At 40.4% G+C, this 72,089-nt stretch overlaps 1 protein-coding gene across 1 annotated transcript; it reads right to left on the minus strand.

Moving 5' to 3' along the window:
• Positions 1 to 6,493: 6,493 nt before the first annotated feature.
• On the minus strand, positions 6,494 to 32,163 carry WRNIP1 (WRN helicase interacting protein 1; the record flags this gene model as incomplete). Its single annotated transcript, XM_080339390.1, has 7 exons — positions 6,494 to 6,769; positions 7,688 to 7,767; positions 8,573 to 8,728; positions 13,898 to 14,127; positions 20,697 to 20,941; positions 21,930 to 22,121; positions 31,630 to 32,163. The coding sequence occupies 7 exons, from the start codon at positions 32,161 to 32,163 to the stop codon at positions 6,494 to 6,496; spliced, it is 1,713 nt and encodes a 570-aa protein (XP_080195516.1).
• Positions 32,164 to 72,089: the final 39,926 nt, after the last annotated feature.

The following is a 72,089-nucleotide window of genomic DNA, read 5'->3' on the forward strand; positions in this document are numbered from 1 at the left end:
CTGCAAAGTGCAGCCTGTCTGGAAAGACACTGAACATGCGCAGTGGCTGCTGGCAATTCAGATAATGAATTCATCGTGTCAGCCAGAAAATGTTGTATCTTCAGGTTAAATAGAACTTCAAGCAACCAGCTTGTATAATCACTTTTATTTTTAATTCATACCACGCAAAATGATAGCCATTTTGGCCAAGAACTTTTTTCTCAATATGAGAAAAAACAGAAAAGCGAAAAAAAGTGCAGCCCAGAGGTTAACTGAGGATTTAAACTTCTTGTGCACTGAAAACAGTACAAGAAAACTAAAATAGAAGTAATGATTTCATATAAATATTTAATATAAAAGCCTGGACAACTCCTTTCCAACTATATTATCTATTTTCTTATCTGCAAGAGTCAAACTAGCTAAATAATGGAAACAATATTCATTAGATAATTTTCTAAAAAAACTGCAATGGAATTCATTATGGGCATTATTTAATTGATGTTTCTGGTCTTGCCATCCCTATCTTTGACACTGGTATGTTACTATTGGGAGAAAAAACTTGTATATACAACTTGTACTGACAAGTTATTTCTCATGTGTATTGATTTCCCCAGTGCGGGCTATGGCGTGGCCCTTCTCATGGTCTCCACTACTTCTTAGTGGAACAACTTATATTAGGGAAAAAAGACATTGTGGTATGGCAGATTTTGATGGTGCTCCTTACAGAGGAAACAACTGTCACCTCATGGGATCCAAATCTTATGTCCAGTTTTTTGGTATTTCCTTACAGCTCTACACTCTGACGATAAGTAAATACACCAGTGTATCAGGACACAATTCTTTTGAAGGGACCATTCTTGCCTTTAAGTGAGCTTTGAAAGGTAAGCCCCAGGGACTCAAAAGCCAGAAAATCAAGAAATATACTTCACTGGTTTTTAATTTCTTTCATCTAGTGCTTTTTGAGTAATCTCACTGGGAGATTTGGCTGCTGTTTGTTGAAAGCAGCATTGCCAATCCTACCTGGAGACTTTACACTTCATCCTGACAGCATTTTTGCCTTGGTTTTGTTTCAGAGGGCATCTCCACATGCCTTTCAGAGGACTAACAAAATAAAAGACTAATCTAATTAATTGTTGCATTAAGTCAAGCAACAAGAAAGTTCCAACCAAACAACAAAACCAAGTGAATTATGGGTTAAAAAGAAAACCATGCAAATTTACATAAATGAATCTTGTTGGAAGACTTGCTCGTCTTTAAAAAGACACTTTCCTTACAACTTTCAAAAACTATCAGTATTATCAGCTTCTGGGCCTGATCAGATGCCATGGAAAAATACCAAGCCTACTGCTGGTTTTCTAACCCACTGTTTAGACAAGACAGGGCAGCTGTTGACCAAAACCTTTGGCAATGAGTGTCCAACCCCAGAAGAGAATAGTTGTTACATATTTTACAGCTGATTTATCTTGGCAGTTTCAATTTCTTGCAATATATAAAAGCTGACATTACCCAGAATAAGAGTCTGAAATGTCTCACTAGTAATTCTAAACCTGTCTTCACACTTTGCTGGTGTTCATCACTAAATCCCCTGCCTAGCATACTCCACAAGCACGCACCAGGAAAGTTCTCTAATATCTGACCCAAATAGCAACACTTCATGTCCTCCAAATCCTAGCCCAGCAAAGCAAAACAAACCCATGTTTTTGTTCATCTCTTCAGTGTTTGTTAGTAAGTAAATATTGAGTTAAACTGGTCCTGAAAAATTAGTTATAGCCCACTAATGGGTTATAACTAAGCAATATATCCTCTGTTCTAGGCAATAACTTCTCATATGCATACCATGGAATGTAAATTGTTGCATCTAAGCCCTCACAGACATGGAAGGCCTTACTTCTTGCATTAGTACACATATGACCCTGGTCAGTCACTTAATCTCAGAGCTCCAAGAGTAATCATCTTCTGGCTGTTGTACACTGTACCATGAAAGCTTCTGGAAAAGTTTTACAAAGTGTGAGAAATTCTTCCCTTTCAAGTACAATTTTTGGTGTCATATATTTTATGATTCTGGTGCTACCATGAAGGTCCTTATCTGCTTTTTTTCAAGTCAGTTAAGCTTTATTAATAGTAATTTCCTAATTACTAATTAGGAAAAAAAAAATCATATTATGATTTCACTCATCTCAGTTATTTTTTACCAGATAAAACAATGCCCCTGCTAGACAGCTGAGAGACTTAACAGTTTGTGGTTTACTGTTACAGTATTTTCTCTGTAACATGAGAAATAAGGAATGATCCTTTGTGGGTACTTTATATAACAATGTTCTGCAACTTCTACTGTTGCATAACTTGTTTGTAAAATTAGAGGGAAGACAATGACTGTATCTCCATCCCCACATACCCATTTAGGTCATACCTTATCTATTAGTACAGAATACTTTATTTGTGATACATCTGACAGAAACATTTTTTTTCCTGCAGTTTTTAGAGAATTTCCAGTTTGGTCCATGAACAGGCATAGCCTCATCATCAGTAGGGGACTGTGGAGAACAGAACTTTTAACCTTTTTCCCTAATGATACAAAACATTATAAAATAATATTTATGTCATGTATTGTAGATGGAGGCGTGAGTTGGTAGATGAGGAAAAATCCCAGGCTCTGCATGGGGATATGAGTCTTTGAACCAGTCCAAATAAGAGAAGAAGGACTGCCAAGTCAGAGAAAACTTGCAGTATGGCACTGTATGGATAATGCATGAGTGCTTAGAGGCCAATGGTTGGAGAAGGGAGCACAGACAAAGTATTTATGAAGGGAGAACCCACAGTCTGTTCAGACCAGGGCAGAAAAATCTGTCTTTGCTTGAACGAAAACTCATGTTGATTACAGAGAAGGCATAAATATCACCCCTAGACCATTCTCCACTGGAAACCCAAGATATTTGTTGCAGACTATACCACATTGCTGCAGTTTCCTGTCACCTCCTGCTTCTATTGATGCAGAAATGTTTAGGCCACATTTAAGGAGACAAACAACTACAGTCAACAACTGCTTTTCAATTACTCTGCCTTACCTGCACGTTTTCTTATTGCCTCATTTCCGCTCTCTCCATGCAGCAGCGTATGTTCTTTTCCCTCATTGCAGCCACAAATTCATCAATGCCAATTTTCTTCCTGTGCACTTTGCCTGCAGAACAGAGGTAGGACTGTCACAGGAGCACTAAGATCATAGGAGGGACTCTCTGTTTGCCATTTTCCTGCAGCCTGCAAGCAACTCAGAGGAGACAGTGCAAAGAAAATATTAATCTCTGCACAGCTGGACCGGCTGTAGCCTCTACAGCCACAGACTTCTTTGGCTGATAGAGATTCCATCAGCTAAACTCAACCACCGCAGAGGATTTTCATCAGGTCCACCTTGAGCACACCAAGCTGCTCCAGAACAGCGAGCACTAGAAAGGCATATGGGGCAAAACACATGATTATCATTCTGCAAAACTTCTGTGCAGCTTTTGCTGTAACATCTGGGACAAAATTTACTGTAACAGGGGAAGTTTGATCGGGTCTTAAATAACTAAAAGAGGAGCTGTAAATAAAAGTTCAGGCTTTGAGTAAGGATTTCTGCCATCTGGAGGCAAGAACCTACAGTCTGGCATTTCCCTTGGGTAAAACTTCATAGCAAATTAGATTTGAGCATTAGTGGGTACTAGCAAAATTAAGAAAATCTGGTGAGGTTATCCTCTTCTTTTTGCTAATAGAAAAAAAAGAGAATAGAAAAATACCTCAGACTGCATTAGCCTAACACTTCTAAGTGCCAGTTGCATCAAAGGGAAGCACAACAACCTCTCCTACACCTGTAAGAAAAAAAATAATAATATTTACCAATCCATTGTTTAATTTGTTTTGCAAACTGGGGTCAGCTTACAAATCACAGGCCATTTAAAGAAATGTTTATATTAACTGTCTGTATCTTAAGAATTAAAATGAACATTGGTTAATAGCACAAGTAGTTTTGCCAAGAGTATTCTGGATTAATATAATCTATGTTTTCACCTCTGTCCCCATCTTTCTACATGTCTTGAAATGGCAGACACAAACTCAGAACAGTAGCTCCCACCCTGCTAGACCATTCTCCTGTGAAGAATACAGATACTTATTTGAGGAACCATAACACGTAGAAACATGAAAGAATCAGACTCAAACCCTCTAACAGTATGCAGTCATGCAATCAGTTTAATTTCTGAAACATTTCAGTTAGACCACAATCCTCAGCTTAAGTCCTAAGTTTTTGTCATGCAGAAGAAATTAATATGAAGACTACCAAGCTGGGAGCCTCACAACAAAATTAATCTCCACTAGAACTACCATTTGGTCAAGAGAAGACAGTAATTAAAAAATTTTTGCAGGTTGTATATTGAAAACCTTTGATCAAGGCCAAGGTCCAGCAATCTATCTGGGAATGTAAAGAGTAACGAGCTGAATTTCCTGATGCAGGAAAGTCAAAGTTGTCTTCCTGACTTGGAACTGCATCCTTAGACCACAGACATCCTGGTCTGCAAAAGTTACTCTGAATGAACTTCAGATGTGTGGTTGTGGCATCCCCTCTGATCTAAGCTCTGCACAGCACCAAATACTTCTGCTGTGAGAAGTACCCACCTCAATTAGAATCCTATGATAGAATCATAGAATGGCTGGGGTTGGAAGTGACTTTTAAAAACCATCTAGTCCAACCCCCTGCCATGGGGGTCAGTGTGTACCAGGCAGCTGACCAAGAAGGTCAGGGTTGTACCACACCTACAGCTCGAGAGAGGTGTAAAGAGCTTCACATGACTCCAGTGCAAACCAGCTTTCTTCTTTTGCCAAAAAATGAATCACTTATTTACAAAATGAACCTGGTAGAAAATTGTCATATGCAATACTGTAAATGTGAAGCGAAGGACCAGCCAAGTTCAGCCAACCCATCAGAAAACCCCCAAATGATTCAATATTATACTTATGGCACACAGTCCTTTTGAAGGAGAGTTAGTAACCTGCTGACACCTCTCATGGAAGTCACCAGAGCCACCTCCTTTTAGCAGGGATGTGGCATCCTCAGTTGAACAGCAAAAGATCAGAAGCTATACATAAAGCACTGTAAGGTTTAATCTGATCACATTTCATAAACTAAGCAGGATCAGGACAGGAATCCTCGAAGTCCACCAGGTAACCAGTATAAACCCAGTAACAAGGGTACATGGGGCACGTAGCAAGCAAAACCTGAGTAGTTACCAATGAAATCCAGCTGTACCTGCTCTGAGCCACTGTGCAGGTGGTAACTTGCAGCCAAGACATGTATCACTGGTGGCCCGTTTGCTCCACAGCACTTTGGCAAGTGTGGACAGTTTCCCAGTAGCTCCTCAGCACTTCAGTAATGAAAATCTTCGCTAATTATCTGCTGCAATTCTAGCCAAACACAGTTGTCTTCTCCTATGCAACTGCTACTTACCATAGTCATACACCATTTTAGCAGTCACTGGCTTTTCAGCACCCCTGGCCACTGCACACTTAAGGATTGAAGAGAAGGAAAATAATCAGCATTTAAATGAAGGAACATTGTCAACATCAAGGACACTGCCATGACCATACGTTCCACTTACTGAAATCTCCAGTCAACAGTAATCTTGGATGGGGATGTGTTTTTAGTAGGAAATGGAAGAGAAACCCTCTATTGTAACAGCAGAAAGCCAATTTGTGTGTCTCTGCTTCCAGTTCAAAGTTAGTGGAATCCCTGATGCACAAATGGAAATATATGAGCGTCTTTCACTACCAGGAATCTCCTTTCCAAAAGCACTTCCCAAAACGTCATCACACAATAACAATTCTAAGTGATACAACTTCAAAAACTAACATAATTCAGCTATTTTCATGAATATTCTACTTCAAAAATGATTTAAACTTGCTCTGGAAAGTAAGGATGGCAAAGTTAAAAGAACCTCAAGCTTTCAAAACCACACTGTTGTCATTAAGAATATTAAACAAATGCATAGATGCTATTTTTTAAGAAATTTATTGGCTTAATAAATGTTGTACAAAATAAGTCTATGAAACACCATAAGAGCAAGAATTAAACTCTAATTATATTTTGTTTACTGTATTTTAGTGGGGGGAATACAATTTTGGTTTTTTTTGAAAATAAACATTCTCAAAATCTGAAATAGACATTGATTTTAAAAAGTAGCACAATAATTTGTCTCACAGTAAGAGCCAGAAATGCAGGTGTCTCATTTTCTTCTCCAATTTGAATCAGAGGGTGACAGCACTACACTGATAAAGCTTACTTCTGCATTTCTAGACCGCTCAACAGAAATTCTTTACAAAACACCCTCAGAATAACAGTAGTAAAATCAGAAGGTTAAGAAAGTATCTGAAAGGCTCAGTGGTTTAATACTTTCCGACATAGTAACAGATGGCTGAAACTGTAAGGGGAACTTCCATCCCAATACAAATGTACACGTCATAAAATAAAAATCCATTCCAAGCAAGGCAGTCATGTTTTCTGTTCCTTGAAGAAGTCTGTTCCTTTCAACTCTTGTGGTAGATAGTCCTGTTCTACAGGCTCCTTGTACATGGGGTTATATTTATAGCCTTTACCGTAGCCCAAGTTCTTCATAAGCCTTGTTGGGGCATTTCTCAGGTGCAGTGGAACAGGTGGCAGAGGTCCCGTGTGCATCCTCAGACATTCTTTGACATTGTTATAGGCCCTGTAGACCTCTATAGACTTCGGTGCTCTGGCGAAGTACACTACGCATTGTGCTAGAATGACCTGGAAAGAAGAAAAGGGAAAGTGTTAAATGACTGCTTTTAAGTTCTGTGGGAAAAGGTCTGTTATTCAGGTTGTTCATGTAGCATGACAGGGGTTATGTTTTTAATTGACCTCTGCCTGCTACTATAGTATGAACATTAGTACTTAACAACAATGCAGCTCTTCATGATTCTCACTACTAGAAAAAAATAGCTACTTGAGAATATCAGAGTGTGTAATTTTATATAAGAGGGTCCAGAAAAGGCCACAAAGATGATCAAAGGAAAGGCTGAGAAAAGGGGGTTTGTTCAGGCTTGGGGGAAACCTTATCACCATGCTCCAGTATTTAAAAGGTGGCTGCAAAGAAGATGGAGACTTCCTTTTTACAAGGAGTCACAGGGAAAAGACGAGGGTTAATGGGTACAAGTTACTCCTGGGGCGATTTCGATTAGACACAAGAGTGAATTTTTTCACAATGAGAACAATCAGCCATTGGAATAATCTCCCCAGGGAAGTGGTGGATTCCCCAACATTGGACACCTTTAAGATTCAGCTGCACAGGGTGCTGGGCCATTTTGTCTAGATCGTGCTTTTGCCAAGAAAGTTTAGACCAGATGATCCTTAAGGTCCCTTCCAACCTGGTGTTCTATGATTCTGTGATGATTCTATGATTTACAACAGAGGAAAAGAAATGGAGAGAGCAAAATTATGTTAATTCGCATACCACATTTTAACTATAAATACAGAATGAATTTTATTTCAAAGTACAACATCTATTTTAAGATCTACGATGTTCTCTTACTTGTCAAAGAAGGGGCATGCTGAATGAACAAGTCACTAAGTTTGCCTTGTCCTTGCAATCTGTGTTTATTTTTATCATTACAACTAGGTTTTACAGCCTGCAGTACTTTCAGATCAGTAAATTGATGAAACCTTTACCTCACATTCCGGCATTCCAATGAAGTGACAACCTTGATAAGCAGCAACTGCTTGTGTTAAAGCCAGAGGATCTGCCAGTCCTACAAAAAGGGATCAGAGAAGGTTCAGATCAGGTTATCCAAGCACATTTCAAAATTGCTTTCTCAGATGTTGTAACTTCTAGGATAATGTTTTGCATCCAGAAGATGTACTCCCTCCATCCACCTTCTTTCTTCTTCTGTTCCCCCCAAAAAAGAAAAGTCTAAATCATGGCTATGATTTAACCGACTGAATCTGTTGCCACACGGTGGCAGCCTGAGCAGTAGCTGCCCGTGTATGGTTCACTTATGTTTTGGAAGTGAGAAAGAAATGGGGAAATACTACTACACAGACACAGCTTCCCCAGATCTCCTAACTCTTCACCCACCACATAGGTGCTAAAATTTTGCTGCATCTGTTACTTTCAAGAAGTCAATCAAGAGACCTTATAACTAGGGAACCAGCTACCAAATCTGAGGTTTGCAAGTCAGGGTAGACATTAACCTTCCGCAATCATTAAAAAAATACAGACACCCCTAAAATATGCATTTGCTGTGACACAAGTTTACTGTTGACCTACAATCACCATTGTTTAAAGAATCCATATTAATACACTGCCAAAACTTGGACTCAAAAATCTTTGTTTCTCCTGCAACAGGTAAACATCACAATGATATCACATGTAGGTCCCTGTCTGCAAATACAAAGGTTTTTTTGATTGTGGAGCATTTCACTATTTTGTACCCATTTTGCATACAGCAGTTTTGGGGTTGTTTTTTTTTTCACAAACGCCAGTCTTTGGAAACCAGAAGCCTGCAGATCTTCATTCAACATAATATTCCAACACGAAATACCACAAATACTTACCTATATCTTCACTTGCAAACCTCACCAGCCTCCTTGCCACGTAGAGCGGATCCTCACCACCTTCAAGCATTCGAGCAAGCCAGTAAAGGGAAGCGTTTTCATCTGAGCCTCTCATAGACTTATGCAGGGCAGAGATGCAGTTGTAATGTTCTTCTCCTATTTAGAATGGGGGAGAAGAGATACACAAAGCTGTTAGGAAGAAATTAAGTTAAACACATTTAAGGGAGCAGAATATATTTTACTACATCACAGTAGGTAAACATAACCTGCTTCTTTCAGTTCTTTGTATTTATATGTGTTTATTGTGTTCATTGATGGTTTCAGCACATTCCTGCTTTGCCACGTGGATTGTTACACTAACTACATAAGTATAACAGAGCAACAGCAGATGAAAAGGAGGTTGTTTTTTTATACATTACAAGGCAAACAATTTGATTTTGGTAACCTAATGATCTTTCCTTCAAAAGAAAAAAAAAACAACCAAACCTCACATCTGATATTTTAAGCATTTAGGAAGAAAACTCTATGTGAATATCTCATAGTTGACAAAGAGCACATATAAACCACTCACTGTTGCTTTTGGACATGCACACAGCTCTGAGAAGGCAACAGAAGAATGACAGAAATCCAGTTCCATACAATAATTATATTTTTGAAAAAACAAATTTCACATCCATGAAAACTTGAAAATAAAGCATGCAGTAAATCAGATGTGCTTGCTGTATTATATGGGGGAAAAAAGGAAACACTACTGTGGATACACAATGATGGCACATAACACAATCTGGAGGAAACAGGATCACAGCACACAACTCTGGCAAACCCCTATGGAATGTTGGGTTCAGTTGTAGACACCTGCACTACTGGAGGGTTCCTGAAAACTAAGCAGCTCAAACAAAAAAAAACATGAACAAAATGAAACAAAAAAGTCAACTACCTGAAATGCCAGACAGCTAAGTAAGGGGTGGGAAGACTGAATTATTTACACAGATTTTTTAACACTAAATATAAGATTAGATACGGACTCCAAGGAGAAACAAAGCATTTCACAACTCTTGTAGGGCTACAGTTAAAAATAGAGGGTCAGCACTACAAACAACAAATGAGACCATTCCTGCTTGCAAGTTTTCTCCATGCAGCTTGTTTTGATTCTTATGCATTACTTTTAATCAAACTTCTAAGAGTATTTTGCTGTGGTATTGTTGTTAAACTCTCCACATAATCTGTCTTCTTATGTTTTAAAGTGTCTGGCATTCTTTGGCTCACAGCTAACTGTGTATTATAAAGGCAACTGGCTGCATTCACAGCCATCTGTTAATATTTCTCTTCTTCCTACTCCTAAAAGGATTTACAGCCCCAGGGCCATATCAGAACACATCACCCTTGCTTGTAGACACCGCAAAATAAAAGGCCGCATGCAAAGCCCCTAAGCCACTGCAATTGCCCTTTCCAAAGCCAGAAGACCCCCACCTCCCAGCTGAGAACCTAGGTCCATCTTCCTGCGTGGCTGCTCATGCCGCAGCGTGGTTCTGTGGGGAATGCAAGGCGTGCGCTGCCAGCGTGCACAGGCCGGCAGCTATTTTTGATAGGACTCCACACCGCTAGCCCTGTGGCACGCAGTCATCCCTCGTGCCAACACAAACAGCGTGTCTGTGCTCCGTCATAACACTTGAGTTAGCAGCAATAAACCCAAGCAGCTGAACTCGCATCATCCTCCTGGCAGAGGCGTCTCTTGGTCTCTTAAAAGCAAGGAAGAAACCCTGAAAATATCCCCAGATGTTGCATTTGCCCAGATTTTTTTTGCTAGAGTGCTTTTATACGCTGTTCGGGCTACTGTGAAGTGTCATACTTGGGGGTACCAGATAGAGAGGCAGAAGGAAAACAGCGCATAGGCTGTGGGGTATTTTCAGAATATGTCACTGAGAAAGGGGACAGTTTTTTCCCTTTATCTCCTTCCTCACAAAGTTAATGTCAGTGACTGAGCCATCAACACAATGACAATACTTATAAATGAGACTTGGACTTCTTCAGAAATATTGTGCAGTTTCAATTAAAGACAAAATACAATTACATGCGTTGGACAATTAGGGTTTATGTTTCTCGTTTAAAGATACAGTTTACATGTTTTCTATGTAAGATACCAGAAGCAGTTTTTAAAAAAATAGACAGAACTTTATCTAGACCTTTATTTGTTTGCTCTGTCTCTCAGGTTGGTTAGCCAATACATAGATTTTGGACTTTTAAATTCAGCTGAGAGATAGACACACGCAAACTTATCTATTGCCGCTGCTCTGCATCCTGGATGCCTCTGGAAATCAACATTCCATAAAGAGTTTTTGGAATTAAAATACATTTGCTCTATGCAGCTTCCACAAAGGCCTTCCACCTTTCCTAAGAGAAAAAGGATACTGCAGAGGAGGCTTTGTGGATGACAGGATTTTCTAGAGTGTCTAATCTATAGAGATGCATAAATCTTCTTGATTCCCAGTTTTGTGCCCCTAAATTGGTTTATGTGCTCATGAAGAGTTTTCTAGTTAGTTTATTTAAGATGTTAATTTATCTAAAGTCTTATTGGTAGAAGACATTGACAAGGCCTCATTCGCTGACCATAACTAATTTCTAGACTTCTTCAGCGATCCCTATTTGTAAAGGCAGAAGGCAAAAGTAAAATAACAGTCCCCATCTCACATTCCTGTCAGTCTTAGCCAGAGGTAAACATCAACTGCTCACCAATAAAAGAGAGAAGAAAGCCTTAGATGAAAGACTAGAAGACAGCATGGGTGAAAAGACTTCTCATTCTGGCCCAGAAGAAAACAGTTAAGCTGGCAAAAAACATTATGGCACGAGACACCTTCTCCACAGAAAAGGAAGGAACAACCCTGCTACAGATTACAGAATAAATTATCTCCATCTTAATGCATTCCCAGTCTTTACCATGAGTGAAGCTACGTTACCACAAAGATAATGAGTTAAAATCCTGCAATTATTCTGATCTACATCTTTGGTATTTGCCAGTAAATCAGTGTCAGCAGTGAGACACAATACATAAGAGGAAGAAGAGACAATACAACTCTATCTTAAATATCTAGTCTTTGTCCATTTGCAGTTAATTTTAATTAATTTGGTTGCTGCATCACTTTCTCAAAAAATCAAAAATTTAAAAAATGCAACTGAAAGCTAAAATCTGACTAAATAGTTTGTTTCCGCTCGCACTGCAAGGGCAGCTGCTGGCTGCGAAACTTGACTAGAGCTGTTTCTTTGTCCTTCCAGCTAAAATGCACAGACTATCTGCCCAAAGATCTTGCCTTTACATGCCTGCACACAGATCAGAAAAACAGCCTAATGACTCGATTAAGAATAATTTCCTTCCTAGACTACTTGGTGAAAGTACAAAAAAGAATGCCCAACTACATATATTTGCCAAATTTTGCTGAAGGTGAGCAAAAATAATTATGTAAAATCAAGATTACATATTTACATAACTCTGAGCACTACTCAATCATAGCTGGCTGCTGTCATGATTAGACAGCACCATGTATGCCCCCTCATTTTACAAGGCTGAAGCACTTTATTAGAAGATTGCAGATTCCACTCAAGAAATGGGATTCAAAAAGTTTTTACTAAAACATGCTACAAAAGTGTCTCTATTTATACAGCAGCCTCTATCCAGAAGCCCTTTGTACATAAAAAGACAACTAGGTATTCTCTACTACAGATAAAAATGATCAACCAAGACGCAGACTACTCTGCAGAAGAGAGAAATTTTGTAAAGGCACATACTCAGGTAACCTGCTATTGTGACAATATCTGTGGCAGGTTCTTTGGCATTGATACAGTCAAGAAAAACAGCATTTTCCCCTCTGAAAATCTCTTAACTAAAAAACCCAAACCTCTACACAGAGCTCAAAGGATTTCTGCCACGGAGAAGGGGCTGACGTGTGCTATTCGGCAAGCCTCAGAAAGAGGCACTGCAGCCACCTCCAAGGGAGCACACATGCGTAGGAGGGCCCAGAGCAATGACCACGGCAAGCGTTCTGCATGGCAGCACCCACAGGGCAACAGCAAATGCACAAGGGAATCACACAATGCGAGAGACTCCCACCGGTAAACTGGTCAGGTTTTCTGCTCTCTCCTAATCATGACTTCTTCCTGCCACTGACCCCATAAAATTTTTCTTCTCCCCGCACCTACCCTCCACTGTTCAGCTGCCACCATATCAATATCTGCCCAGCTGACTTTTTCCTGACAATGAGCCATCATTTCCTCTTTGCAGCAAGAATGCTGCAAGCAGGCATGTACGTTACAAACTACCTCGAGAAACCTCTCATCACAAGTTTTGAGTAGTGACAGTTAATTGAGTATACCGGATACAGTGACAAAACAAAAATCAATCAGTTCTCCAAATACTGCTTGGCATAATCACTTGATACTAAACTGCATGGGCTGTCAGGCACTGGAACAGGCTGCCCAGGGAAGTGGTGGAGTCATCATCCCTGGAGATGTTTAAAAGACGTTTAGACGAGTTTCTTAGGGACATGGTTTAGTGCTAGAGTTGGGTTATGGTTGGAATAGATGATCTTGAGGGTCTCTTCCAACTGAAATGATTCTGTGATTCTATGATGGAAGTATTGCTGAAGAACAACTGTACACATTCAAGGGGATTCACCCCACCTTTAATACTCACTATTTGATTTTTAACCCTCTCACATAAAATGGTATAGTGGTCAATATTGTGATGCCTAACATTGCTAAGTCACAGATTTAGCAAGAGCGTTTATCACATTAGAAAGCCTTAAATGTAATTAGATTTATGGGACCTGCCCTAGGTAAGCTATAAAATTCACTACCTCAAAGAGCAACTCTAAAACCAAAGTAAATTGCTTAGGTTTTCACATAACACATTGTTGTGAATGTGAGCACTTCCAAGTCTTTCAAAGGAGTAGAAGTGCAATGGGAGCTTTAAAGCCCTTCAAGAACAAACCTCCTCATTAAATTACTTCTCCCTCTTTCCATTGCAACCCTCTTAAAAGACAATATTCTAATAACCTTAAAGAACAAATAATTTCAGCATAGAACTGTTTGAAAGGCAGCAAATATGTCTTTCAGCTAACCTACACTTCCTAAGTGGCAAGAGGAACGCCTGTTTAGGAGGAATTTCTAGGTGAGCCTGCAATACTGTAAAGGAAAAGTAGTTTTGAGGCCAAATTTCAGCACAAACACTGTTTTACTGGAGCAGCTGGTACAAAAGGGGGAGAAGAAACAGAACTTATAAAGGCTATCAGCTCTTGAGAATGCTGCATGTCAGAAACTGTCTCAGGTACTCACCTGCTCGGTCGTACAAGATGTGTGATCGCTGTAGCCCTTCCTTTATATGCTCTTCTGTTATCAGAATGCCATCTGCAGAACCACCTGTGGTCCCATGCAAAGGAGTGGTTTTCCCCACTGCTAGTCTGGCCTGAACTGCTAACTGGAGTCCATTCAGTCCAGTCCTTGCATCACCATCACAGAGGTAGGCCAGGGCGTTGAGAGCTTTCTCCTCTATGTACACTGGGAATCTGCAACAGAACAACCACACGCTGTCAGCCCCCATCACGCTCCTCTCCTTGCACATTGTGCTGGAGGTGGCACTTCTTCACAAGGTTTGTTGAGAGGCAGCTGCGTTTAAGTTTTGTTCTTAACCCCTTCTGTCACGATTAAGCATTGCAGAGCCTGGGAGAATGCCGTGGGAGCCGACCCCTCTTCCTTCTGTCCGTATGCATGTTAAATACAATTGCACATCAAAAAGGTATGGCAGGAGTTCTCCTCTATTTAACGTCCCTATTTTTACTCATTTCATTAAACGGAAACCAGGGTTATGATTTTGCCAGAGTACAATTCTGGCACAGTCAGTTGAACTTCACAAAGTTTACTCCATCAGCATTTCATAGCTAGCACTTCAAATTCCTTGCTGGAGGGACAATTAAAAGGTAGGAAGCTATTCAAACGCACATGAGGGAATACAGTGAGATATAAAGTAATTTGCATAACGTCTTGAACCAACTACCAACAGCAAGAGCTGCTATCATATGGTTCTTTAAAAAGCAAGAGTTGGAAGGATTGTTTACATTGTCACTGTTCTTGCCATCTACTACTCAAAGCGTGCCAGGACTATACAAACACATGAAAAAGGCCAAACTCCACTGAACATTCCATTTAATTGAAAAAGACAGAAAGAGCTGAGAAATGCAGCAACAGGTAAAGATTCTCCTGAGATCTCACAGTGGATCTATGAAAAATCTGGGAAAACAACAAAGTTCCCAAGCTCTTTCTCCAGGTTTTCACCTGCCGGGGTGCAGTCGCCACTGTTGGGGCACATGGAAACCAGCTCTCTTCTCTACATGGGAAATGCATACTGCTGAGCATTTGGCCCTCAAACTTTAGTGACGTAGACAAGGTAATGGCCAAGGTTTTCACCAGGCAGAGGGTACCACTGATTTAATTTGGGAACAGCAGCTACTGGAGTTAAAGCACGGCACTGGGTAATGGCCCTAACTTAGCTGTTTCTAGTAGCTGCACTGAAAATTAAGAGAGACACGTATCAGCGGCAATTAACGCACAGAGCTTGGTGTGAGAGGCAATTCTTATGAAGCTCTTGTCTGCCAAATAATTAAGGATTCACAACAGCCCTGCACTTTATTCTCCGGAAAGATTTATTACTGTTATTACCAGTGGTGTACAAAAAGGCAACGCCAGAGCTCCTGGACATATGTATCCACTAATCTTCATTAATTGCCTCCTCTTCCTCCTTGCAAGCCCATGTTATTCTTTTCTGTGACAAGCACAAGATGGTAGGTGCTGGAAAAACTTCAACAGTGAGTGTTTGAGCCCTCTCATGCCCACATGTGAGAGGGAAAAGCTCATTGAGCTTCAATCTTAATCCACGTCACTGTAAGTGAAGGCCGACAAATATCTTCTAGGGCCATAATTCAACACTACAGAGAGTAGGCAGCAGGAATCACATCCCGTGGGAAAAATAAATCTATCTATATACACATATGCATGTTGTCATATTTTATTTCTGTCTCTTTATTTTTCACGTATTTGATAAAGCTGGAAAAAAATGTTACATGCATACACAGTGGCACTCCAAAATAACTGCACTATCTCAAAGGTGCTTCAAACACTTTCGTGTTTGAACAGGGAAGCAGAAGAATATAACAGTGCAGCGACTGGTCAAGTATCTCATGTATCAAATTCCTTGAAAATCACGGAGCAAAATTGACCCCTCAGCAATACAGATGGTCACTAGATTTTTCTATGTGCCACGAAAGAAACCAGAAAAGAAAGCAAACCCAATTTTTAAAAACCCAGCAAGCACTACAAACAGACAGCCTGCTTCTAATACCTCCACCTACAGGCAACAAAACCAAATCTGCTGCACGCTGAGCGAACACTTCACATGCACCAGCAGGGCAGACTGAAGAGAAGGTTTCATCTGCAAGGAGTAAGCTTTTTGCCTTCTGTTTGCAGAGAAGAACACCGTGTGCTTGAGGCCTCCTCATACCGATATCCACAACTGCACTCAGCGACTGCAAGTGGAAGAGGAGTGCTGAGAGCACTGAAAGGCAGGTATTACGCTTGCAAGAAGCTACAAACAGTCTGTCCCAAACAAAGCTGAGGCCTCAGAGCACTTTTGCCATTTATTTGCTAATTGGAAGCTGGGCAAAAAAGTAAAGTTGTATTTCCACCTCTCCAGTTTCTCTACAGGACTCTACGTGGCCTGTTGACTCAATACAAGCAATTAGTATTGCAGGAATTGAAACAAATATGCACGAGAAGTATGGAAAACATTGTTATAAGGAAAGGCCTTGTTCACTTTCATGGTGAAATCCAAGTTACAACATACTGATAGCAGAAATTCCGCTCCTAATTATGTCTTATGTATTAGGCTGATCCAGTCCATGTCTACAATAATAGCACTACATACAGGACATGATAAAGAATGAGAATAAATTGAGAAAATTTCCACAGACGAGCTATTTGCACAGCATATTGATGAAATTCACTGATTGAAAATAACATAATGCTTCCCTGTTCCATAATCTCAGTTCCATTCACACTCAGTATTTCAAAATAAAACATTTTATAATCAGAATTGCTGAACTGAGTTCTTTTTCCTGAGGAATTAAAATATTAAATTCAATTTTTTTGATGATTTAACTTCACTAGACAGGAGCTCAATTTCGAAATCAGGATGACAATTATTTCAATACCTTGGTTTCCAAAAGACATACTGTATTTTACATTTTTAAGCCCATTCTTTCTTCAGAAGCTTAAGCGCCCTACGCTCTCCCACTTTACCTGACTTCTGGCACATCCTACAACTGCAAGGCAGAATAACTCCCATGCCTTCTGGCCTCTTCCAAAGCTCCCGATCCCTTTGCAGATGGGCAATCTCGTATTTTTTTTCACTCTCCAAAATTAACACTGAGCACCCACTGGATGCCAGTGCTCAATGTTGGTACCTTGTAACTGATGATACTTGGAGACAAAAACATAAACAAGAAGGGACACCCTAGGATCCATTACTCACTGAGCATAAGCTGATATACTAGCTTAAGGAATGGAAAACTACCACTACAGGATAATAAATCCTTCTTCCAATTCCTTCTTATCTCCATACCCTCAAGACAGTTTGTGCCAAGAACCAACATGAAACCTATGATGAACTACCCAAAAAACCTGTACAACACCGCAGCCGTTTGATCCAATGACAAGAGGGTGTAAGCAATATCAGAGAGTAAATATAAGGAAGACCAAGCAATGAGAACCTTTGTGATGAAAGATTTTTAAATATCTGAGCAGAACGCGATTTGAAGAACCCATTGCTTCTTTCACATATAAATTAGTATTTTCTTAACTTTCTCAGTGTCAGTTATTCTCACTACATCCACTCCTTGACAGATTGCAACACTTTTTCAGGAAAACACAATTCTTCATCTGAAATACTGCACTATGACATGCATTGCTTACTGCTTTACAGCATTGTCTTTGAATGTTGCCTCTCATCCCCGCAACTCTCTTTCCTGCAAAGAAATTGGATGGATGTTCCAAAAGGGAATAATTTTCAAAAAGGTATCAAACACAACACCCAAAAGAAGCCCATCTTCAACACTGTAATTTACAAACCAGTAAACTGGAAACCTGTCAGGACTTATAATACAGCCACTAACAAACTGAACTGCCTGAGGTCTGGGCTTGCCAACAGGAAGCTGGGGATCCTTTCATTTCCCTCAGCTGTGAGCCTCTTGTGCTGTCTAACTTCAAACACATTAATCCACCATTCAGTTTACTGTCCAACTTCAATTAAAGATACCACTCTGAGGGCAGAACTTGAATGATAAAAATAAAAAGCCAAGAAATGAAGAATTTTATTTCCTCCATCACTGACATAGTGCAAGTGTAGTATATCAGTGTACACCTGGAATAGTTTGTGCTATTACTGAGACACTGTGAATTGCAGAAAGCACAAGCAAATTTTCAGCAATATAAAGTGTCTTTAACACTGACATCTCCTTATTTTTCTTCTTCACAAGTATTTTTCTTCCTCTCATATTCCTCCATCTTTCAGCTTAATCTACTGCAGGCTTTAAGAGGCACAATTTGATGGCAGGAAAGTTGATGGAAATATAACACAAAGCACATCTTATCTTAAATAAATCCAGTAACTAATACGAAAACTGTCAAAGACGCTTTATGAGCATGATGACATAACAAAGAAAGATACTAAAGTACGTAACACCTCCTGCTAGTTCAATTTCAGCTTTACAGCAAGAAAAGGCCACAGTGGGATGAAAGGGAAGCCAGATGACCTAACCTCATCAGAAACATGCAGAAATGGTGGAAGCAAGATAAGAAAAGCCACCAAGAAAATTAAAGGAAATAGATTTGAGTAGATCACACTTTCCTTTTGATAACTGCTGCATATGCACAGAGTGTAGAGACAACGAAACCAATTGAATCACTCAGTGATGGCTACATTCTCATTGGGCACAAAAGATGCCTGTAGAGACTGAGGAAGATTTACCCTCACCGTATTCCTCAAGGTAATAGGAGAGACCACAAAGAATCATCCTCTTCTTCAAAATCTCATTTAGGTCAGCCACGGTGTCAGACAAGTGATGTGATACCAAGACAATCTGATAAACTGAGGGCAAATTGCACATGCAGGACTTCACACTACACTTCCATGTTTGGGAAGGGAGGCTCATGTGGGGAATGAAATCCAACATTTGACGTACGTATCTCTAGATCTCTGCAGCATTTGCAAAGTGGGCATGCCCCACATTTGGTGACATGGTGCCTTACAGCTCCTTTTCCAACTCTGGAACAAAGATAAGCACAGTGAATGACCTATTAAACTGTAATTGGTGACTTTGATTTATTCCTCAGGACAACATGAACGCTGTTATCTGCCTGCATCTAACGACAGCCCTGCTTCATAGAGGCAGGGAGGTGAAGAGGTAAAAGATGAACTACAGCTGTTCCTGCAGGGTGGTAGGTAGAGAGAAAATGAACAAGCAGAAATGGTATGGACAGAGAAGGAAGAAGAAGGAATTAACAAGGAGACCAAAACCAGAACCACAGTAAAGGACAGGATGGCTTATAAATAGACAAGCGCATCAGCAACAGTATGTATCATCTACAGACCAGAACCAGATAGTGGCAGAAAAGACAAGAAAGACTTAACACACAACTGCAAACAATGCTTCTAAATTCTGAACTGCATTTTTATGTTTAACTTCTTGGTTCTCATGTTAGCCATTGGAGTGGGGTCCTCTCTCTCCATGGACAGATTTCTGAAACTGTGCTTATCTGACAGTCTGCCTGCCAGACTTCCTTCAGTTTGATGAAGCACCACACCGGGCTGTTTAAATCATCCACAGCTAACGGAAGGTTACAGATATGGAGAGTCTCGTGAAACCCAAACCCAAACAACTGCAGCTGAAACTATGCCTTGTACTTTAATCCTGCACAGAAATGAAAGTCTCTGAACCCCAGTCAGGGTGTAGCCACAACCACAGCTGTGCCATTACATTAAGGCTGACATGCAGTACTGCCCGCTCTTCTAAAATTCACATTACTACAAATTCACATTACTACAAATGAGTAAAGCATGAGGCACAGTACCCTAAAAATAAAAAGGGAATAGCTTTCCTCCCCTGCCCTGACCTTAGTGTTCAGGTTAGCAACTCCTAGTGCTTACATTCTGTGATAAAGCTGAAGGACAAAGAGGATTCCCTCTCATGTATTTTATATGGAGTACCTGCCCAATTACCGCTATGTCAATACACTGTAGATTACTAGAAGTGTAGACAAGCATCAACAGGAAGGAAGTATAATAACTTGCGTGAAAGTAGCACAGTACCAAGCCTTATATGCCAGCTAGCCATTTCAGAAGGCAAATAACATCCCTTATGGACAAATCTGGAGTTTTTCCAAAACTCTCCCAAATGTTTCACATGACTTTATCTGGCTTGGACAACAAGGAACAGAGCAAAAGAAAGACTCTTAAAACAATCTATTAACACCTCATGGCAACAGATCCCTCTCCCCACAGCATATGATAAAATATACCGTAGCATTTATCCTGCAACTAAAGATCCTCCCTGATCTTATTAAAAAAAAACCAAACAACAAACTTCAGTCAGGCACTTCCAAATTAATTTAAGAGGGGATGCCCCATACACCACTTAACAGTAATGTGATGCTTTTACAACCAGTAGCAAGAAGTAACACACATTAGGACATGACAGAGCCCCAGTTGAAGGCTTCCACAGCAAATCCTCAGCAGCAGGATGGATTTAAATATCCTGGGAGGGTGAGTCAGGAGCTACAGATCCAAGTATAAAACTCTTTCCTAATCCAGACAGCGAGATTATGTTTTGGATGGAGAGAGCCAGTGCTTTGAATTCTTTCTCTCTTGTCACCCCCTGCCCCTGCCATATGCTGCCACTTCTTTTCTTTACTATCAGAAGTGGCTAGGGTTTCTCTTCCCACCCCCAACTGCTTCATTCTCTCCCTGGCAGGCAGTCAATTCCTCAGGCTGTGTGCGTTAACACCCTGCAGCCCATAAAGTACTCACTCTGAGCTCCCGCTGCTGCTGCCAGTCGCAGAGCTGCTGTGCTGGTCACCCTGGCCCAAAACCTGGACCCCTAGGGACCTGACGGCCCGCATCAGAATCGCCTCCATCGCTTCAACCGAGAGCTTCTCCAAGACGATCACCCGGCACCGGCTCAGAAGAGCAGCGTTGACTTGGAAGGAAGGGTTTTCTGTGGTCGCTCCTATCAGAGTCACCGTCCCGCACTCGACGTGAGGAAGGAAAGTGTCCTGAGGATGGGAGGGAAGCAGAAAAAGCTGATCTCGATTAATGACAGCCTGAAACATTCCATGTGAGTAGGCTACATTTTTCATGTCTTGTGAGTCTTTGGGTTCCCTGTTGATATGACAAATAACCTCACTGACAGGGCAGCTCATCTGCTTAACTATCTAAATGATTTAATTGCACACACACAGCACGTTATGGGCTGTTCACCTTAATAACTTACGTTTGCAATGAGAATGGCCCTACCAGTTCACGAGAAACAGTGTCAAAAGTCTGCATATTTTTATTTTATTTATGTGACTTTGGTTCATTGCTTGGCGAACATAGGATATAATGAAATTCCCTTGTGAAACATAACAAATAGTGAGGCTACTCCTAAAATCTCTTTGAACCAGTCTTTAGGGCTACAGTTCTCTACACAGTTCTCTGGGATGGCTCAGAAATCTATAGAAAGATTGGAGTATGGTCTTATATAGGAAGTGCAATCTGTAGTACAGAATTCAGGCTTTCCATGGTATGACTATGGTCTGGTTTGCTTTTTTTTTTTAGTGGTACTATGGTCTCTTTTCTTGCAGAGAAGAGGGGAAAACATGAAACCAAAGAAACACTCTAGGAACATACACAAATCACACCTTTTTAAAGGTAATGCAGAATGCTACCCCTGTGGAGGGGGTGGAAATGAAGATCTGTACGGCAAACATTACTAATGTGACTTTGCAGAAATTAAATTTCAGAAAAATGTCATATGAAGGCCAGCACATAAGTTAACTACAAGTATAGCACAGTTTTTATTTGTAACTGTGAATCACAATAATTAAACATTGATTAGAAGTTAGTTAAGGAATTTAATTTTTACGTTTTTCCCATTTAATCTACTAAAAGCATTAACATTAAAATCAAAAGCCCAAAGTAAGCTATCCTTTTAAGGCAAAGCAGGAAATTTGACAAAAGTGATGACAAAGGCTTTTTCCAAAACGTGGTGTAGTGTAATACCTGCTGAGATTTATTGAAACGATGGATCTCGTCAATAAAGAGGATGGTTTTTCTCTTGAAGAGTCTTTTTTCATTCTGGGCTTGGCTGATGACATCTCGAACATCATTTGTCTTGGCACTTGTGGCTGACAGTGTCACAAACCTCGTGCCATTCTTTTTGCTGCTGTTGGCTATGATATGTGCCAGTGTAGTCTGAAACAGCAATAGGAAAAAATTTGTAAAAATTGTTTTGGACACAGAATATACTTATTAAAAGGAAATATGCAAAGAACAATGCTATATGTTCTGGACATAGGGACAGTGTTGACAGTTTATAGAGCAAGGTATTTTAGTTCATGCTATTCTAGCACACAGAAGACTTGAAAACTTCCTGCTAGAGGTAGCTGTCAATTCCACCACTGCATTTCGAATGCCTGCACTTTCACGAACCAAACCTCTTCAGTCGCAATACTGAAAAGGCAGCAATGACAGCTGTATCCTCTACCACAGAAGAAAAACTCTTCACCAAATATATTTGTGTCACAGAAGACGTGCTGGCTGCAATTCGCTGTGCAGTTATTTTGGAGCACGTGTTAATGGATAAAGAGCTAGACTACCCTGAGACACCTGCAACCACATTTAAGAAATAAAAACCTACAATGTTGTTAATTAAAGCCTTTGCTATTTCCACTGCACATAAAAATGAAACTGATCAGAAAGTAGTTCTCTACAAAAGCAAGAGAATGTTAGTACTGAAAAAATAAATGTATACTTAAGAAAATGTAACTCTTTAAATCTGAACAGTCAACAGTAATCGAATGCTGGCCCAGGGAAGTAAAAGACGGCTAACTGGACAAACTGTCGTTTTACTGGGCAGCTATGTTTTTTGTTTTGTTTTGTTTTTCCTTATAGACAACTCCTTTAAGGCAGAATTTGTTCATAGGGAATTTCACTTAGCCTAGCAAAGCACAGAAGCAAGTTCTGGTACTACCTCCCAGAGATATTCACTACACCCGAACACACCACAGGCATGATTTTCAGATCTTCCTTGGCAACACTTAGTAAAGGCAGCCTTATCTGCACGTCCCAAGCAGAGCGTGTATCTGTTTGAAAGCACTGCTACAGAAAAACAGGTGATTGCTTATTAAAGAATGAGCTCAAGGAGACTGAAGACAGGAAAGCGCCAGCAGATGAGGAGCGAGACAGGTGCCGACAAAACCGCTTCAGAAGATGTTCCAAGTACTGAGGTTAAAGCAGCAGGTGCTGCCAACCTGATCCTCTTGCAGGGAGACTCCAGAAGCAACCATCTACCACGCAGCTACCAGTGAGGTTGGCAGGACCTCATTCACTGCCCTAACAGCACTGCTCTGCCTCCTTAATGGATCTCCTCATCCCTGAAATGGCAACCAGCCCAAGATGGGAAAGGGGAGGATGTATCACTATTTATTCTTGTTTTATGTTTAGTAAGGGCTTCCTGATTGTCCTTAGAAGAGGTGTCATTTCACGTCCTGATACAAGACTCGCATCCCGTGTCAGATCCTCTCTCACCCCCAAAGCTCAAAGCACCTGCCCCTGCCGGTCCCCTCCCTGTATTGCTGGAGAAGACAAGACTGGAAAGACACGCTGGAAAGTGCTTGCAGCAAAGCCTACAGATATCAGGAAGATCTAGGAAACCAGAGAACAAAAGTGAAACTATCTTTGAAACTAAGCTAACAAAGTAAAACCAAAGTTGGTGTTTCCTTACAAAAGGCCCTTCCTTCAGAATGTCCTTTCAGAGGATGCATCCATGCCTTGAAGAATCACTGAAAGCATGGAAACCTCTAATATATCAAATTTGAGGATGAAAAAGCAAAAATGTAACTCTTCCTTCTCTGAAAGTGGGAGGAGGACGAAGAAGGTGAGGAGGAGAGAATCAAGTAGCTATTCTTGTACCTCTATTTGAACTGGTAGCTCATACTTCATCCTGGCCCGTGTTCACCAGGTCACAGATAGTTTTGTTGTTTAAACAAACAAACAGCAAGGAATGGTTTTCAAACGCATGCACAGTCATCCATATTTCTACCCCTAATTCAGGAAAAAATTTACAAATATATTTGTTTGAAAGTTACTATTGGACCAAGAACCTACTTGAGAACTGCTGCACAGCTTTCAGCCAGCACGCATCTCTCCCTCCCTGCCAACTTCTCGGTCAAGAAAGGTTGTAATAACATATATGGCCTTTCAAAAGCAATGCTTAACATGGACAGGCATGTTCATGGCCTCTTCCCTCTGTTCTGCACAATCAATCATACGGCGAGTCAAACTGCCCATCACGCGCAGGTCAAACTTTCCTCATTTGTCTGAAAGCTTATTATTTCCCAAGAGCTCAATTTTTTTCTGCTGCCTTTTCTCCTACCATGCCAAGCAAAAGTCAGTAACATGCTACACTCTTCTCTCCCTCTTTGTTACTATCAGGTTACAACCTAAGGAACATATAACCCAGTGGAGACTTAATGTAAGCAGGGTAGGCTGAGTATGAAGGCACTAGCACAGAAGAACTGCAACTGGTACGCTAAACCTCTAGATTCTCTGACTAAATTCAGGTGCAATGTATTTGAAAGACAAGAAGAAAATGAGAAATCTGATATGGAATGAGGCAGAAGAATACACACTGAATATCCTTCATCATCTGAAATGAATTTTGAAGTAGATGTGATTGTTACATTAGAAAAAAAGTATTTTAAAATAGTGACACTAATGTTGCAATTTAATATGAATGAATACATCTGTATCAGAACCAGCATAACAAGCAGGAAGAGGAAATCTAAACAAGTAGATATTCTGCTTCTTTTATTAGACATGTGTTCCTCCTTTACATTGTGTTTTTTCCATATAAGGAGGAGCAGAAATATTGTTTCCTGTAAATTAAGTAGTATTTATAGCAATGAGGATAGGAGTGATCCTGCAAATTAACGTTTTGTTAACTTCACTAAAAACTACACCTTCCAAAGCTTGCAGTGCAATATCCTTGCCCCTTTCAGAAATCAATCTCAATTCTCTATTATCCCACCAAACTGTCCAAACTCACACCTACCATCTCAAGTTTTATGCTGAAAATTGTAAGACCATACTGACTTACCTGTTTAGACAGGCTAAAGAAGTGCCATTGTAAAGAGCCATTTTGAAACATATCCACCAAGGAACTAATGAACCCTTACTCACCGATGAATAACACTTCCAACTTGAGCCTGTGGTCACTGATTTGCAGATCCATTGCACACAAAACAAATACTAAATGACTGAAACGCTCCTCCACTGTCCTGCACATTTCTTCATGTCAGCCCAAATGAGAATATCTTTTCCCAAAGGCTGCAGCTAACTGAGATGTTAAAAAAAACTCACCAACCAACCAAAACAAGTAGCCTAGCAAGCTGACTTCCAGCAACTATGCTACCAGTTCTTCAAGGTTTTGATATGAGTTATGGATGAAATAAAAGCAGCCCACAAAGTGTGCTTGGCCCCACACACCTCTCCCTGACAGAGCAGATAAGTCAATCAGATTTGCTCTTTTGGTTAGTTGGATGTTTGTACCAGGAGACAAGAATTATCTGTATGTCCACAAGTCTCATTGACTGGGCAACCCTCTTTGAGTGTAACCTGTTGCCCTGTTCTCTGCACTGCCACCAGTCAGTGCAACATCACACCCAAGGCTGGAAGAAAACCGTAAAAAGCAAGTACAAATTAAGCCTGTCCTAGTGCCTAACATTACCCACTCAGAAGCAATGTGGTCTTTTCATTTTTGCATCTCCTTACCAGGCCATTAAACTACATCCACTGCACTAGCTCACCAAAGTCACTTCCAGGAATAAAGAGTGGTACTGCCTAGCTCTCTTCAGAAAGTAGAACTGAAAAAAATGGGAAGAGATTAGCATATATGGTCAGATCATAGTCACAAAGGCTCCAGTCAAGAAGCTGACTGTGAAAACTAAGGTCATTCGTACCTCAGTCTTGTGGAAGAACAGGTAGACCTCATTTAGGGATGTTTATGGTTGCCTGTTCACAGTGACTTTCCTTACTGATTCTTAAATCACATAAATTCATCAAAACAGCTGTTGTAGATGTCAATCTCTCAGTTTACATCTACACTGTGTTCAGCAGTCATGTCAGAGAGCTCCCGCAAGGGGTACAGAACAGCTCACAGCCATTCTGTTCCAGCCTCCGAGTCATTTTCACTTCTCACAGCCTTTTCATGAGGAGGTGACATTCATACTACACCTTACAGAAGCACACTGGTGCAAGAGCTTTTCTTGCACCTGGATGGGCCCTTCCAACAAGTCTGAAAGGTTGTATGATCTGCTAGGCCACATTTAGGTGACCCAAGCAGATCTGGCACACATCTACACTAGGGTATAGACTACAGCACAGCCTGGATTATTCCTGAGCAGGGATAATCTAGTTGGCATCTAGGCTTCCCCACCAAGTGACTTTGCTGGCTTGTTCCAGAGCAAACCACAGTGTAAATTATGTTTGTGGCAGGGATGACAAAAGACTGACAGCTTAGTGCAAAACAAGAGTCCAACAGACTAATTACACCGATAGACTTGTAGTGTCTAAACAATGTTATCAGAGTTCTGAATTGGCATCCTGCTTTTTTTCTGCTGACCTCTGACTATGACTTTCCATGTATTTTTTCTTCTTCCTTCATTATGGCCAGGATTTCCATATCTTTGCTTACATGGTGTTGCCACCAACAGCCTCTCCTCACCCTCAGCTCTCCCTTTGATTGCAGCAGGGCCATACTGTGGTTGACAAGCAGTCACGAAAGGCCACACTGTTTTGCTGTCCTGAATGAGACACCAGTAGTGCCAGCATGCTTGGATGTCAGCCAGGGGTGCAGTTCCCTGGGACACAGCTTAAAAAGCTGGGGTATGTCCTACACTGGTGAGCTGACCCCAAGCTACCACACTGCATCACAGGAGATGAAACAGGCTGTGTCTAAAGGAAACTGGCAGGACAGCAGATGAACATGGCCCAGGGACACTGTCTGTAGAGATAAATGCAATCAGAAGTGGCAGCAGCTGGCATTTATATAAGGGCAGATGCTATTCTTACCCATCTTGTTTGGTTCCTCACACCCCAAATAGCCCCCTGTGAGACTACTGGAGGAGTAAGACGTCATGGAACAACAGCCACAGCATGTGGTTTACAGCACTTCCAGAATCCAAGTCCGACCAAACATAAACAGAGGCAAGGTCATTGCATAATCTTTACTGAAATGGAGCTGTGCCTCCGTTTGCTGCATTTAGATTTGTCTCCTCATATTACATCTGCATTACAAATACAATTGTATTTTCTCTTCCAGTTTTCTTCTTCCTAGAGAGCTACCTTAAGTTATTCCTGATTTAGGCTGGCATAAGCAAAACCAAGCACACTGCATTCAAAGACTTAGAATCACAGAACCATAGAATGTCCTGAGTTGGAAGGGACCCACATGGATTATTGTGTCCAACTCCTGTCCCTGCATAGGACAACCCCAAAATTCACACCATGTGTCACAGGGAGTTGTCCAATTGCTTCTTGTACACTGTCAGGCTTGAGGTCATTACTACCTCACTGGGGAGCCCATTCTAGTGTCCCAAGCAGTATGAATAAGAGAAGATGAAATACACTCAAGTAATCAAATAGCCATTTGGTTAATCACTTGAATTAGCAAAATAGAAAAAGCTGGAGGGAAGAGATCATAAATATGCAGGGAGCAAAATATCTAAGTTGGGCTTGCTGTTGGTGTTTCAATGTGTCATAGAGCAAAGTCTTGAATAAAAACATAGGAAAGAAATACAAGGAGTCCTAGAAATAAAACATAAACTCAGTTGAGATTTGATAGAAACTTCAAAGACCACTTTCTGGGGTTTTCTAATGTTTTGTACTCATATCAACACAGTATCTTTTATCTTAGCACTAGATTGCAGATATGGACCCCAGAAAATCACATATCAATGTTCTTTGTCTTATCTTCCGTAGGGAGCAGGTTCCAGATGCTGCCTACTTTGTTCTTGTTAAACAGCAAACCTAAGAGGGAATGTTTACCGTATTTAAATACAGAATGTTCAGGTTTATAAGGCTTAAACTATATCTGTGGCAGCAAAATTATTCAGTGCTCAAGTTACGCTGTGACCCTCCACTAACTCTCTACTAAAACTGGTGCCTCATGGCAGACGAGCAAAAATCTAAATCCCTGCATTAAGGTGTCAGAAATCACAGCACAACTTACTCGGATTACACGAGGATTCATACACGCTTTTAAAAATTTGCATAGTCAGGATGAACCAGCTAACTGTTTCTAAGTTAATAATCATGGCATCTCTTCGAGGCAGTGTTTCTCCTTCTAGCCTGTGTCTGGTCAGCTTCTTAAAAACATGTTCTTGTAAAAGTAAAACCAAAAACAGAGTCAAATCCTTTTCACCCAGAGCATCATGGCTTCCTAAGAAACTAGGATGACAAAAGTACAAAGATCACGCAATACAGGTGCAATACAGATGGAAACTCAAAAGAAAATACTCACAACAGATGTATGCTGATTTTGTTTTTCAGTTTTGATTGTGCTTCTTTGAATATTCAAGTGCAGCTGAGGCTGAAATCAACTTGGGCAGAGCAGTACAAAGCACATGTATTTTTACTCAGGTACCTAGCTTTACCACTTTCATGATAAAAATTCTCCAGAAGTACTCTTGATGTACAATATAAAACACTGCATTTATAGCAGTTGAATGGCCAAGATTATTCTCTTCTTGCTTAGAGAAAGTCTGTTGAGCTACTACTTTTCATAAAAGTCCAGATTGATAAATAATATGTAAATTAATTTGAAATCTGGCTCCAAGGATTAATTCCATCTCCAGGTTTTTTTTGTTTGGTTGGTTTTTTACTTAGTCCAGCTCTAACCTTTTCAAAAGAAGTACTGGTTAGTGTTGTATGTGGCTGTAGAAATGGAAGAAAGTATAGATGAGCTGCAACAACCAGATTCCAAGGGCAGCAGGAGTGTGAAGATGTTTAAGGAGTCTACTACCATCTTACACAGCACTTCTGAATTTAGACCAACATATCTAATTATACTGCTATTTTAGCACCTACTCTCTAATGTAAGGCTAGTTGCTTATGGGCAGAGCTTAGCACATGGACTTGTTACATTTGAAGCTACATAACACACAATTGTTTCTTAATATTTTTCTCACCGAAAAAGACCATACTTAACAGAATAAGTTTTTTATCATTAGTCCAATCGGTCTGGAGACAGCGAGAATACTTACTTCTCCTTCACAAGACCTTTCAAGTTGCAAACACTATGTTATGTGATTCTTCACAAAAAAAGAGAAATAGGCTTCATCTGTCCGATCTCCACCTGTTTCAGGTTACTTCTTAATGAAATGTTTACTTAAGACTTATTACACATGTACAGCCCAAAGAGTAAATGAATGAGACAGGCAGGCAACCACAGACTTCTGTTTCGATCCTTAGGGGAACTATTTTGCCTTACACACTAAATATGTAAGGACAGGAATTGAATTAAAAAATTTCCAAGTAAAAGACGGAACTTTCAGTCATTTACCTGAGACAGACAATACCATACAAGAAGGCCTGAGATGAAACCATACTCTAGCACCACCCTAGAAATATTGATAAGCATAGGTGAAGGGAAAAGGTCAACTTTTTGCAGTAGGAATATCTGGTTCAGCCAGGAATGCATGGTCCATCAAGAGCTAGCTGACAGCATGTAGCCTCAAAACTGTTTGTTCAGAAAGAGTAACGCAGAAAGGAGATAAGCTACCCAACAGCTTAAGTACTTGAAGAGAGAAAATGTAACAGATGGAACCGTCCCTTGACGGGGCAAAAGGCACAGTCTTGAGGGGAAGGAAGCTGGATGACTGATGAGCAGCCTTACTAAATACAACGCTGCATAAGGGATATGAGTTAGGAAGACAGGTCATGAAAGAGTGAAAGCATGAAAGAGATGACCCATTATTCAAAGACAGTCTTAGTATCACAGGAAGTTCCCAAAGAAGACCTGAAACACAAGCGTAAGCTGTCACAAGCTCACAGAAAAACATTTCCACAGCCAAAAAAGTGGTTCGTTAGACCACATCCCAAAGGTCACTGAATTCAGTGTATTGTGCATTCAATCTGAATTCTGTGCAGAGTGTATGTGGCCTTTGCTTTCTTACCACTGTATTTCTGACAGCAATTTTTTTCTAAGGAAAAAGAGCTTCAAGAAAGAACAAACAGACACTGTTGACATAGATCACAAGAAACAAAAGGCAAAAGAGTAGGAATAAATACAGAAGCAGGTGCCTGAACATGTTATTCAATAAGCTAGATTCCTGTTTATTAAAGAGTTCAATTTCACTTCTGTCTCTGGCCACCTTACTTCTGCCAATCCACCTTTCCTTTAATGAGTTTTTAGAAACAACCCTTATTTACCTCCTCTCCTCAGATCTCTTCCTGAATTACCTTGCTGTTTTAAAGAAAGTGGCAATTATTTAAGTTCACCAGCTGTTTCTTTTCAGGTATATGTTATCTAGCCTAAGCAACCTGTTGCATCATTACTAATAGCATTCACCTATGAATTATTCTTATACCTGCTCCTTATTAACTGTGATTAACTAGCATAATTATTCAAATATCATACATAGAAAGTTTCTCTTTATCTTCAAAGAAGTATGCTGAGAGGAACAAGCTGCTGCTCTGTCCTTAACTTTTCTGCTAGCATTAATTAATTGGTCATTATTTTCCCTATCCCAGATTTCCCATACATACTCTCACATGTAATCAAGACAACTATCTAATATGGAAAACTTAGTGATGTGCTCACAGTAGACTGATACCTATATATTCCGCCTGCTTAGCTTCACTCCTCCACAAATCTGGAACAGAGAGAAAAAGGACAAAATGAAGGTAAGATCTTTCAGTGCTTGCTCTTGGTCACACCTGAGGCATTCATTTGGTCCTCCCCTCACTACAGATGTGGATCCTTTCACTGCTGTGCTGCAATTGCAGTGTCTTTTGGGATTCACCATGGTCAGCTCCCAGTATCTTCAAAGAGGCAGAACAAGATTGCAGAGCAGCCAGATCCTTCAAAGACATTAGTTTCAGAGGGTTTGCATATGGGTGGATGAGCGCCTGACCACAGTGTCAGCTCCCTTCCACACCTGAGCTGCATTCTCAAGGGCCAGAATTTATGAGCTAAAGCAAACCCTACACTAGTAATCTGCCAGTATTTCACCTTGTTTCCTAGACATTTTTACTGATTCTGTTTTGTTGCTGTTTTTAAGCTTCTCAGCTTCTGTGTTTTAATTAAAGGCTTTGGAGTTTACCCAATCTAAATTACGTGAAATCAACAAGTGTGTGAGTAACAAGTGCAAGCTGCAGCAAGCAGAGTTGGTGGTGATGAGCCACTTCTATTTTATTCAGGAGGAAAGTTGTGTTTTTCGTAATCCAAGAAAACACTTGCAGGCATCGGCCAACATAAAGCCATTAGAGAAGGAGTGAAGAAGGCAGGAAAAAAGAGTGTGCTCTGAAAAATAAACCTTGAAACCTGTTCATCAGCCTCGAAAGCTGCATGGAACAGAGAGGGCTCGGCCATCCAGCCCGAGGTGGACGGTGCGAACTTGTGCCCGGTCGCGAATCGCCGCCCCGGCGGGCCCGGGGCAAGGCGGGAGCAGCGGCGGCGGGGCCCGGCGGCGCCACTCACCTTCCCGCAGCCCGGCGGCCCCCAGAGGATGAGGGAAGGGATTTCGTGTGACTCCAGCAGCGACCGCAGCAGGGTCTGCGCTCCCAGCACCCGCTCCTGACCCACGTAATCCCCCAGCGTGTCCGGCCGCAGCCGCTCGGCCAGGGGCTTCCCGCCCAGCTTCTCCTCCAGGCTGGCCCGGCGCGGCGCCGCCCCGCTGCCCGCTGCTGAGACTCCATCCTCCGGCTTCACGGCGGCCTCCTCCCGCCCCGCCCCGCTCCTCCTGCCGGGGGCTCCCGGGCTCTGCCCGCCGCCGCGGCCCTTGTGGAAGAGGGAGAAGACAGGGGTTGCGGCGGCCGGGCGGGCCTCCTCCGGCTCCCCCTGCGCCTGGCTCCCCGGCGGGGCGGCGGCGAGACGCGGCCGCTTGCAGGGGGGCGACGAGCCCGGTTCGGGCTGGCCCTCCGCGGCCTGCAAGCACCGGTCCAGGTGCGAGTTGATGTCCGCGCCCGGCAGCTCCCGCAGGCACACGGGGCACTGCACCAGCGGCTCCTCCATCGACTCCCGCCGCAGATGGGCCCGAGAAGCGACCGGCGGCTGCGGCAGGAAGCGAGGCCGCCGGCCCTCGGCGCCCGCAGCCCTTCGGGAGCTGTAGTCCGCCCGGCCCCGCTCCCCGCCCCGAGCCCAGGGCATCGCGGGACAGGTTCCCCAGAGGCAGCGGCTCATCCGCTCTTGGTTGTGTCAGTAACCCGCGCTACCCTTTTTCTACCTTGACATAAGATGCTGAAAAATCGATTTGGGATGCCCCATCCCTGGAAACATCCAAGGCCAGGCTGGACGGGGCTCTGAGCAACCCGATCTAGTTGAAGATGTCCCAGCTTATGGCAGGGGCGTTGGACTAGCTGAGCTTTGGAGGTCCCTTCCAACCCAAGCCATTTTGTGTTTCTATGTGCAGTATCTCTGTGGTCCCTCGTTCCAGGACAGTGCGGGGTTGTCACTGCTGGCTTTGTGGTGTGCAGATGCTGCCTCTGTGGGGTTGTGCAGCTTGGCTTGGGGAAGAGCTTGGGGTGGGAGAAGAGCAAGGCCACACCAGCCTCGTTCTAATGTCCTGAAGCACTATGGAGCTACTTTGATGTCATGCTGATCAATATTGTTAAAGTGTGTGTATTTGGGGGTCCACCTGGTTGTTCATTGAAATGTGTGAAAGGGACCTGGGGATCCTGGTGGACAGCAGGATGACCATGAGCCAGCACTGTGCCCTTGTGGCCAGGAAAGCCAATGGTACCTGGGGTGTATTAGAAGGGGGGTGGTTAGTAGGTTGAAAGAGGTTCTCCTTCCCCTCTACTCTGCCCTGGTGAGACCGCATTTGGAATATTTGTCCAGTTCTGGGCCCCTCAGTTCAAGAAGGACAGGGAACTGCTGGAGAGGGTCCAGCGCAGGGCAACAAAGATGATTAAGGGAGTGGAGCATCTCCCTTATGAGGAAAGGCTGAGGGGGCTGGGGCTCTTTACCCTGGAGAAGAGGAGACTGAGGGGTGACCTTATTAATGTTTACAAATATATAAAGGGTGAGTATCACGAGGATGGAGCCAGGCTCTTCTCGGTGACAACCAGTGCTGGGACAAGGGGTAATGGGTTCAAACTGGAACACAAGAGGTTCCACTTAAATTTGAGAAGAAACTTCTCAGTGAGTGTGACAGAGCACTGGAACAGGCTGCCCAGGGGGGTTGTGGATTCTCCTTCTCTGGAGACATTCAAAACCCACCTGGACACCTTCCTATGTAGCCTCATCTAAGTGTTCCTGCTCCGGCATGGGGATTGGACTAGATGATCTTTTGAGGTCCCTTCCAATCCCTAACATTCTGTGATTCTGTGATTCATTGTCAGTTGAAGAGCTGCCAATATTTTTTTTTTCTTTTGACAAAGAAAAAACATCTCTTGTATTATGCAGAATGCAGGGCAGGTTGTATTTGAAAGAAAAACATGGTAAGCAGTACTGTTTGCATCCTAATCTACCACCTGAACTTGACCCACTCATAATTCTTTCCACATTACATCTTGTTTTCTTTCTTAAATTATATATTTAGGTTTAATTATATACTGTTACGTAATCATTCCCAGCTTGTAAAATTCAGGTCGGTCTAATGTCAAGATGTACTGGGAGGTAAACAAGTCTGGCTACTGGCTAATGGTACCTGTCCCCAGGCTTAGATTTTGAAAATGACTGTTTGGCAAAAGGCCAATGGGTCAGAAATAAAGATTTTTATTTGAACTGAAGATGGAGACCAAAGGACTGAGTTTCGAGAAAAGTGCTTCATGGCCTGTCATGCAAACCTAGTTATGGCTGAAGAGATTACAATCTAAAAACAGATGATAAATGAAAAAGGGTTTTTTATGGGTTCTTTTTGGCTGATACCTATTTGCCTGCCCATTTCTATTTCTGACTAGTTTTATAAATATTTACTGTATTGTTTATATTTGTATTATGTAATTTTTTTGTACTTTATTGTTTAAATTGTTATTGTGCAAATATATTTATTTTCCGTGTTTGGGCAGTAAAAGCAGTAGGACTGTATATATATAACCCCTGTGCATACAGCTAGGCTAGTTTCTGTGTTTTTATGATCTGTGTGGTTTCTGAGAGTGTAAGTGAAGATGTGGTTCATGAAGCAAGCTATTTTACTTGAAGTGAAAGACTGGCTTGCTGAAGGTAACCCAGAAGAAAGCATCTTCCAGGCCAAAGTTGGGGAATGTCAATGATGGGGGGGAGGTTTTCGTGGTCCTTTGGGGGAAATGGAGCTCAACACCCACTTGAACTTTTTCTTTCTTTCTTTCTTAGTAAGGTGGAAGGCCATAGCCTCCCATTGCTCAGTGACACATGACCAGGTGGGATGGCTTCTCTGGGACTGTAAAGGGGGCACTTGCAAACAAATCTCACTGTGTGCTTCTCAGAAACTTTCTATTGTTTAGCTGTGGATATATCCCCTTGTTTTGGGGATACATTAAGGTCATAATGGGGGAGAGGGCAATCACATTTGGACTCAGTCCTTGTCTCTGCTTGGTAACAGAGCCCAGTAATACCTTTGGGCTTGCCATCCTGTTAATATTTTCCCAGATAACTGACCCATTTGTCAGCTTGAAGGAACAACATGTCCTTTCAGTAGGACATGTCATTCTCTTGAGATGGATGGCCGCATTTGGTGATCTTAACCTACAGGATGATGTGCTCTTTGAAGAGCTATGGAGAACCTGAATCATCTTTCCCTGGTTGCAGATATGTCAGGCCAGAAGTCTTTCACAGCCAGGTCGCTCTAAAACGCTGTGGGATTTTTGTTGATGGAGACATGGAGGGAGCAGAGGGCATTACCTGCTTGTTTTTCTGATAGCTTTGGAGTATGTTGCATCACCTCTTGGTGTGGAGCAGATCAAAGGATATGTAGATAATGGCTTGAAGGTTAGACTGATCCCTTGTGGTATGTCAACTGCAATTGTCAGTGTGTTTAGGAAAACTCAAGAACCCTGCTCTTGAGAAAAAGGGGAAGAAAATCTCATAAAGTGCCCTTTTGCCTGAAGAGGAAGAAAAAGGATGTCAGAGACAAGAGCACTGGTGATAGAGGCTAGAAGGAGCAGACTTGGGATTTTTACATACTGGGTGCACAACTTCTTTGGATGATGAATGTCTTGGGAATCCCATGCTGGTGTCCCTGCATCTCACATATTAACAGCACGCTCTAGGGCTGCAATACCATGGTGGTAGGAAGCTCTCTGGAAGGCAGATTTGCAAGCTGCATGCTTGCACTGTCCTTTGCTGTCCATCATCTATAAATGTCACCACTGGCAAGCCACCTCCTGTGTCACACATGATAGCATATGGCATCTTTCTCATCTGGGAAGAGTTTGGAAGACTAGCCATGGGCAGTGCAGTTAGTCAGTGTAGGTATACATCTAATTTGTTTCATGTGCAGATGTAGGGCCAAAACACAGTGAGAAACATTTTCTGTTGGAAGGTGTTCAAGTAAAAATAACTAATTTAATTGGGTCTCTGGTTGTATAGTGAAAGCTGTCCTTCTGTGCTGCTCATGACCGTAAGGTTGTATATACATTCTTAATTACACCACATAGTTTATGGTATTTATGCAAGTTAAAATGAAAACCATGAGCTGTGTGACGAGATTGACCAGATTCAGGTTTCTAGAGTGAAAGCATTAGCACTATGCTTTTATAGCCAGGTTTCCAGTACAGTGAAGAAAGGGTTGCAATAATAACAATGAAAATGTTTTTGTGCTCTGTTTCCTGGGTCTATATGGATTTGCTAAGTGAAATTTTAGAGTAGTTTCTCTTACTCTTTTAAAATCAGTGTGCAAAAAGACACCTTTTCTAAGTGTAACCGAGTGATTACTTGGAAGGGAGAACCCACCACCTTGCTGTGAAATAAAAGCCCTTCTATAGAGAATTAATCTAAACTAACAGCTTGACTTGCAATAACTTTCCAGCCAATCTTTCCATTAGACAAGCCTCAATGATCCTACATCGCACAAGTACTAGGCACATAGTGAGGGCCTACAATGGGAAGGAACCCAGCTGAGGACTTAGCTCTTCTGCAACCTTCAACATAGGGCCCAAAATCACCACCATTTTGGCAATTACCTATTTCTGTGGTGTAGGATAGTGGAAAGAGAAGACTGTGTTCAGGCCTAAAACACTTTGTTTAATATCTGAAATCTTAATGGACTTTATGACAGAGTCCTCACCTGTCAACTTTCTAGAACTACAACAGAGAGAAGGAGAACACATTGAGCAACAGAGAACCACTGAAGTGTTTAAAAACTGGGGAGTAACCCATAAGCAAGGTCTTGCAAGTGACAGCAATACATTTTGATTTGATAGAGCTAAATATTTTCTGTGAACAAATCGAATTACATTGGTCTTGTAGCCTGCTTGAATTATTTGGTGAGATTGGTAGGTAGAATGACATCTCTGAACAGCTAGTGCTGTATTTGTGTATTGGTTCAGAAAGTATGAGAGTTGTAACATAAAATAGTGCAACAATGTCAGTTTTCTAAGCTAAAATGCGTGAATGACACTGATGTTTCTTATTTGTCTTTCTTTTTTTCAGCCAAGAAGGTGGAGAAATCAGAAGCTATGAGTGTTCCCTGGTTTATGAATCTAAGGTGGAGAGGAAAACAGAGAGTAAATTAACGGGGCATAGTATGAAGCTAATTAAGATTAACAGGCTGGAAGAGATCAACACACGACAAAACAGCAACAGACTGGAAAAAACAGCCTTTTTTCAGAACATGGAAAAAGTGGAAAGAACTAGAAGCTTTCAGGAAGAAACATTCAGTGAATCAGATCCTGAAAGAGAAGATGAAAAGGTAACTAACTGCATAATTAGTTTTATCTTTCCAAAGCACTCTCCCTTTCTTCTTTCAGCTAGTTAAAGAGTTTACTATGGTGTTTCCCAGTAGAGCTGAATTTTTCATTACCATTTGTGAAAATGTGTTGCAGCTGTGAGAGACTGGTCAGCATATTTTAATCTTTTGGATTCACAGAAGCAAGCATGTGTGTTTTTATTCTGGGGTTCATTTACAGCTGGACTTCTATTCAGAAGCTGTAAAGAAGTTGTGTGGTTTTGCAGCTATTCAGAATCAGAAGGTAAATATGGATTTTGTTGGATTTGTGTTTCAAAAGCATTTGTCCTATCTAACAGCTTTGGAGATAGTGGGGACTGAATGAATCCCATTGGAAGAGCAGATTTCCCAGAGGAACCAAGGCAGCTTTATCCTTTGCTCCCCATTAGGACTGGGGGAGCGGGGCATGGTTACATGCTGCGTGCTGTGCTTGCAGGGCTGAGTATCATCCAGCCTAGCTCTGTGCTGCACCTGTCTCCTGTAAGAACGGTGCTGGGCATCACAGTATGGGGTGTCTGGCAGGAAAATGACCCTGTGATCAGCCAAAATGTGTTTAGAAATAGCAACACATTTCCTTGTGATTTTATTATCCTTCTATGGGAGAGTTCGGAGGAACCAGTATTTTTATTGATATGTCATTTAGAAAAGAACTATGAAAATGTACTTGCAATAGGGCAATAAGGAAATGATTTTACACACTAGTTTGTGATAAGACTTGAAAAATTTGTTCTGTGGCTCTTTGTGTACTGATTGTGCTGATATGGTAGAGCAGTTTTCAAGTATTCTGGGTATGTTTTCATTCATATGATACCCCAGTAAAGTAAATGTCATGATGATTGTATTTGTGTTCACAACTCAAGAAGCTGAATTTTTGATATTTCTTAATCTGCTGGGTCACCTTCATACAAAATTATTGCAGTCTTCAGTAAGCTACTACAATATTTACATTGTAGGGGAGAAAATGATCTATATATTAAAAAAAACCAAAGGGTGTCTCAGATGTGGTCTGTGTTTATTTTAGAGGATTTCATTTAGTGTTACAGAGAAAATGAGAATTAAAAAAATAAAGTGAGTGGTTAGGACTTGGGGGATAGTATCTCTTTTAAGAAAGGTTTCTTCCTGTATGAAAATCACAACTTGCACAGGTGAGAAAATTCCTGTTGTTGCCATTTAGCTCTTCCTTAAGTTTTGTCCCTTTAGGGTCAAGAAAAAGGCTATGTGAGCTGCTTTGCTGATGTTAATGTATCTTAGTTTGATGACAAATTTCAGATAGTAGCTGGGGTAGGGGGATTTTCCCCCACTTTTTGCTGCAAAAATGCTTGATGCTTGCTTCTTCAATCTAATGCTTGGAACTGGCTCTTTGTTGGGAGTGCTGTAGGAGAAGGCAGGGAGCGTTTGGAGGTGCGATAGGGCAGAAAGGAATACGTTTAGAAGATGAACAGCTGGTGGCTAGCTGCAAGCTGGAGAAATAGCTCTGTATTCCCATTTTAGCTCATCAGTCTCCTGGGGACAAGACTTCAAAGGTGAAAGGCAGTCCAACTGAACTCTGGTAATATACCTCACTGGAGTGAGGTTTCCAGATACATAAACATTAATTGTATTTCTCCTAAGCTTTTACAAGCTTATAAGTTAATTGCAAAACTTAACTTTCACACTTTTTTTTTTTTTAATTTCTCAAGGGGTAGAGAATTGGGCCCTGGCTATGCTGTTAATGTTGATTAAAGGAAAACAAAGACCTTCCTTTGAAAGGTCTTAGCTTGGTCTGCTTGCCTGATGAACAGTTTTATTATACTGATCATGAAAGGAAGGAAGAAGACTGTGCTGGCAGGAAATACAATAAACTTTGCTCAGATATATGCATTTACGTGTGTATGCTTGTGGGCATATGTATGCAATTTCAGTGAGTCAAGTCCTGCTCACTTTGAAAGCAGTGATGAAACATCTATTTGCTTCAATGGGAGTGAGTTACAACTCAAGAGACCACCTAGAAGAGAGTGGTGAAAGTGTGTACTTGCTGGAAAACATAATGCTGTCTGAAACTGATTGATTATAATTAGAGAAGAAAATTATCCCCTTCCTCAAAACAGCTATTTTTCTAGATATATATATTTTTAATAAAATAAGCAAACACAATTTTTATCTTTCAGTGCAGTATTTTATTGTAAAAACTAAAACCTAATAATAATAAAAAAATACTTTCAGGGCCATTAAAGTACTACTACAGAGAGCAAACCCAGCAATTGCTGACCGTCAATTATGAATAATGACTTCACAGTGCAATGTACGTCCTTGGAGCTGTGAACAAGCTGTGGTGTTGCAGTCCTCTAGATGGCACTCTCTGCCACACCAGCTCTCCACCTGGACCATTTGCTTTTGGGGAGGATGGCTCTAAATAACTCATGGCAGAACTGCCCTCTACCTGTTTTACATGTGTATTATGCAGAATGTCCTCTTGCCACCTTGATTTGTACCGTTGGCAGCCCGTATCTTTGTATCTTGGCTAAGTTCTGTATTCAGGAATGAAGTTTTGCTTCAGGTTATACGTTAACAAGTGAAATACATTTTGTTTTATAAAAGCAGGTTTCATGCGTGAGAACTAGATCAAAAACAAGCATAAATAGCCAGGTCTGTCCTTGACCCATTGCACTGAACAGCCACACCAAGGGTTGTGCTGGTCCAAGGCATGGGGTGGCACAGAGTAGGAGCAAGCAGCTGTGAGCAGGTAAAACCACCTCTTTTGACAATAGCACCAGCTTATGCAAAGGTAAATTGACTGAGAAACTACTGCACAATTTATCCACCAGCATTAGCTCCCAGTGAGCTTCAGGTTCCTCACCTAGACTGCTTCTGATGGCCCAGCCAAAGCTGCACACCGTTGGTCAGTGCACTAGTCAATGATGTATGTGAGAATGTAATTCGAACTGTTTAATTTTGAATAACAATCTGAAATTAGGGCACTAACCCCCTCAGCCCAATGACTGTTGAGTTTTAAATACTGTAAAATTATCCTCTTCAGGGTCAGGGACTTGTTTTTAGACCCTGGCTCCATGATTCAGATGTGTGCAACTTGATTCTTTTTCATTAGTGATGTTCAGAACCACAGAAGCTCCTAGGCTCACGTTTACCAAGTTAATAACAAAAGTAACCCACCCACATCAGATAATTATTACATGACTGCTTTTTCAGGAGAGTGATATTAAATAAACATTCAACAAAAGCTAAATGTAGTCCTAAGCTAAGCTTCAAAGCTTTCTGAACTCTGGCAGACCACCCAGGGAAAGAGATTTGAAATTCAGGTTCTCTCAGCAAGCGTAATGCTGCTACTCTTAAAGTTCTTGCCACAGCTACGATTGCAGTTCCTGTGATTGTCTGATCAATTTGCATCTACAAGTCTTGGCCATTGCCTTGACTTACCATCCATCTCTTTTGCTTATTTGCTACGTGGTGCTGATACATTCATTTGAGCAGTATCCTGTGACAGTAGAGATACTCCACATACGTGTACATGAGCAAGCTTTCCCTTGGAGGTGTGAGCATTGCGAAGGACCTTTATCTAGAGCTCAGATACAACTGAACTAGTATGGGTGGTATATTGCTTGCTGTCCACTGAGTGGTGGTGACTGTTTGCAAACTTACAGTCTAATGCAAAATGCAAAGAAAAGGCATTAGTGAAACTCTTTAATTTAAATGTTTCTTTTACTGTGATTTTACCTTATATTTGCAGAATTGTATTGTTGTCATTTACTGCAGTTCAGTTCATATGCTGAGATGTATTTAATTAGTTATACCAGAGTCTTATGTGCCAGAATAGAATTTCTCCCGTACTTAGAAAACAAAAACGTGAATCCTAACATTTGGTAAAAAGTGTGACTTCGTCATTTGCGACTTACTGTTGTATAAGCAATAACCTCTAGTAGCTCTATTGCCCTTGCTGTCCTCCTTGAAAGAATGGAAGTGGCAAGAAGCAGAGCTGCTCTTTCCTTACTTCCATATTTCAGGCCTTCTTAGTCCTGGTCTTTTAAGGAAACAATAACTTAATAAGTATTAAACATCATACTAGCTACTTTTATTTGAATAGATAGTTGCTATGCCAGTTCATTTTAAAGTTCTGGAGACATGTGAGTACTTTCAGTTCAGTACAGGTGTTTGTTTTCTTTTTTTATTTTTTCCCTCCAATACAATTTTCCTTGCAAAAGTATCCTTTTGATAATATTCCAAAAACAGTTTAAGGACTAACTTTTAAATCTTTAGGCCAGCTGGAACTGTTGGATAGACCGAATATTTGGTGTTCAGCTAAGCTAGGCCTTGGAATGGTTAATTGTCCTCTAACTCCTTGTCTGCAGTCAGAATGTCATCAGCCTTGTCTCCTTTGAGCCTTTTTTTCTCCCTCTTGACCATGACCACAGTTTCCCTAGCAGTTACTGTCTTTGCAGCCCCTGTGTTGGAAACAACTGTGGTGGTAACGATACCTTTGCAAGTTCATTCTTCCAGGCAAGGCTAGAGTCATGGCAGTATTTCGAACATGGAACAAAATGATCACTGTTGCATAATTAGCCCAAAATAACTTTTCTCTGCCCTTGAACACTGTTCAAAATATTGATCTAAATATTTTGACTGAAACCTATTTCTTATTTTACAAATTTAATCAAGGACTCTTTAGCAAAATCCTGCAAGGGATTATGTACATTTCCAGTGAGACTTCTTAACTGGTGAAGAAGAGATCAAAACCCTCAAGGCTTACTTCAGCCTTGAAATCAAAGCACCCCATCTAAAACTTGGCTCAGTATGGTTAGAAAAGTGGAAGTGGACTTCAGCCAAGTTTGGGCCCAGTTCTTTTTACCAACCTCCTTTTCATTTCAGCTTGCTTGGAATGCTGTCATCAGGCATCATGTTGCCAAACTCAGCCTGGCACAGCTTTGCAGAATATCCGTTCTGCAGTGCACTCTTCAGGTCCCAAGTCCGTGACATTCTGTGTGGCAACGTGTGCAATTCCATTATTTCAGGCAGCTTTGCTTTACTTAATGCTCCCAATTTCTGTACTTGTGCGAGTGTATGTCTGTCCTTCTCAGAAAGAAAGAGAGGAGTATCAAGGTTTCCCAACTGAAAAAACCCACAACTAAACCCTCCACAATATAACAACTACATAATAATGCAAAATGTGACTTGAAAATGCTCTGAAGTCTCAGAAGCCAGAAGTTGTCTACGGAAAGGACAAGAGTCATTATAACTTATAAATGTCTTGACAGTTGTCAAGTGATGTCATAATTTCAGTTTGATTTGTGAAGTTTTAGTACTTAACATTTCCGCTGCTCACATTTCTTCTCAGCCAGAGGTAGTGTTTAAAATTCTTTACTTATTCACCTCTGATCAGATAAATACACAAGCAGAGGGGAAATAACACTGTTTCATCTTACTGCTTCATATTCTGCAATGTCTGTTAGTGCTCTGTAATTATGAGCGCCTATTGCACAGGACATGTATAATTCTTATGTATGAGGACTCCTTCCTTCTGTATAGACCTAAGACCTTATTTAATGGTCTTTTACAATCCTTACATGTAAGACAATAAACCGTGATGTGTTTTGTTCCTCAGATATTTAGTTTTCTACCTCTAGAAGTAAAACAGCTTCACGAGGTTTATGATAGAGTTGGTAATGGGATTTTTTTTTTTATTAAAGTTGCTTACCATTTCCCATTTTAAGATCCAGTTTTCAGTTGTTTAAAAATTTCCCAGGTTTTGGCTCCTCAAGCCAAAATTTTCCATGCAGGATTTGCATCACATTGGATTGTGTGGGAAAATTCAGCAGAAGCAGTCTGTTTCTTGAAATTTTAGGGGAAAGAAGTTACCTTGATGGCATTGAAAGTCCCACATCCATACAGCTGAAATGACCCAGCACTTCCATCCTTTGGATCAAGGACTTGATGGCTGACAGGTGAGAAGATGCTGGATATGAGATGGGGTACAGCTAAGACCTGTGTTCTTTATGGTAGTAGTTTGGATATGAGAGCAATGTAGATAAACTGCAAGGACAGGAACAGAAGGGACTGCAGACAGGAGAGCCATGGCCATTTCAAACTGACCTTCCTATGCATGTGTACCATGACACAGTTTAAGTGACTGTCTTGAATTTTGCTCGTTGGGTATTTTTTTCTCATTTCTTGCTTAATAAAAGGGGAAAAAAGATGACCAGTGGCCTGAACTGCTAACTGCAAAGGGATTATGCTAAGAGTTCACTTTCGTTTGAGAATTTCTGGGGTGTCAGAGTAATTACCTTTCAAGTCCATGCAATACACATCTCATGTGTAGATCCCTGCACCTGTTTCTCACTTGTCAGTGGGCCATCACTTCTTTTCCTTATAGGTTCAGGGAATGTGTTGAAGTGTGAGATGGGATCCTGCTGCGTGTCCAAGCCTTGTCTAGCTAGGTGGTACTTACAGAGCTGGGGAGGGTTTTGAGGGTGCCTGCCAAATTGCATTTGCTAGAGCAGGAGAACCAAGTTAATCAGTTGATTAAAAATAAAGGGATGGATCTACCCCTGCAAAGAAATGCTGCCTGGATTGCAGATAGTTTCTGCCTTTTGGCTTCATATATCTGGCACACCTTGTGGACTGTGTTAAGCTGTGGAAGAAAGAAACAGATCCCTGCATCTGGAAATGCACAGGTAGTAGATATACTTCTAATAAGTTAGATATATTTCACTTATCAGTATTGATATTGTTTAACTGGATGAATGCTGCTTGTGTTCAGACGTAGCCAGTTAAACCTGTTCTTTCGTGGAGCAACACATATTCCTCTCTTTTAAGAGAAAGTCTCTCTGGCAGTAAATCCTAGACAGTTGCTGATGTGCTTTTCAGGAAGGTGCATCTTTACCCTTGCTGTTGGAGTGCTTTGTCTTGCCATTAAAACATGAGGTATCCTCTAGTGACCTCTACCGGGTGCAGAACAAGGGACTGCCCCAAAGTTACCCTTTTTGGCCACGGTGGAAGCCCGTGATGTGGGACTTGGAAATCCCCAATAAGGCTCATGCCTGTTATTCTCCTGTCTTCATCAAATGAATGTAGCATTATCTCCCCAAAGAAGCAGCATCACTGGTTATTATGTACTGAGTGTTGCAGTCAAAGATAGTATGTACGTTTGCAGTGATTTCCCAGAAAGTAATACAGTGAAGTGATGACCCATCATGTTTTAACTCAAGAGCTTTTAGAATAATTCTTAAAAAGAGACATTGTTTAAACAGAAGAATTATGAGTTTAGAAAGGCAAAAAGGAAGACACTTGTTCTAAAATAGGTCCAAGGATATAGATTGCCAGAATGCTTAGGATTTTACTTAGTCTGCTGGAAACAAAATTCTCCTCTATTTCTGCGAAGAGATCCACCTGCAGAATCTGAAAACTGATTTAATGTCAAAGGTTTGAGACCTAAAATGTCTGCAATCTCACACTTGAATATTCCTCTAGTACTATTAGCCAAAAGAGTCATGACCTAATGTGAATATATAAGAATTTTTCACACATTGTGTGAGGAGCTCACAGGACATTAATAAGGAGAATAACTGAAATATCACTACATGTATCAGCAATCAGGATTAATAAGATTGATAAAGAAATTGAAGAAAAAAAAAATAAAAAATCATTTTATGCATTTTATGACCTAAGAAACTTATTATATGAATGTCCCCTAATCCATGAGAGAAATTGTTCTCTAAGAAATCTGTACTAATAGTTTTCTAGTAAAAGCAAACCAGCCAGATTTTATCAAGGTTTTTAATGCTGTTTTAGTTTATCCTTGTTCTGCTTCTACGACATACATGCATGGATAAATAGAAAGAAAGGAAAAACTAGGGGGTCACTCAGAAATCAGAGACATATTAGACATTTCTTTATCCATGCTGTTAAAGAATTTGGTAGTGTCAGTTACTGAATGATGATATTTTTTTTAAAAGAAGATTGCTTTAAGTAATGGTCTTTAAGTCCATTATTTAACCAAGAACTTGCTGTTCAGCACCATACTGTCAAAGAGAATGTTGTCCCTGGTACGCAGCTCTGTTGAATCTAAAGTTCAGTTACATTCGGTTACTGAAACCACTAACAGTGCAGAATTGTGCCTTCCATGCAAGAGAGTAAAATGAGTGGTAGAGAGAAGATAATTAATAGACATGTAAAAAACATACTAGTGCTCTCTACTTTATAGGAAGTGGTTTCTGCAGATTCACTGGCAAGTAAAAAAAAGTCAAGTCTGTGGTTGGTGGTTTGCATTTTGTATCTGCAGTTACTGCACTCACAGATGAGCTTGAAAAAAAGATCCACTTGTTTGTTCATGCCTGGCTCACTAAGATTTTGCATTTTTTTGTTGGGTGAATTGTAGTTTGAAAGGAAAAATACGTTCATTTCATTCCACTGTCCTATTTTTATTGCACTTCTACTGTTTTGCTACTGTTAATTTATTTTCCAGTTTTTAAGACCCAAGGTCAGTGTATTAAATGGTGTTTATTAGTAAGAGAACTATATCCATTGCATTGCAAAGAACATGGATTTTAAAATAGTCTGTGTTAAGACTACCAAGGATTGCTTTCTAGTCCTTTTCTGCACTAAAGTATTTTTTCCCTGAATTTTACATAAACCAGTGGCTGTCAGATCTCTTTGCCACTTTTGTTGCACACATCTTGAACCCACTTTTGAAGTTTGGAATGGTGACATCTGTCAGACATTTATCTTTTGATTACTCTCTAAGTAAGTTATATTTGTTCTTTTGTGCTGAGAGGTCTCTCATGAAGTGCAGGTTTCCCAGGCTATCTCGTAAGTCCTCACACACTGAAAGGTGGCATGGACTCAGAAGTATTTCCAGAGCAGGGCAAGTGTCCTTGCCAGGGACTGGTAGTAGGGCCGTGCTCGTGCAGGAACTCCTAGATAATCTGAACCCTTATCTTTGGGAGGAAATGAGCCAACAGCAGCCAGAGACCAAGATTGCTGTGTCATCTCAGGACCCCATGGCATGTCCATTCCAGATTCATCCTTCTCTCCCTCTCTTTCTAGAGAAGTATTATTGTCAACTGCAAGTAAACTGTTCCTAGAGCTCCCTTCTTCCTCTCCATGATGATATGTGTCCTGGGGCTCTCAGACCTGGTTTGGACACATGGCTGGTGTGATCAGAAGGGCTAGTGATATGAACCAGAGTTCATATTTGAGAATGGTACACTCCTTGAACCCCCAAAGTGAGGAGAGAAGGGGGATGTGATCTGAAAATTTCTATGGGTCTTGCTCACTTTTTTGTGATTCTGTAGAAAATGTGAGTGGCTTCCTAGGGGAATATGAGGGAATAGTGCTACCCGTTGGTTGTGATGCTCCATCCTCAAAGCAGCATTAATAAAAAAGAAAATTTAGAACTATAACAAGTAACTTTTAGTAAATCCTTTTTCTTTCTGTATGTGATACTACAGCAGAATACTACTGCCAGTGGCAGTAAGCCTGGTAAGCCTGTGTCTCTTCAAGGGGTTGTAAAGGGCATTTGTTAATAATTATATGTGTTATTATGAGCAGGCAGAGACCCTAACGGAGATTGTGTGAGGCACATTACAGGTCGGACCCCCTCCATGGAATTCATTGTCTAAGCAGATGAATAAGGGAGAAGTAAAATGAGAAGCAGGTACAGAAATGGATGAAGAGTCTCCTCGGGTCATGCTCTCAACCAGTGACATCTGTGTAGAGATATCTGTAATATGGAAATGAAAATTGCTGACTATCTGTCTAGTATCCTCTTTACAGAGCTATATGCCAAGATCTGATGGGAGGCATGCCTCTGAACCCTCAGCCTTCGGGATCCCAGCCATTTCATGAATGCTGATTATTTTGCAAAAGTCCTGCACACCATTTGGCCCAGGATCTAAAATGTCAAAAATCTATTGCAGCTTCTAGATGTTTTCTTTATTTTTCTGGTGTTTATTTACATGAAACTGACTCCCTCCGCCCCCAGTTCATCCTCCTTGTTTTTTATTTAGATCCTGTGAATACCATAATGGCATGTTTGTCGTAAGCCATGTGACTGGTAAAACACATAAAAATCAGATCAGTTTCGGTACAGCAAAGGCACAGGTATTTATTTCAGTGTCAAAGATGGGGAATCTTGTCTGTTTTGAAAAATACTTCCTTCCTTTAAAAACTCCTCTTTGACCTTAGATGCACAGCTTAGCAAAGAATTCTTTTGGCCATGATCATTCAAAGGTGTCTCGTTACAGGTTACGTACCCAGCCAATTTGTAATGTACACGGATGTGCAGGGAGATACATCCACACCGTTCCTGTGACATTTCTCTTCTGGCACCGTTGTGCAATGTCTAGTGGACACGTTTAGCAGAAGTCACGGTGCCGTAAAAGTGACTTTCCAGTGCGGAGTACAGCGTGAGGGTTCCAAACAAGGGCCCTTGCATAGGAGAGGTCACATTTCTGTCACCTCAAACGGAAACCTCATGTATAATGACCATTTTGATGAGCTGAGGACCCTTGTTTTTCCCCTTATATGGACAATCCAATGTAATTCCTGGTGTTTGGTCTTTCTGTGTTTGTTGAAAATGGCTTATTTTTCACTCCCAAGTTAAATAAATCCCTTAATTGCTTATATCAAAAACATAATTGTTTGATAGGCATGCATTGTGTAGTATATAAGGGAGGATTTTTTTAAAGTACTATGTAGTCAAGTACTTTTAAGTGCTTGATTGACATTTACAAATGAAATTCCTGAGAGAAATGAAAATGCGGCTCTATACTATGACCTTATGCCAAAGAAAGCTTGCAGGATGTTGTTATAATACATGTGTAAAGGAATTTGTTATTGGTGCTAAAAGGAGAGGAGAAAGTATTTTTCCATGTCTTCGAGGCTAACTAAGCAGACATGCTGATACACAAGATCTCCCTAACTCCACGCCTGGACTAAACAGTGATGGAGCAGCTGCATGGGCAGATAGGTTTAATTTCAGCTAGCGCCCTTTCTAGTTGTGAGCCTGTCTAGTTGACCTCATATCTTAAATAGTGATTGTAGTTGAAGATGATAGGAGAAAATTAGAACCTTTTATCTTAACCATTGGCAGGGAGACAACAAGGTGCAGGATGACTTTCTGTTGACCTTTGACACTTTCTGCTCTTTCTGAAATTTGTGGTAGACCTATGTTTGGTAGCTCTTAATTTGGAGAAATTGCCTAAAGTCTCTTGTTCTTGAATGTTATAGACTATCCCAGAGATATCCTAGGTCTCTTATTTATACCTACCCTATGTATTTCTTCCAATTTGTGTGTTAACAGGGCTCTACTATGTTTTCGTAGGAAACCTGTTTTGTAGGAATAAAAATGGACAGTATGGAAAGGTAGCTTGCTTTTGGGGGCGTCTAAAGAATTGGAAACTCTTAAACCATAAGTCCATATAGCACCACTAAAATGGAAAAATGAACTAAATTCAGAAGATTAGGACAAATGAATCATACAAATTGACTAAAGATACTAACTTCTGTTTCTATAAAGAGGTATTTTTATTTTAGTCACTTCTATTCCTCTATACTGTCCTTCTTTCAAGACAATATTCTAGCTGCTAAAAGGCAGATCTGTCTCCCTGTTTTCCACCTTTCCAGTGCTGCATCCAAGATCTGTATCTTTAAACTCCATTGTGTGTGTGCTTCATTTTCAGTTGTAGAATAACTTGCTGTCTGTTAAAATAGAGACACATGCAAAGGTGTGAATTTATCCAAATACTTAATTTTTCAAGGTTTTTGAAGGCATTTTCTCTTCATTGTCCTGATTCCACATACAACTACTGTCTCTTCTATCCTTTTAGTTACCAGGTTCATTAAACACAGTATTCATAACACTTTCCTTGCTGTAAGGAGAACACCTTGTACACATCATGCTGCGTAATAAGATATGTACTACAAATCTTTATTATAAAGTTGTGCAACAAATATAAGTTGTAAATTTAACTGTAAGTCACTTATTAACAACTGTTTACCTTTATCAGGCAGTTACTCCAGAGAACAAGCATGAACATCTGTAGCTAGGAATTTGTGGCTGGAATTCCGAACAAGTCAAACAGATTTTATTTAATGATCTTCTTGAAGAATCCCTCTGAATTATTTTCTGGCTGCCACCAGCTGTCAACAGTTTGATTCAAAATGTTTGTGAAGACTAGTATGGGACTTGTAAAGACAGCTTATATAATGCCTCTTTGCATGATTCCTGACTGATGCCTATGCTGTATGTGGTCCTCCTGCTTCATTAGTGGTAATTTCTTACATGATTAGATAGTTCAGGAGACCAGCTCAGAATGAGCATTTGCTCCTTACATCCTCAGGCAATCCAAAGTTTTGCTGCACTGGAGATTATTTATGGACACTGTCTGTGACAGTTGTCACATCAGTGACTTGACAGTCTAAGTAGGCAGGTTGTTAAAGAACTGTGTGGAGAAGCAGGGGCCTCAGAGGGACAGAAAGATGCACCCAAGGTCACCTGGCAGATCTGTGACAAAAGCAGGGCTATAAGCCAGACTTTCTGACTTCCAGGCCAGAGCCTGAGGTATACTGCTGTTGCGTGACTCCCTTGCAATGAAAGAAATGTCTGCCTTGTCACACCTATCTCTTATATCTGGAATAGTATTCTCTGACACACATTGTATGAAAGCCTTCATGTTATTAGCTAGCATTTGCCAAATGTTTGGGAGATTTATTTTTTCTGTCTCCACAAATTCTTCACTCATCTCCATTTGAGCATCGTGTGACTGTGGTAGAGAAAATTGGCTTCGTAGCTATCTCTGGGTTCCAAAATCAGTGGAATGTTTAATTGAAAGAATGTGGGTGGGCAATAATGATTTAAGCTCTATTTGCAGATCTGCCAAGTCTCCCATAGTTCCCAGGATCTCCTACAGCTGGAATCATACTCTTAATGTATGAAGTGTCTGGAGCTATGGAAGGTTTTCCAAAATCTTCACCAAAGAAAAAATTAGACTCTTAAAAGTAAATAAAAAAACCCTCCACGTTATCTTTCACTTACATTTGACTTTAGAAACTACATTTTGTGGTTTAGCTTGGAAATAATAATTTGTAGGGACTCATCAATGCAATGAAGATCAGGAAGAAAAGAAGTGCATGTCTCTAGCGTTAGATATGTTTTATCAGCATGAATTTGGAATGGGAAATGAAATATTGAGATTTAGTCAAAATAAACGTTTTATGGAAAAACAAAACAAAACATTTATTTGGAGCATCTGTTTATCCATTGCCCAGCATCTGTCCTGTTTTTTTTTCTTCTCAACCTATAAAGGCATGTTTCCTTTGGTCTTTGTGGTACTCCACTGTAGTCCAAGAGAGTCATTCAGTATTAGAAAGAACTAGATGAAACTAAAGCATAGCTCTCTGAACTATATAACACATTTGAAGTACTGCTATCTGTTAGTCAATTATAATTGCAAACAAGCACGTACTGTTTGTTCCAGTGGAAAGCTGAGATTTTCTACTTTCCAGTGAGCTAAAATGACATGTTAAAGGATATGGCTGGAGATGCTTCACCATGTGGGTGGTCTTGGATTACACATTGTTTACAGTGGGTGAAGCATGTGCTGCAATGTTTTGTTAAATCAAGGTTGTTATGTATTATGTATTTATTTACACTGAGGCTGTCTAAGCATACAGCCAGTAAAAAGGCAATTACTGTTTCAAGGGGCTCATATTCTATGTGTGAACAAAAACAAAATGAGAATGATACAGCAAAGCAATGAAGTTATTGTTCAGTCAACTTGTCATTGTAGCTAGCCTTTGCTAAGTCACTATAATGATTGAATCACATTTAAGGATTTTTTTTCAAGTTTCATTCTGCAATTTTTTGTTCGTTTGTGTTTTGTTGTTGTTTTTTGTTTGGTTGGTTTTTGTTAGGATTATGCTGTACTGTGGATTGTGTGATAAGTCTTCTGTTGCTGATTCCTTGAAATAGGTTAAAGTGTAAAAGAATAGAGGGAAATCTAAAAGATAGATCAGAGGAGTGAAGAAAAGCTGGCCTCATTTAAATTTAGTTTTAAATTGTCAGAGATCCAGATTGCTCCTTTTTTATAGAAGTTTTCCATTTAGACCAAACCAGACCAAATTTCTTTGGAGTTATTCTGACTGACAAAAGACAATAATTGGTCTGCTGTGTTTCACAGAGCAGAAAATAAAGAAACCTGCATTAGGATGATTCCCTCTTCCCACCAAAAAGTGAAATTTCAGTAAATAACGTGCATTTCAGATAAAAGTTGCCCAGCTGCCTCTGATTCATTCTCAGAATTGTGGTCAAATCGGAGTTTCAGTTGTATCCCTGAAGTATAAAATCTTTGCTTTATGAAGCTGGATTTTTATTTTTAAGCCATTGGGATCTAGCTGGGCTCATTTATCTTTATTCCAGTGATTTCATACTTTTTTTCCCTGAAAGTGACCCAGCATTTTGTGAACATCAGCTCTTCTTTTTGATATTCGTATCAGTAGAACTCCTACCATATGTGAGACAGGAACTTTGATTAATATCTCTTTACTGTATGAACATCAGCTTAAAATCTGTAATGTGTGTATATATATATGCACTGCTATCTGATTGAATGGGGTGGGCTAGGAATTGTTTGAAAGGTTGTTCCCAGTAATGGTCATCTGAATGCAATGAAAAAAGAAAATTGCATTCAGATGAACTATGATCTATGGATTAAATAGGATGTAAACTTCCAAACCTAGCGGGCTTTTTTTTTTATTAGGAACTGTTGCCAAATATTTGTCCTTTTTTAGAGATCCTAATGCAGATAATCCTGCATAATCTAGAGCCCTGTGATTCTTATGAGCTGCAATAGTAGGTCTCCTATTGTGTCCCCATCTTTCCCTGTTGTTAGCTTGCCGGCTTTCAGGAAGTGTCTGCAAGACCGGTAAGAAAGGCTGACAGATGCAAAACTGGTCCATGTGTTTATGCAGGCACGTTTGAGCTCTCAACAGTCTGCCAATTGCTCTGCTTGGAATAAGTTGGAACAAAAGTAAGTCTGAGAGATTCTCACTGATGAGGTACATGTATTTTTCAAATACTCTGCAAGAGATATTTCAGTTCTGTCTCACCCCAAAATGTGGATCCTGCATACCTTGCATATAGTGTATTTTTCTTTTCTTTTGAGGGACTGAGGAAGAGTAACTGCAGTTTACAGTGACCTCCAGTGGTGAAAAACCTTTCTGAAAGAATGATGTAGCTAAAATCTCGATTTTTATCTGAAAGTCCTTCCTCGAAGGGTTTAGGTGATGCATGTTTCAGTCCTATAAAGCTTATTACATTCAAATTTATTTGTCATGTTTTAAGCCTTGTTTCTGTTGTTGCCTTCCCTCCCCCCACCTTCCCGCTCTTTGTCCTCTCAGGATCTTCTTGATTTTTGGATTGAAAATGGTTGACAATAGTCACCCTGGAGCAATATGGTTTCTGAGCTTTATGAAGCTTTGCTGATTATGTATTTCCTGGTGTAACAGTATGAGATCAGTTCTGGTCTCCCTCCCCTCAGAAATCTGATTTTCTGTAGTCTCCTCAATGTTCACAATTTCTTTCAGCTCCTTCTACGTTTGCCTTTCTGGCTTTCCCATAGATTTACAAAGTCTCTCATATGTTGTTCATTGAAGACTTTTTCCATTTCACTTAAACTGGCTTCTTCACTGTTCTATGTTAAGGGTTCATTCTGCAATGGTTTAGTGCTCTGGCTAGCTCACACCACACAAGTAATATGAAAGAGCTGATTTTTGAGATTAATGATGCTGGAATATGGCATTGGGGGAGGAGGGAAGATATTTGCATGTTCTACAAGACAGAATATATCTTTATGTTTTAGAGTCCTTCACAGCAATTTTTACTAGAAGAACACTTGTCTTTCCCACACTCACTTCTGTACTGTGGGCAGCACAGATTAACCTGATTGCTGTCAAGTGATTGCATTCTTTACTTCCATGTCTTAGCATTACTGATCTTTCTCTGTAGAAAACAGAGACCTATCTTCAGGAATGAAAATAGAGCTGGATTCTACAAAGAGCAGTCAAGACGTTAGGTCATTTGTGGTTTTTATAGGGATGGGGAGGAAATTTTGAGGGATTAATATGATACAGGAGTCACTTGCCTTTCCCAGATGATTTTCATTCTTTTACACATCATATACCAAGTAAATGTGCTCTGTGGTAGACATGCAAGGGATCAGAAATCATCAGACTCCAGCCAGCTGCTGTGAATGTTAATTCACATGTGCGTGACTTGAGTGGACATATTCTGGGTTGCCAGTGAGCTTATAGTGGGAGTTGTCCTTTTCTGGGAATATCCAGATAAAGAGAGAAGAAAAAACAGGTATGAAGATCAGGTTTCAGAATTTGCAAAAGAAGTCTTGTTTGCTGACTTTCTGAACCAGGTTTTGCATATTGTGATGGGGCTTTAATTCTCATGGACTTTCTTTGGGATGGTATTTGAGAAATTGTCAGAACGGAGTACCTTGTCCTGCTTGAGATGGGCTAAAATTTGGAAAACAAACTAAGCAATTAAACAACACAGCAGAGCAGCCTGCTGAAACATAAAGCATGAGACATTCTTCTGCAAACTGTTCTTGGGCTGGCTCTGTCATAAATCCTTCCCAAAGAGATCAGTTGGCTGCTATTGAATTTCCTTTAGAGAGGCTTTCCGCACCTTTGCCACAAACACAGTGTCTGGGAGTTGTCCTTGTAAAAGAAAAGCGAGTGTTGTGCTTCTTGACCACATTTCTGCTTTCCTTATTCTGGGCTCCAAGGAAGCAATTATGCCTGTAAATGGCAATATTCCAGTCCTAAGAGAGAGGGAGCTTAGGTGCTGTACTGACAAGGAGCCAGTTAACTTCTTGGGAGTCTTTCAGTAGTCAGCTCCTTGTGAACTCCGCAAATGCCTGGAAATCAAGTGCATATTTCTAATAGCTGTGGAATAAACATGTACAAGAATAGCCAATTTGTTTGATTTTTCCAGGCCAACAAAAAAACAGGGCTCACTTTGGAGCTGACGTGAAGAAATGGTGATAGACATGGCCATGGCTCATTCTGCAGTGACAGGCATGTGCTGGTCACCCTGTAAAGTTCCTCCAGTTAATCTCTGTGCAGTGAAACACAGACATCAGGTTTCATGACCCTCTGAGAGGCTGTGGACCTCTGAAGAGATGCTGATGGTGTCAGAGCAGCTTGAAATGTTAGAAGACTGTAGTTGTCAGCAGCACAGCAGGTGTTGGAGTGACAAAGGTTTAGACCTGTGACATGAAATGTAATGGTGCAATGGCTGTAGCTGGCTCTTCTGTTCTTGCTTATAAACCATCTATGTCAAAGCTAGCTGGGAACTGAAGTACCTGCAGATGCTGATGAGTCTTGTGGGCTTAGCAGACTTAGCAGACAGTGATGTGAGTGCTAACTATAACAGGTCCACCTCTCTCCAAATGTTTCTGCTCCTTAAATGGCTCCAGGCATATTTCTTTATCCCTGCTAATAATAGATGGGATTTACAGATGGCTAGTATACCAAGGACTTAATACCAAGCACTATCAAAATGTGTCATAGCTTCAAGCCATAGTTCTGGATGTTCTGTGTGAACCTACTTGTTGCAGTACTTTCCAGGAGTGTTTCCTGAGGACAATGGTGTTTCCTTTTTTAGTTCAACAGTGGCAAGCATCTTGACAATGAGCTGTTTTCTGAGGGATTCTTGAGAATCACAAGATAATCTTTAGGAACTAATGCAAGCTAATTAGAATATGTGATTATGAACTGCTCATCCTATCCTAAAATCTGCAGATCTGTTACTCTGTGTATTATTATTAAAAAAATTAAAGCTGCCTGCATCCACAAAACTTTTTTGCCAGCTCAAGATGAAGTGGGGCAGAAAGAAGATTTGTGCCTCCAGAAGATCAGTATCTAGAGAAAGAGCAAACAGTATTACTGTACAAGGCACTTCTGATGCCTTCCTTAGAGACTTTCATCTGTCCCACCTTGGATGAAGGAAAGCCAGGATGCAAGCCAGTGAAACACTTTCCAGTTTAAGGACATTTGCAGTTTCATGTTTTGAATGATTATTATATACAGTTGATGATCTTAGAGGTCTTTCCCAACCAAAAATGATTCTGTGATTTTGTATCTACCTATAGATTGGGTAGGCAAGGTGGGAAGACAAGGGAGAGTAGAAGAGCTGAATTTATTTTTTAAATTTATTTTTCTTTCCATCTACCTGTCTCTCCTTAGTATTTTGTTGGCTCAGATTCTTCTGTTGAGTATTTAAATAACAAAAATAAGCTTTAAAACAATTGTATTCAAATAGTCTGTCTTGAGCTTGAGCAGGATAACTTGTAGTGCTCTGAGGGGACTGCAGCACTAATGAATGAGACCGAAACCTTGAACTTTGCCATCAGGTTTAATTCTTTCTCTGCAATTTCTAATGAGCCCTGAAAGCTCAAGAAACCTCAAAAATCTAATTTAATTGTTATTAAAACATGCCTCTAAGTCACTATTTGGGACACGTAAATTACTGTACCCAACAATGAAACAAGGTATTTAAGGTTCATGTAAATTGTTTGTTGTGTGCAATGCTCCCTCACTGTCCCCTGTCCGGTGAAATTTTCCCTCGATCAGGATTAGTCTGTTCAAGCAGGTGAATGCATGTTAGTTCACTGAAATGGTGAGAATTTAGCGTCTACCATCAACTCCCTACTTTGTCTTCACAATACACAGTATTAACACATAGATTAAGTCAATGATTCTTCTTCCAAAGTTTCTTCATACTTTGAAGGCTTGAGAGGTGCTGTACATGGAGTTAGTTTCAGGCAGGGAGCATGCTGCCCATAGTCGTCCTATCGTGTCTAAACACCCAGGTTACAAGAATCAACAGCTTGATACAAAATGCTTTTGAGCAGTGACCTGAGAACAATGGTAATGCATTCAAGAGGAGCAAATGGCTGACAGGTCCTTGATATTCAATTTGGACCATTTTAAGAAATGATGTCACTTCATCTGTTACTCATGGCTTTGTGTCTATGGGTTATTTTTCCTATAGCAATAAGCAATCACGTCAGCACTCCTTCAGAAAGTGGAAAGGTTAAAATAGATTCTTACTCTAACTATCATTACTCAAAAGAGGCATAATTGTTCTTTCTGTTAGTGTGATGCATATCCACTCCACTCCAGCTCTGATTACATTCATGACAGTTACAGACACCCCAGTGGATAGCTTTCACCATAACAGTTCTTAGCATTTTCATGGCCTGATGCCTCCTTCCAATCTCAAAGTTCTCGAAACATTTTACGACACTTCTGAATGATACAGCTGAATTATTATCCCCACTTGAAAAACACAGGAGCTGAGTCACAAAATTATTGTGCAACTTGCTTAAGAGGATGCACAGCAAACAGGTACTAAGCAGAGGCTTGACTTTAGTCCCCTAATATTTTCTCTTGATTTTGAAAACCAGAAACATGAACCAAATTAGAATAAATCTTTAATTATTTAGAGTATTAAAAAAAAAAAAAATCCTAGACTTCTTTTCTCCCAATTATTTTTATTTTCTTCATGTTCCACTACAGTTCCCAGTTTCAGCTAAATCTGAAAGCACTGGTCATAGTGATAATGTGTACCAGAGAAGCAGAGGGCACTGATGGGTTCTTGATCTTCAAACTGGACAATTTCCAGAAGTCATGCTCCTTCAGCTGCCTTCAGGTGCACTTCTGTGCAAGTTTGGGATGTTCCTGTGTCACTACATGCATGCAGGGTATGTTCCTTAAAAACCATGTGTTTATATGTTGAGCAGCAAGTCAAACGCATGAATAGCAGTGTCTAAAAAGATTAACTGCACACACAATACTGCAGGTACTGCTTGCCCAGAGACATACCTATGTGACCAAACTGATGTTTGTCAAAGAGGCATTGAGCTCACATAAAAGAACAATCATTTAACCACCTTTGCTGCGCTGATCCTCACTGTGCCGTGGTGAAGTTATGGAGACACAGTGCCTCCACTGATGTCCAGGGCGCTATCTGCTCCCTGCTCTGCCACACGTGACACTTCATTCCTTGCAGTTACAGCTCTGATCCATGACACTTGATTCTGGACGGTGGCAATGCAGACATCTGATCCTTCGTGCTTGATCTCTGACACTGGATCTCCATTAGGAAAATTACTGGTAGCTGATCTGCCTGATCACAGCTACTTGATATATGGGGATGTTCCACATCGTGGCATGTTTACCACTGAAAGTAAATTTGAAACAGCTAGTACAGCAAAACTACAGAATTGAAGGATGAAACATGATGTTAAGAAACCATATCTTTTAATGAAAATGTCAAAAAGTAATAGTGCAGGGGCAAAAGGAGAAAAGGAAGAAAGGAGGAAAGACTAAAAAAAACCCCTGTGTAGATCTCAACAGTTGTATCTGTTGTCAGAGCTTCATGCTCTCCTTGAACTCTGTATGCTGTGTTCAACACAGAGTAGCATTTAAAACAAAACTGAAAACAGCTACCCCCAGTTTCCTGTAGAGCTGTCTTTTTATGTCAGATTCAGTTGATGGTATTTCACAATAAGTATGCTCCAGTTCAGTCAACAGGTTGCCAGAAGTTAACAAAGCCTTTGACTAAGCAAGCTGATTATCAATTTCTTTGCAAAATAATTTCAATCTGGCTTGTTTCATAAGGTTTTCAGTTTCATTGTTATAATGTTGTGCCCCTGAAGAGAGGGCTGCAGTAAGAAAAAACTACACTGAAATGAAAAATAGACATGCTTCATTCCAGTAGGGTGGCAAGCATTGCCTTGCCTTCTTCCCCAGTTAATTTTATTTGCAAATAGCACATCCTTATGTGTCCATCAAAGTCTTCTGTTTTCATGAGCCATCATTTTCCAACACATTCCAGTGTTTTGTTTCAAAACTCTGGTTAGCTCCAGTGACAACTATTTTTAATTCTCATGCTGAATCGTGTTAATTACTCATGGAACACAGACTTGTGCTCCTGGTAATCAATTAATTTTCTATAGTGATAGGTGAAAAATTTAGGAAAAAAAAAATGCAGCAGTCATGAAATTGAATCCCATAGGTAGAAAGGTGAGTGAGGTCATGGCAAAGCTTCCAAATGTTTCTAGGTGCAGGCAGGATGGGAGAGAAACCAAAGAGCCCAAAATCTTCTACGCTGTTAGGTAGGACAAACCTAGAAGTAAATAATATCTCCACTGTGTTCTAGGGGCAGAAAGAAAGGATTACAAGTGGTTAAGCAGGGTTTTTTATATTAATATTCTGGATTTAGAGGTTGGCCAGCATCCCAGCTGCAGGTGGTCGGTAGCAGTATCTAAGATCGAGGAACATGAGGTGAGATTTTTTTTCCCTGTGAGACCCTCTTAGCTTCAGACAGCCGGACAGCAGCCCATGGCCAGAAGTTGTATCTTCTCTATTGCTACTGATGAAGTTATCCATTGTAATTTTGTCCAGTGCCTTTTCATCTTTCCGTTTACCTGATCACCAGCACAATATCCTGTGGCAGTAAGCTCCACAACAAGTAATTAGTGTGAGAATCTGTTGTTTTGCATTTGCAATGTGCAATACTTGTGTTGAGTGTCTCTATCCTCTTGCACTGGGAGAAATGGCAATCAGTAATCACCCATTTATCTTGTCACAGCAATTATGATTTTCTAGAACCACAGTACCACTTACAGGCATATATATAACTTTTCACTGAATACTGAGTTTAAGCGTGTTAGAAATGGCATATTTCTTTAAAAAATGAAAAAAAAAAAAAAGAAAGCAAGTGAGAGAGGAATGAACTGTTTAATAAGACCATAAAAACAGCTGAGCAGCTTAACCATAATCCAAACAGCATGGCCTAATTGCAAAGTGAGATTGCTGTGTGAAAGTGCCCTACCTTTCCAAAGAGTATGGATTTTTTCCAACTCAGGAAAATTGTCTTTCCAAAGAGTGAAAGTCACATATTTTGAGTGGAATAATCACTTTCTGCAATGCCATCCGTGTTGTGTAGGCAGAGCGAGAAAATAATTTGTCATTTCTGATCAGTCCTCATATATTTCATACCCTTAGGGCAAGGTCTAATCTGTGATTCTTGCTGATGCCATTTCTGCAAGCAACATTCATAAGAGATATATTGTTAAGCAGTCATGACAAAAATACCATCCATGACAGCTTCTCACAAAATCAAAGACTTTTTTTGGAGATGAGAATAGACCGTTTTATTTTTCTCTCTCTTCTGCACCCTGATGGTGCAGAAGGAACAGGGTTACAAGACTGGCTCTTGTTCAGGACAAGGGCGGACACAATTTAAATGATGCTGAAAGTTATAATTCAAGTTTCTGTGATGATGACAAACCTCCTGGGGACAATTCTTCCCATTTGTCCTTCACTGTAACATGGGGTTGAACTGTCATGTAGACATTCTCTCGCTTGAACATAGAGGATATTTGCCTTAAGCTAAACACCTTTTAGATGACTGGAGTTAGATTTATGGATTTCAGATCTTCTGTAACTTCATTTTCCTTGGGTTTATATGTCCAACTTTAACCATTATAATAATACTAATTGCTGGCCATCCTGCTGAGGAGGAGAGGAAAGCCAGGCAGGCGTATCAGTAGGACTTTATCCACCTATATTTTCCCATCAAAATGGAAAGAGAAAAAGGGATTGATTTGTATCTGTGATCCTAAAGATAATGAAGAGTTTAAAAGTTAAAAAGGCGTATAACATAAGCTTCCACCAGCTATGTGAAGTGAGAAGGGACCATTTTGATCCTCTGCTCTGCCCTTCCACAGCACAGAGGCCATGGAAATCAGCCAGGCCGTTTCTGTATGGAGCCCGAAAACTTGTGATCAAATTAGAACAAGTAACGTTAATGGAGTTCTGTAAATAGAAGAAGTGAGCAAATGAGGATAGGTCAGGGGAAGAGAGGAGAGGGCCTCTGAGGTAAGAGGAGAGTTTGTTTCATAACAAGACTGCTCTTCTCGTGTTTCCCTGTCCCAGAAGCAGAGTCACCAGGCACTCAGGAATCCAGATCTGATTTGTTAGCATAACAAACTTATTCTAAGTAATGTTATGTTTACTTTCTTTTTTTTTTTTTTTTTAAAAATACAAAAAAGAGATAACAATTTAACCTGAAAACATATAAAGAAATACAAAAGATCTGTCTCCGAGGGAGTGTTAGTTTTCTTACATTGCATGGCTATAATGTTACTTAATCCTCCTGTTTTTTTAAAGTCAGAGTTTCCTATTTATGAGGTTTTATTAGATGTTATAGTAGTGCCTAACACAGGATAGTCACTGTGGTCAACTGTACGATCCAGCAAGAGTCCTAACACTTCTGGTCCCTTTTTATTTGCATTTTAATGATGCAAAGTTAGAGATAGCTTATAGTCCCCCCTACACAGAAGCACAGGGAAGTTACAGGTGCAAGCAGACCATGTTGGCTAACCATCATTGCCTCATTTTCTGTTCTCAGATAGGATACAAAATCCATTAGCAATTGGGCCAACTACATGGGCCAAGGGGGAAATGTAAAGGTACAGCCTCTTCACTGGTCTTCCTTTTTGCTCGATGAGTTTCTAGGAGAGCACTGAAGGTCTCCTCAGGGCAGTGCTCTGCTCTGACCACCTGCTTCACTAAGAAACCAGGCCTGTTTACCAGCACATATAGCTGATGTCTTCCATGAGTTGTTCAGAGGATGAGCTTATGAAGGGTTTCCACTCCTATAACATAGCAGCGCAGTTGTTTTCACCTGGGTGTCCAAGCAGACATTTCAGAAGTTCACAAGTAAGTATGAACAGCAGGCAAGACTTTTCCCCAAATACTTTTTAAAGAGCAGTCAGAAATGCTTCTGGATGCACATAATGATATCGGATGGTAAAGCACAATGAAACATGACTACTGTCAACAGAAGTTGCCTTTCACCTGTTTTGGCCACCCGTGTGGAAGCTCCTTCCTCAATGGATCATGCTTCAGTCTGGTGTCTTTAGCTTAAAATCCTGCTAATAAAACTAATGCTGAATCCCACAGCATGGACTTAGCAAAGGCTTAAAGCCTCCACTTCGGTAGCCTGCAGGTGTGTGCTGTAACTGCATTTTAATTTGGAGCAGGTGACCACAGGAAAGCACAACGTGTGCATTTTGGCAAAGATGTGATACAACTGCTGAGCTCAAGTGGGCAGATTGAGTCCATTGGTTTAGTTCTTCTGTACTCACTGGGAAAAAAATACCTGGATTTAGACACCTGAGCTAGTGTAGGCTATTTTTAAGCCATTCTGTTAACACAAGGCTTTCTTCTGTACTCCAGTTTAATAATGCTGACTACTGGAGTTCTTCAAAGTCTAATGAAAGACTGCCTCACACTTACTGGAAGGAAAAAAGAAAAGTGAAAACTCAGTTGCATGAAATCAGTGGTTTAAGAAGTAGGACTGCAATTGTGTAAGTGATCTTGGCAGGTAGCATAGCATTTCCTAAATAGACAAAGAAAGAGCAATTCCTCAGCATTTATAGGCCGAAACATACTGTTTGAGCAGTGGAAGATTGGTGAATCAGTAATGTCAGACTCTGTTTTATTTAGCGAACTTCTGTAACATTGCTTTACTTTGTTTATTCAAATCACAGACTTATCCAGCATTATAAGTCAATCAAATTTTAAAGAAAATAAACTCCTGTCTGGGAAAATCTGTGACCGGCCAAAGGAAGCACTCTTTTTACTTAGCAAGTTGGCCCAAAAGCCAAGCACTTTAAATCTTGCATGCTTTTACTTAGCTACCCATTAAGGTAGGGAAATAGTGTTTCAGTTGTAGGCACTGTAATCCATCTGTGTGTCTTTTGGGTCACTGTGCTCCTCAGATGCCCAGACTTTGAAAGCAGTTTACTTGCAGCATTTCTATGAAATAAAAGCTTAGCTCATCCTCTTCACTGAATAATGCAGCTGTTATTTTACTCCTAGACTGCCTTAAGGAACACAGCTTCCCAAGAAAAGTACTGAGAAGTCGAAAAATGGCAAATATGCAGCCTCAGTGTTTCTTCCCCAGTTCTTATGGCCTGTCCTAATATCTTGTCACATACTACTGTTTTTGGGACCCTCTTGGATGGTAAACAGGAGCCTGTTCACAACAACTCAATTGTCAGGACTTTTGTTTCTTCCCATTGAGTGCAACCTTCCTTGCGTTACTCACTGGTCCATTTAAACAGGTTCTTTACCAATTCCATTCCTGAAGGGTGTCATAGAGAGAAGTGAAAGCAGGGGAGAAAGATGTCACAGTGCAGGGGTACATCTGCCAGTGCCACTGCAGGTTCTTGAAGGCAAGATAAAGCATTTACAAGGTACATCCTGCCTGGACTCCCTGTATCTGCAAGGAAAGTCCTCCCTTGACTTGATGGCCTCCAGGAAAGCAAACTCCATGCAACTGGCATGTAGTTATGAAAAGATTCTATGGAATCTCTGGCATTGAGAACCTTAGAAGTTGGTGAGGTCTGGGCATTTTTTGTTGTTTTGTTTTGGTTTGGGTTTTTTTTGGTTTTGTTTGTTTGTTTGTTTGTTTGTTTTTTAATTCAGTTAGCAAAGGCAGGTAATAGACAGCGAGGATCCTCTCCCCACCTTTTGTGTAAGAGGTGCTAACAATATATTTAACACACACAGCATGTCTTTTTAAGTTTCTTTTTTTCTCGGCAATAATTTAATGTGAAGTTTCTCACAACAGTAAGGCCAAAACTGATGGAAGATTCAAGTTGAACTATTAAAACTTGACAAATTAAAACAAAAAGGCTTTATGATAAAAGATATTGGGTGAATCTTAGCTTGTTTTATATATTAGTATCCTGACAGCTACCATAGCACCTTTTAGAACTGATTAGGTAATTGAAAATTGAAGGAGTACCACACAGGATCTTTGTGATGGCTATTGGTATTGTTCATTTCCCAAATGTCTTTGGGCAATGAATGTGGCAAGTCTTTACAGCCAGGTGGCTGGACATCTGAAATGATCACTTCGTTGAAATATGTGGGCGTTACAAGAAACAAAAATAGATGGTGATTGTGATGGCTTTCAAAGTTCAGACACTTGCCATGCTTCTATTTGGAGTGAACACTCTAGGGGAAAGAAAATAGCTACAAAATACATAGTTAGAAGGCATTTTTGTTGCTGAGAATGTCCTCAGCATAAAATGGGATTGGCACAGGCACCCTGGACAGGAAGACAGGGAAGAAGATTTCTGTGACATGTATTTACTTCATGTCCATTCATTCCGTAATATGAAATTGAGCAGAATGGGCTATTTGTATTGGTTTAAAAAAAAATCTATCAGATCAAAGGGGAGCTAACTGTAATACTTCACTTCCTGGATTTTAGGGCTTTTAAATACAAGTCAGAAGTTAAATTTTATGTAACACCCTTTCTTTGAATTCTTCATCCCTAAAGCATAAGGGTATGCTATAGAAACTTGCCAGGTGCAAGTTACAATCTATTAAACTATCAACAAATATTCACTAGAATTAGCCAACCCTACAAATAAAATCAGCTTAAATTACCCCTTTCCTAAAAACACTGGTCTCCACTATATGCTCTCACATGGTGCTCTCCCTTCTACACAGTCCTGGATTCTGACATTCACGCTAAATATGAATGTGCCATTTATTTCACTTTTTTACACTAGACTTTCAAGAAGAGGAAGAGATGAGTCAAGGTATTTTCTACACATAGCTTTTCGTGCTGATTTACTTAGTTAAAGTTTGTTTAATTCCAGCTCTGGTTGCAATCATACTGGTAAAGAAATGTTTGCTTCAGCAGAGCCTGCCTAGATCAATAACCAGTGCCCTGGCTCACCTACAGAATGAGTGGATTCCTGGTTTTGGTGCAGTGCCTTAGCAGTGGAGCAGCATAAAATAATTTCTTAGAAAGTATGTGATGCAGAAATAGGCTAATAGTAGTTGTGGAGAGTGTTTACTGGTGTTAAAAAAAAAATAAAAAATAAACAAGCAAAAATCCTCAAACCCCTCTTCCGAGTTCTGCACTCATCCCATCTTCCAGTAGAAGGCAGCCGGGAACTAACCACCACAAGCGAAAATGAATCAGTAGTAATTCAGCAAAGAGCACAACATTCCCCTCATTGCCATGCTGGGACCTTCACTAGACTCAATGTTGTTATCTTTGCAGTGTTCTTAAAGCAGAGAAAGCATGTTAACTCATAATGAATCCGAAGATAATTGCCTTTGCTTTTTAAAGGCCGGTTTCTTAAAGTTAATCACAGCGTAACAACCCAAGACACACATGGATCTCGACTCTTCTTTCTATTGATACAACCTGTTGAGGGGGCAGCCACCACAGAGGATGCCCAGTTTCTGACCAGAGCTCTGATATCACAGGGTGAACAGTAGGTAAATTTTGTAGCTTGAAGGAAGCTGAGGTATCAGTATGTTTCTTCTGGAGAAGATAATACATCCTTTGTAAAACTTCCACCTCCCAACAGGCCAGGCATCTTTGGATTTCTTCTCCACAACTCTTTCAAAGATTTTTTAATCAATGCAGTTTCCCTTTCTCACTGAAATTGTATTTACTGTATTTTTAGTATGTTCTGATGGAGCAAAAGGTGTTACTTACATCCAATTTTCCATATAACCACTTCTGATGACTGTCCCTTTCAAGTCTTTTCAGCCTATCCATCCTGAATTAACTTTTTTGTAAGAAAAAGCCTTTCGTGGTTTATAAATTTTAATACAGGATGCTAGCTGCCAGAAAGTTTTGGGTTTCAACCAAAGATTTTAACCAGTCTACCCAGCAGATGAAATGAGGTACAGCTCCTGCTGCACCTGGAGACAGTACTTCTTTCATTGCCCTGTTTCAGAGTTACGACACCTCTGCTTTAGCCTCAGAAAGTCAGGAATTTTCCTTTAAACAGGCTTCCTGGAAATAGAGTTTTAGGCTATTAATGGGTAATTTATCACACAGTATTTTTCAGCCTTAAGAAACTCTGGGTTTTGAGGTTTGTTTTGTTTTTAGTATAGTAAATTTGGGACAGCTAAGCAGAAGTGAGACCCTTGATGTGATATCTTGACAGCAGGAGATGATGATAGTGGAGAACAACCCTCATTGAAAGAACATCGTGCCCTTTGACAGTGAAGTGCTTTGAACTTCAGCTACAGCTGTTAAGCAGACTGATGCTGATTTTGGTGGGTTTTTATGTGCTGTGGCAGTTCTTATTCACCTAAAGAAACCCATTAACAGTGGGATGCCATGTGCGAGTTGTGCTTGACCTGGCTAAATGCTGCACCACCATGCAACTTGCAGTGGTGCAGCAACCTCTTCTGTGCAAATGCTTTTCCATATGGAATAGATCTGCAGAGCTCCAGAGTATGAGGAGAATCACCCCCAGAACCTGGATACTGTCTTCCATTGTCATTTTAATCTTCGAAGATCTAGATCTTTTCTACAGAGAGATATACAAGAGATATACAGCTCAATTAACTTCCCCCCCCGCAAAAAAGGGGCCATGTGAATGCTTGCAGAGAGGTGGTGGTGTATTCTAAAAGGCCACTATGTGGGGCCATTGGCAGATCGATCACTGCACTGTAGCCAGGATCTCGCTGTACTTTGCTGCAGGACTCTCATAATTCATCACTAGAGTATCTCCAGGATACTTAGTTACCAGGGTCATTATAGTAAAGGAAGTCAGAATTCATAATTAATTAACAGGTCGTAGAGTAGTTGTATGCAGAGAGCCCTGTGGAGCAGTAAATTCCCTAGTCCTACCTCATGAAGTTCAGTGCCAGACTTTTCTTGCTGTATGCTCCTGCCCTGTATAAAGCTGTTTCCTTTTCTGACCTTAAGCAGAGTTCCAGACTAGTGTTTTGGGCAGACCCCTGGGGTGTCATAAAGGTATATCACTTATGACACAGTATGTCACTTAATCTTAGGCATACAGTTATTTCAGCCCCCACAGTGAAAGAGTCCAACGTGACTGCTGATTTTAGAAATTTATCATTTTGGATAAATTCCCTGATCCATGTTGATGTATCTTTTTTTTTGGTTGGGAAGGGTGGGAGGGAGGAGGAGAGGGGGAAGAGAATGGTTTTTCTGTTCTACCATCATGGACATCTGTGAACTTTCAGTAAACAGCATGACTTTCTCAATCTGGTTCATAGCTTTCATGCTTACCTTCTGATCTCTTTCAGAGCTGAGCAGCTGTAAGCTTATATTGTTTCTCAGGGAGCTGTTGTTGTGTACTAGAGAAAGAGCAGACGTGCTTTAGCTCTCACTTGTGCACTTACTATGTACAGGACTTTCTCTGCTTCGTGACTAGCATATAACAGTCCTCTAATATTTTGGATAGCAGTTCTCCTGTTCTCCAAAATCTAAAGTTGTTTCTTCTTTGTAGCTTACTGAGATTTGAATCTTACTGAGATTTCTACAGAAATATTCTGTAAATGATGTAAAGATCTTCTTCAAAACACCTTACTTGCAAATGATTAGAGGAGTCAACATTCTTTGCTAGAGATGTCTGCAGTTTATGAACAGTATCACAACGAGGAAAAATACAAAGACATGATTTATCTGTAAACACAATTGATGATTCAGATACAAGATCTTACTGGAACTTCTCTGCTGGGTCCTGTGGCCAGTCCAGCCACAAAATGTGCATCTCTATGGCCAATCAGAAAACAAAATCTGCATCTCTCTTGATCAGAGTTTCAGAAGAAGTTTTTTTTGTGTGGGTTTGTTTTTTTTTTTTCCTTTTATCATTATTATGTGTAAAAGATATGGCATCAGAATGAGGAATTTGAACTACTACTTCATAAAAGTAGTCTAACACATATTCCCTGCCGTTTTTTAGTTTATGACTTGAGTTTCCATCAAGTGGATGAATAGAAATCAACTATAGGATAAAAGCTGAAGACAAGAAGGTGGTAAAGGTTCCTGGAGAGAATTAATCTTTAAGGAAGGAAGAGGAACATGGGAGTTCCAGGTGTATAGGGCAGGGATATATAAAGAAAAAAAATAGTACTGAAAGGACTAGAAATAAATGAAAAGTCAGCAGAAAAGTAAGAAAATAGTAGATAAGGATAATCTTAGTAAGGTCTTAATTTAAGTAATTACAGTATAAAACAGTTGATAACAATTTTATTATCTGAGCTTCTGAAAAGTTGATTTCTACTGTACATTTATGAATTGATGGGTTTTTTTCTACCTGTCCTGGGATTTTATTTTAGGGCTTTGAGCAATTTTTGAAATTGTTAGGAAATCAATATGTTCAAAGGAAACCCAAATCTTACTCTTTTTTTTTTTCTTTTTTTTTTTTTTTCTGGGAGATACAGCATAACATGTTGACTTGTACCATTTTCACAAAGGAATTTATTATATGTCCACAGAGAAACACAGAGTATTTTCAATTTCTTTTCATATGGGAAGGCAACTTCTTCAGAAAAATATTCAAGAATAAAGTTTCTCTCTTTTCTCAATACTGATCACTTCTAGGAAATGATAAAATATTTTTGTGTGCAATGTAACTATACACTTCAGAGAATACTGAGGGGAGATGCAGTAATAAATTTCAAATACATAAGAGGTATCTGCAGAGGTGAAGAGAATAAACTTTCTTGTCATCTTTCTTTTCATGGATAGGACAAGAAGAAATCATCTTCAATTGCACCAAGGGAGATTTAGATTACGCTTTAGGAATACCCTCTAGCCAAGAAAATTCTCAGCATTGCACCAGGTTGCTTAGGAAAGCTGTGGAAGCTCCAGCACTGAGAGTTTTTAAGAATAAGCTCAATGTATGAGACAAACTTCCATGCAAGTTCAAGCACTGTATTTGTTCCACATTGTCTTTTAGCTGCATAAAGACAACTGGCTTTCCTCCAAATCTTCCAGCTATTTTAATAAGAAATGTGCAAGAATATTCAGTATAAATATAACTTGAAATATGTCATGCCCTATCCACTCTTACCTAGATTGCATAAAATTTTGTATAGTGCATCTCTGAGTGACTGAGGTTGGTTTATAACTTTATATATATATATATATACATATATACATATATATTTTTTTCTCTAAAGGTGGAGGTCACAGTGGCCCAGTCTAAATTACCGCTTGCAAGTCAGAGCTAATTGTTCACACTTCCCCCCCTTCCCACCCTTAATAAATACCCCATGCAAACCTGATCCTTGCCAGGACGTAGGTACAGAAATGTCAGGAGAACATACGGTGCTTACACCCAGGAGTGAGCAATGGCTGGAATGTGGAGCGTGCGTCATACACGTGCTGCAAACTCATGCATGGTAGGCAGCCCTGTGTTATTTCTGGGAGAAAAACACTCCAAGACTCCACAGCAGTAAAATATCAAGCCAGACTTGGGAGTTTTGGAGATACTTTGTCTAGAATGGCTTGAAACTGGTGAACATACATGGTACTGTGTTCTCCAGATAAGGTTCAGTGATAGGAGTCTTCCATGAAAAGCAGCATAACACGGTGCACAACTTACAGCTTGAGAAAGTGGGAATAAGACTTCATGACTCAAACATTTCCACTTGTGCTCTTATTAATGATATTTGATGCCAGCAGCCATAAATTTATGAGGTGGTCTGTCTTGGCCTGTAATGGTTAGGAAATATGAAAAACTGAACTAAACTAAATAGAAAAGATTGAAGTTTAAGAAGAGGGGAGGGGGAGGAAAACTCCTTTTAACATGAGTCCGATAGAGGAAGATAAGCAAAGGCAGAGTAGTTGGTGTCTCAGCAGTACTATCAGAGGATCAAGAGTTGGTGAAAAGTAAGTGAACAACCCTTTAAAACAGAAAGCAGGCTTTCTTTGCCCTAGTAAGTTGTCACGTGAAATGAAAAAAAGCAAAAATTACCTCTTTTTACTTGTTGGAGACTGGATGTTTTGGGCTATGATAATTTTTTTCAAAAATACTTTTCTCTATACTTATGAGACTGATACCCAAACACTGTGGAACTTGAGGTCCTTCTATGGGTCAGAACATGCTAAAGACTTGCTCTAGGTATCCCTGACCTGGAGACTGGCTGTTTAGAAGCAGAACGCTAGCAGAGCTGGGCTAGCAGACAAACTTGTCTAAGATTATTTCCTGATACTAGCCAGCTTTCCATATTTGTGTGCAGAGAAAATAACAATGACGGCAGTCTGAGTTCAAGAGACAAAGCAAAAGGAAGACTTTACTCCTCTAGTCTGTCCAGTCTTCACCTTTAGCCCCTTTTAGCTATGTCTGTATAAAGTGTGGAGTTTTATCACATCTCTTACAGACTCCTATCTCGTCTGCAGGCGTGTTAAAAGTGTGACAGTTGCAGTAGCAGCAACTCATCCATTGCTACTTTGTTGCTATTGGAAAATTACAAATGCTGCTTCAAGGCCTTTTTCAACTGAACTTGAAAGGAAGAAATAAAAGAAATAAAAAAGAAACATGGGTTAATTTTTTATAGAAAAGACACTTAAAAGAATTCAGCATCAATGGGGTGGCAGTTGCATGGAACAAATGAAGCTCTTTTGGGAGATCATAGAATACCACCCATTTTCATAGTTGATAAGCATTATATTATACAGGGCAGGTGTTTGTGACACCTGTGTGCAAAAATTCCCACGGTTCAGTGTCACCTTTTGGGCTGACACTGTCACTTCCGTGGTACAATGGCCTATTGCTGATATTCTGTAATGTAATATTAGGCAACTTTAGGCATGTGGGGAGATGTGTTATCTTCAAAACTAGTGGAATTGTTTTCCTTCTACAGTATTTCAGTCAGTTGTGTTTCTTTATTTTCAATTCATGAAGGGTAACCAGTGCTGCAGCTAGTGCCTTTAATCTGCAACAGACTTTCACAGAATCACAGAACATTAGGGATTGGAAGGGACCTCAAAAGATCATCTAGTCCAATCCCCCTGCTGGAGCAGGAACACCCATATGAGGTTACACAGGAAGGCGTCCAGGCGGGTTTTGAATGTCTCCAGAGAAGGAGACTCCACAACCCCCCTGGGCAGCCTGTTCCAGTGCTCTGTCACCCTTACTGAGAAGAAGTTTCTTCTCAAATTTAAGTGGAACCTCTTGTGTTCCAGTTTGCGCCCATTACCCCTTGTCTTACCATTGGTTGTCACTGAAAAGAGCCTGGCTCCATCCTTGTGGCACTCACCCTTTATATATTTGTAAACATTAATAAGGTCACCCCTCAGTCTCCTCTTCTCCAAGCTAAAGAGCCCCAGCTCCCTCAGCCTGTCCTCATAAGGGAGATGCTCCACTCCCTTAATCATCTTTGTTGCCCTACGCTGGACTCTCTCCAGCAGCTCCCTGTCCTTCTTCAACTGAGGGGCCCAGAACTGGACACAATACTGCAGATGTGGTCTCACCAGGGCAGAGTAGAGGGGAAGGAGAACCTCTCTTGGCCTACTAACCACTCTCCTTCTAATACACCCCAGGTACCATTGGCCTTCCTGGCCACCAGGACCCCCAGGTCCCTTTCCGCTACACTACTCTCTAATAGGTCATTCCCCAACTTACACTGGAACCTGGGGTTGTTCCTACCCAGATGCAAGACTCTACACTTGCCCTTGTTATATTTCATTAATTTTTTCCTGTCCAACTCTCCAGCCTGTCCAGGTCTCTCTGGATGGCAGCACAGCCTTCTGGCGTGTCAGCCACTCCTCCCAGCTTAGTGTCATCAGCAAACTTGCTGATAGTGCACTCTATTCCCGCATCCAAATCGTTGATGAATAGATTGAATAATACTGGCTCTAGTACTGACCCCTGAGGCACTGCACTAGATACAGACTTCCAACTAGACTCTGCCCCATTGACCACGACTCTCTGGCTTCTTTCCTTCAGCCAGTTCACAGTCCACCTCACTACTCGGTTGTCCAGACTGCACTCCTTCAGTTTAGCTGTAAGGATGCTGTGGGAGACTGTGTCAAATGCCTTACTAAAGTTAAGGTAGACCACGTCCACTGCTCTGCCATCATCCATCCATCTTGTTATGTCCTCATGAAAGTCAATGAGGTTGGTCAAGCACAACTTACTCTTGGTGAAGCCAAGTTGACTGCCCCTAATGACCCTCTTATCCCTGATATGCCTTGAGATGGCACCAAGGATAAGTAATTCCATCAGTTTCTCAGGGGTGAAGGTGAGGCTGACTGGTCTAACTTTTTAGCAGTTTTGGTCCTGGGCAAATCCAATGACCAATCATCACTGAAATTTGTGAGATGAAAATAAGAAAGCTGTTATATGGGCTTATTTTGTGCATTAATGATAGGTACAGTTGCTCAGAGATTCAGTGACTAGAAAAAGTACATTTAGGTGTTTTGCTATTCGAAATATAAAATATTATTTACATAAAATATTATTGGATTCCAAGAAGTAGCTGTGGTAATAATCCATCCCACAAAGATAGAAATGTTAGAATATTTTAAATAATACTATTTTTTACAGAAGATTTTCCCTTAAGTAATTCATTCTCACGGAACTATTAAAAGGTATCTGAATATGTAAGATCATTTCCAGTTTACAGAGCAACACACATGGATCACAGATTCCCAGCTGCAAAGAAGTTGCTGACAAGAGATTTCTGATGCCAGAAAGCAAGCCACTGTTAGCTTTCTTTTGTTTATTCCTCTTTTCTCCTCACTACACAGCAGTTCTCTCTTCTAGATCACTTCAGCTTCAGACAGAACTGCTGACATATACTGATGAGGTTTTAATGAAGCATTTTTATAGCTTGCTTTCTACATTTTTAATGTGTCTGGCATTTTTGTATGTCAGGACATAATATTAAATCAATGGGACTTCACAGATGATGCTAGATAATAGGATGTTACATCACAGAGCTTAAAAAATTTATTAGTGTTTATAGTATTGCTTTGAGGTATTTCACATAACGTTTCCCTGGTCAACTGTTAGGAGAGATTTCAATGTTTAACATATGTGGCTGTGCACACTAATACAACACATGATTTTACCATACTATGTGTATGTCCTTCCTTTTTATATATATATATATATATATGTAAGTTGGTTTTTTTTTTGTTTTGTTTTTTTTTTTTTAATTTCATTACTTTTACAAAATAGTGTTCCTT

The sequence above is a fragment of the Nesoenas mayeri genome (assembly GCF_963082525.1).
Source record: "Nesoenas mayeri genome assembly, chromosome: 2".
Taxonomy (NCBI): domain Eukaryota; kingdom Metazoa; phylum Chordata; class Aves; order Columbiformes; family Columbidae; genus Nesoenas; species Nesoenas mayeri.